Source organism: Coffea arabica, chromosome 3c (assembly GCF_036785885.1).
Source record: "Coffea arabica cultivar ET-39 chromosome 3c, Coffea Arabica ET-39 HiFi, whole genome shotgun sequence".
Classification (NCBI taxonomy): domain Eukaryota; kingdom Viridiplantae; phylum Streptophyta; class Magnoliopsida; order Gentianales; family Rubiaceae; genus Coffea; species Coffea arabica.
Window position 1 is genome coordinate 8,234,402 of NC_092314.1, and position 72,089 is coordinate 8,306,490.

The 72,089-nt window shown below is 34.1% G+C and overlaps 4 protein-coding genes and 2 long non-coding RNA genes across 17 annotated transcripts; 3 read left to right on the forward strand and 3 right to left on the reverse strand.

Annotated features, from left to right (window-relative positions):
• The first annotated feature begins 13,736 nt into the window (after positions 1-13,736).
• Positions 13,737-16,135, forward strand: LOC113734496 (chaperone protein dnaJ 20, chloroplastic-like). Its single transcript, XM_027261074.2, has 2 exons — positions 13,737-14,581; positions 15,654-16,135. The coding sequence occupies exons 1-2, from the start codon at positions 13,919-13,921 to the stop codon at positions 15,780-15,782; spliced, it is 792 nt and encodes a 263-aa protein (XP_027116875.2). The 5' UTR covers positions 13,737-13,918; the 3' UTR covers positions 15,783-16,135.
• A 5,419-nt stretch (positions 16,136-21,554) lies between these two features.
• Positions 21,555-26,601, reverse strand: LOC113734497 (protein ECERIFERUM 26). The gene is made up of 2 exons (XM_027261076.2): positions 26,064-26,601; positions 21,555-22,661 (listed from the first exon to the last, which is right to left on the reverse strand). Exons 1-2 carry the CDS (start codon positions 26,508-26,510, stop codon positions 21,807-21,809), a joined length of 1,302 nt encoding a protein of 433 aa, XP_027116877.1. The 5' UTR covers positions 26,511-26,601; the 3' UTR covers positions 21,555-21,806.
• Positions 26,602-38,187: 11,586 nt separating this feature from the next.
• On the reverse strand, positions 38,188-43,199 carry LOC113734499 (uncharacterized). Of its 8 annotated transcripts, XR_003459315.2 has the most exons (8): positions 42,829-43,199; positions 42,650-42,736; positions 42,276-42,548; positions 40,735-42,049; positions 39,612-40,599; positions 39,271-39,382; positions 38,986-39,117; positions 38,188-38,828 (listed from the first exon to the last, which is right to left on the reverse strand). It is a non-coding gene; the product is annotated as an uncharacterized lncRNA (long non-coding RNA). The 8 variants fall into 8 exon arrangements; XR_003459314.2 differs by having other exon boundaries at positions 39,271-40,599; XR_003459311.2 differs by having other exon boundaries at positions 38,986-40,599; positions 40,735-40,786; positions 41,051-42,049; positions 42,829-43,198.
• Positions 43,200-44,567: 1,368 nt separating this feature from the next.
• Positions 44,568-46,211, forward strand: LOC113734501 (uncharacterized). 3 transcript variants are annotated; one of them, XR_003459319.2, is made up of 2 exons: positions 44,568-45,157; positions 45,443-46,211. It is a non-coding gene; the product is annotated as an uncharacterized lncRNA (long non-coding RNA). The 3 variants fall into 3 exon arrangements; XR_003459318.2 differs by having other exon boundaries at positions 45,446-46,211; XR_011841554.1 differs by having other exon boundaries at positions 45,461-46,211.
• Positions 46,212-47,627: 1,416 nt separating this feature from the next.
• Positions 47,628-56,354, reverse strand: LOC113734500 (uncharacterized). Of its 2 annotated transcripts, none has more exons than XM_072082175.1 (4): positions 56,227-56,354; positions 54,550-55,755; positions 48,927-49,917; positions 47,628-48,605 (listed from the first exon to the last, which is right to left on the reverse strand). In XM_072082175.1, exons 2-4 carry the CDS (start codon positions 54,625-54,627, stop codon positions 48,133-48,135), a joined length of 1,542 nt encoding a protein of 513 aa, XP_071938276.1. In that variant the 5' UTR covers positions 54,628-55,755; positions 56,227-56,354; the 3' UTR covers positions 47,628-48,132. The 2 variants fall into 2 exon arrangements, with proteins under 2 accessions (XP_071938276.1, XP_027116878.2); XM_027261077.2 differs by having other exon boundaries at positions 56,065-56,352.
• Positions 56,355-66,409: 10,055 nt separating this feature from the next.
• LOC113734503 (glycine-rich RNA-binding protein 4, mitochondrial-like) lies at positions 66,410-69,891 on the forward strand. Of its 2 annotated transcripts, none has more exons than XM_027261078.2 (5): positions 66,410-66,588; positions 67,824-67,966; positions 68,081-68,149; positions 69,374-69,480; positions 69,581-69,891. In XM_027261078.2, the coding sequence occupies exons 2-5, from the start codon at positions 67,837-67,839 to the stop codon at positions 69,722-69,724; spliced, it is 450 nt and encodes a 149-aa protein (XP_027116879.1). In that variant the 5' UTR covers positions 66,410-66,588; positions 67,824-67,836; the 3' UTR covers positions 69,725-69,891. The 2 variants fall into 2 exon arrangements, with proteins under 2 accessions (XP_027116879.1, XP_071938278.1); XM_072082177.1 differs by having other exon boundaries at positions 66,417-66,651.
• The last annotated feature ends 2,198 nt before the right edge of the window (positions 69,892-72,089 follow it).

The following is a 72,089-nucleotide window of genomic DNA, read 5'->3' on the forward strand; positions in this document are numbered from 1 at the left end:
ACTCTTCCTCTCGACGTAGAGTAGAAAGAGATTAGAACTTAGCACGTCGTCCAACAAAAAATCCATCCCTTATATTTTGTCTGCTTGTCTTGTGCCCTAAGAGCACATAATAGAAAAACCTAATTTTAAAATACGTGTTATGATTATTAATTTTTTTTCCTTAAGGGGGAGCACATAAAGAATCACAAATTCTACTGAAATATTATTGACTCAAACAGCTAGGAGTCAGTCAGTCTCCTGCCGACTCCAAACCTTTTCTTGGTTTCTCTGGGCAAAAGAGAAAGAGAAGACTTTTTATTTTTTATTTTTTTCCTTTTTCTCCTTAGTGAAATTCCTTTCCATCCTGCATTTTCTACCACACCGTCATTTCACTTTCAAAGGAAGTGTGAAAAGAACTGGTAACATCTAAATCTAAATTACTCAAGTGATTGGCCAATTCACGTTTAAACAAATTACTTAATCTAGATTTTACATAGTGGAGATGAATTTAAGTATGTCTTAGGTGATCAAAGTTGACAACTAATCGTATGATGATTCGTTAAGTAGCCATAATTAGATGCAAGGTTGATAACCGTCTCATTAGGATCAATTATTCCTTAAAAAGTGGTTTAGTCTAAACCCGTGTCTGAAACAGTGAAAACATTAGGTCATTTGTCATGTGTACATACTGACTTACACTCATTTATCTTTCCTACATTCCATAAATCTTTTAAGAAAGATCAACTATTTAAATCTCTATTTTATGGTGTCTAATAGATACCCATTGCATAAATCTTTCATGTAAAGATAATGAGCTCTATGGGTTATGGTGGCAATAGTTTGTCAATAGGTTCTGTTAGGCTATACTTGTCATTGTATTTTTATTTTTTAGCCCATGATTCAAGGAACTTAGGCAATTTGTTAACCGTCTATATTCTACAAGCTTATATACTCAAGGCACTTAGGCATTATTTTTTTTGTCTTCTGCAATCTGAAATGAATGACATGGTAGAGATGACATTGGATCTTTTTTTCTTTTTTTTTTTTTTTACCCTTCTTTCTGGGTTTCGGTCCGCACAAACTGGTTCTATTTTAGTCCGGGCAGAGCCAAGACTCTGCAGTAAGTGGGGTCAAATTTTAGTACAGTAAAATTTATTATTTTAGCAGTACATTAAAACTTTTATAAAACAAAAACTAAAAATAAAAAAGTAAATATTACTAACATAACATACAAATCTATGTCTATATGTATTAGAGGGCAGGTTTTTCATGAAGAGCTTCCAAATGCGTCAGAAATTCAAATCCTATTTTGCTAAAATTTTGATTTTTTTTAATTTAGTAATCTTTATCCCTTAACTAACGGATAATAACCACTCCTTTTGTATTACAAACCAAGTCAGACACTTTATTTTTACTACAATTTTAAATTTTTTAAATTTAGTAATCTTTATCCCTTAACCAATCGATAATAATCACCCCTACAAATCATGTCCCCTACAAAGTACGTCAGGGGAGATTAGTGAAATTTTTAAAACCTCAAAGTGTGTTAGTACAAGTGTTAGAAACCTCAGGGTAGGTTTGTGAAATTAATATTGCAAAATTAATTCATTGCCTATTTGGCTAAATACATCTTTTCAATATAAGCAACTTAAGCTCTTGAATTTTTTTTAAAAAAAATATTTTGTTAATTATCGTCAACTTGATCCTCTATGGGTTTTTCTTAAGAAATTTGTCTATAGGTTATTATAAATAAAGAGTCATAATAACTCAATTTCGTATTATAAATAAAAAATTTAGCAAACACTTGAAAAATTCTTGTTTTCAGAAATTTTGAAGTTTGAAAGAATTGGTTTGAAGAATTGTTTTTCCAATCCACTCAAGAAGGCTCATCCCTTATTTTTGGAAATTTAGGAAGAATTTATTCTTGAAATAACTTCCATACATAACATGAAATGAATTCAAGATTCTTGTGATGGTAACAATTATGAATCTTCAATTGTTTAGGTGTCAATGTATATAGAAAAGAGAATTTGTTAAAATTTAGTGGGGTCAAATAAGATGCAAATTTAAATTTTTGTAAATTTTCTAAAACTAAAATCTAATTTTCCCAAAGTTAAGTGGGGTCAATTGACCCCACTTACTTACATGTGGCTCCACCACTGACGTTAGTCATCATGGTTCGATCATTACACATTTGATCTCATGAATTTCTTTGAAAACAATCAAATGGCGCAATCGAATGCATGTGGGGTAATAACGAACGTATTGTCAAATTACAATTAGCTCACAAGCAGTGGGATAGATACGAATACTAATCAAATACTTGTTGGCTGCCCACACATAAACCAATCAACCAAAATCTTACTGGGTCCACTTTGCTAAGCTAATAGACATCAGAAGGCACTACGTTAAGGACAAAATGCTCAATATTTTTTATCACCCTTTTATGTACATGTACGGGTGTAAACAAATTTAATCAAGTGAAATACCTTAGTATTTAAGTTTGTTTGATTATTTTAATAAATTTAAAATTTTATTTAAATTTGATTTGTTTATTTATTGAATCGAGTTGAACCCCGTTCATGCTCGAGTAGTTGAAATTTTTACATATAAAATCCAATTTTGTACCAATCGAACCAAGTTCGAGCTGAACTTGAACGTTTATCAAACACAAAATGAGTCTAAGAATTCGATAAGATTTTGGTTTGAACATTATTTACCAACCATCGAGTTTCTTAAAAAAAATCACATGGCAAAACTAAATTAATATATAAAAGTTAATTCTCTTTGTTTGACATATCGAAATATCTTTTTCAAAAAAATTGGGTCTAAATAATTAACTGGCATAACCTAATTATTCACGGAATCATCAAAACCAATCGAATATTGGGTTCCACTTTGAGCATCATTTGCCTACTATTCCATTAATTTTGAAGTTCCATCAATGAAGTGAGAAATTTGTACAATTTAGAAGATAAAATATCCAAATTTAAAATTTAAAGAACTAAAATAGGACCATGCCTATAGTTAGGGAGTCCAAAATGAAATTTACCCAATCAACTACGTAGATTTTGGAGAAATCATCAGTTGCCTGTTCAAAATTACAAAATTTGGAGAATCGGTGAGCTTGATGGCTCTGTTCACGTTGACAACGAAACTAATGTCACATTGGGTGCATTTGGAAAGAGTGATTTTTTTAAAAAAAGAATACATCCAAAACACTATTTTGAAAATCATCAATTTAATCTTTCTAATCAAAATTTTATATCTCACATTTATCATATCACACAATAGGTGGATCTGGTATTTTTAAAGGGTTCTTCTTCTGTGCCGTTAAGGCATAAGATAATAGGTGGCTCCAATATTTATTGTCTTCAAAAATTAAAATTTCTTTTGCTAAAGTTTCTTTAATTCAGGGGTATAGGTGATAACGTTTGAAATTTAAAATAAGATCATTCCTTAGTTTTTTTTTTAAATTCTTTTCTTGTGTTTCAAGGCATAGAATAGAAAAAAAAAATAATTTTAAAATATGTCTGATGAATTGTTGATTCTTTCCAACTGCATAGCCGTGTACTATGGCGCCATTCATTCTCGTCCTTGCCGTCTAGAATACTTGTCATTTGGCGTGTAACATGGAGTAATCTTAAAAATATGTGTTATATTTGTTGATCATTTACTTTTTGAATTAACTTTTTTTTTTTGGGTGCAATGGAGGCCATCAGGCCATTTACGCTAACGGTCATGGATATGTGACACGTATATATGATATCAAAAGGGGAAGGGCCGGGAATGAGAATTCAAAATCATTACTTTCAGATTTTTATTGAAGCTAATTTCAAATCACATACATGTAATTAAGTGCTAAAATATATTGAATACACCTTGAATTTACTCTTTCTTTTTATTAGCTGAAACATATATTTGTTTCAAACTCAAAAATTTAGTGACGCTAGGGAACAAAAGATCCTAGAAATAGAGTGTTTATTAAGTCACGATGGTCTTTCTATTGAGCTTCAAAGCAGGAAAAACTAAAAGTCCAATTACCCCCCGTTGTTTCAGCAACAATACTGTAAAGCCCTTTTCGTCTTCTTCGTTAACGTACAATTTACCCTGTCAAGAATCACAAATGTGGAATGAATGTTCAACAGACAGACAACTTTTGTCTCGGCGCAGGAAAAGTGAGCAGAACTTTTTTCTTTGGCCCTTTTTCCCTTAGTAGAGATAAGGATTGCAAGGATTGAGAATAAAATAGTACTATACAAGTCGTGTCATTTTCGATTGTTCAATATAACATCTCAATTACGCAAGTGGTAGGCCCATTTACCTTTGTTTTTAGTACTTAATCTAGCTTTTACGTAGCAAAGATGAATTTAAGGTGGACAAGTATTACAATGACATATGATGATTTTTGGAGAAGCCGATGTCAGAAGCATCAATTATGCCTTAAAAGTAGCTTACTCTAAAGCCGTGAAATACTTTTAATTAAGAACCTAAGTAATCAAATATTTTTGTTTAAAGATAATGAGTTCTACATAGGGTAAACAATAAAAAAGCCCCCTGCAGTATATTTATCTCACAGAAAAGTCTCTTGTGATTCCAAATCATACGCATCAATATCTCATGATTTAAAGTAAAGTAAAAAATCAACAAAAATCATTAAATTTAACGCGTTTGACGTAAACGTGCTGGTATTGGCAAATTTTGATCTGAAATATCTATTTTGCCCCTCATACCTTGATAAAACAATCATGATTCTTTTTCAAAATTTCTCCAAACTTGTAGAAATCGACAATTTTTGCTTGTATTATTAGTGAATAAAACTAATGAATTCAAAATCGTTTGTTTTAGGCTATTTTTTGCCTATATTATTAGGGCATTTCTATCGTTTCGCTCAAAATCGTTTGTTTTAACGATTTTCGTCAATGTTTCAAATTATTTCGAACCGTGAGATATCGACACGTATGATTTAAAATCACAAGAGACTTTTCTGTAAAATAACTATAGTACAGAGAACTTTTTTGTTTTTTACCCTTCTACTTATTATGGTTTTTTATAGTCTGCCCTGTTTCCTAAGAGTTCAGGTTAGGCACGAGTTGTCGAGGAAGTTAGGCACATGTTCTCTCACTACCAACTAAGTTAGGTAACGCCCCTTCCGGGCAGAGAGGGAGGAGGGAGGTGGTTGCACTTTCCTCAACGTTCTGATACTTTTTTTTCCATCATTTACTAGTGGCTCAAGGCACGTCCTAGTGTGTGTCTAGTTAATTAAAAATATATTTATCAAAATTATCTACTTAAAAAAAATGTTTATTGGTCAAATTACTTTATAATCTATATAATTGTATAGATAGCTGATAGAAGATTAGAAGGTAAGGGGAATATATATATATGTGAGAGTTGGTGTGAAGAAGCTGTAGTTGGTGAGCTTTGGGAGTTTTTCTTGGAATGTATTAGGATAGTAATTGAGGGTAGATTAAGAATTTTTTTTTATTCAAAATCTGTCCTATTAGCGAAATCTACATACATCTTTTTGAAACGGCGGCGTTTCAACCCCTTTTCCACATGCTGTCCGTCTATATCCCATTAGCGCGGGATTAAAGGAGGTTAGGGAACATGTTCTCCCTCCGGAACCTGCATCTTAACCTGCATCATTTGAAGTTGACTTTTGTAAACTAATTACAATTATGATCGTGTAGACCCTCCTCTCTCTCTCTCTCTCTCTCTCTCTCTCTCTAATTTGTAAGTTTACAACTAAAAAAAAAATGGTGGTTTGAATTTGAAAATATTGAATATTGTTGTACTTTCCAGGAAAGTTAGACTTAACCCAGAATCTCAATATTAAAAGGTTGACGAGAGCTTACAAATTAACTAATCAACAGGAATCAAATTAATTATGCTTTTTATTTTCCAAATTGAGTAAGCTATTCAAGCAGACACAACAAAGCACTATAATTAGGGCAGAAAGCTTAATAAACTTTGCCACCCTATGAGTATTTAAAAGATCAGCATCTTAAGGCATCTTTTTCAAAACCTACTGTCAGGATAAACGACTAATTAACAAACCATAATTAATAATTAGGTATGAAGATTTGTCAGACAATCATCACTAACCTAAACTTAAAAATTTTTAGTAAAATCATTGACCTTGATGGTTCTGTTCAGGATTGATAACGAACCCATGACACTTGGAAGATTTCAACTGCTTGTGGGAGGTTTTTTTTACCCCCAATAGGAGTTTGAGTGTACGCATAGATTTTCACTGACCGACGAATCATGGAGAAGCTTTTAATTATCAAAAGAATGCCATACAAACAGGTAATTACTAATTAGTACAAAAAGCTTCATACTTGTTTAAGAGTTGTAGACTCTGAGAAAAGATTTGCATTTGGTATTGGTAAGTAGTTCTACTCACAACATAATTTTACCTCAATAAGCTTTTTTTAGAACAAGTGTTTGTCCCCCAAACTTCACATTAAATCCTTTTTTTTTTTTTTGATAACCCGGAACATGTCTCGATTCGAACCCTTAGGATCCGAGCCGGCACACCAAACTGAAGGATTGCGCCACGGCCTCACGCAGCAACCCCGGGCGAGTCACAGGGGTTTAACTCCAGGGTAAAATTCGAACCCAGGACCGACCTTAAGAGCCCGCTTACCGCTAGATCACCCTGTAAGGGCTTCACATTAAATCCTTGCCACCCCAAACTTGATAGTAAGTGACCATCCTAATTGCATGCTTTGATTTCTAGTATACTGTTTTGTAAGTTAAAATTTTTAGAGAAGTTTAATACCCCTATCATTCTAGGTTTTACTATTTTCATGTAAATGACTGATATTTATATAAAGTACTTTAGCTTAGTACTTCCTCAATTACTTTAACAAAATGAGCTTGACGCATTGTCAATTTTTAATAAAGAAATTTTAACAAAATATATGTATATATGTATGTATGTGCGTACATACATACATACATACATATATGCGTGCAGGGGTGATGCAAATATTTTATCGAGTGTGCCTTGGCACGGAAACAAACCTAGTTATTTTCGAACTTGCACTTATACTTTGAAGCTAAATCTTTGTGAAAATTTGGAAATTGAAAACTCCTAGGCAGGCAATTAATTATCTTTGTCCCTCTGAACATTCTTTTTGTCAAGTTTTTGAAAAAATTTTTGAACTTAGAAACGTCAAGGCGACGAGAATCACTCGTAGAGCTGTTACATGTCGACACTAATTGCACTTGTGAGGTTAGTTAGTCATACACACAAAAACGAAACTCCCAAGTGATATGCGTTTAGATCCAAAATATTATTTTTCTTTTAAATTAACTTATGTTTTACTTTGAAAGGTCCTGCAACTGTTTTAATAGGGGGCAAAATTTTGACTTTTTGGGGAGCATGGGATGGTATCAAATTTTTGGTGCAAAAGAGGAGCAATTTGCAAATATTACATTTCTCTTAGGTCATTTTTTTAAGTTCTACAACATTGAGGGGCTGCAAATTGAGAGCAATGTGGCTCCGCAAGTGCTTGGAGTATACGATTTCACGAGTGGCAGATTTAATTGTGACCAAAATTCTATGCTGTTAAGCCTATGTGATGGATTTTTGTTAGGAAAAATGATTTTGATTGAAACATATAGGACAATTGAATCATCCATATAAAGCGTTAATCTTAATCTACATTTGACCAAAAATCAAATTGTTGCGCATGTTTTTTCTTTCTTTTCCTTTTCTACGTCTTCTCCGTGGATTTTGTTCGCTAAGAATAGCTTCCGAAACTTTAACACCATGCCTCTTTCTTGGCAGTCGTGACATTTCAAAATATACTATACAAGAAGACGGTGAGATCCTGGTCCTGTAATGACATCATCGATCTCGATTTTTCATGATTTAGATGTTCTAGATTCGAACCATATTAATTGTGAATTTATTCTTGTTACATGTTAAAATTTAATCTAACATTTGTGGATTTTTCATGATTTAGATGTTCTGGACTCGAACGATATTAATTGTGAATTTATTCTTGTTACATGTTAAAATTTAACCTAATATTTGTGGATTGTTGATTGTAATGATTATTTGTGGGTTATTACCTGTAATAATTTTTTGTCGAATTTATTGATCCCATCATTGTGGAAGAGGGGAATGATAATAACAAAAATTACAGGATGCCAAAATTAGACCTAACATATTTTTCATCTTTGTCCAAAATTGTATAAAAAGGGGTTGCCTACCATAAGCTACTATAGTACTATAAACACGAGTTGCGTGTTTGAGAGTTTAGGAAAGAAAAGAAATGAAATGATTTACATAAATCATATTTGACTAGTGTACTTTTTGACTTGATTAATTCCGAATTTTGGAAAGACAAAAAGTTTTCGTTGTCCGGAGGGAAAGGATTTGGCATCCCCGACTTTCTTTTCTTTTCCATAATGGGATAAATCATGTAACACATGTAATTTTCGTCTTGGAGCTGAGATCGTTTTTCGGTGGCCACCTACATCGTCATTCAAACTTCGGTATGAGAATGCATGCGTCTCGGCAAGAGGTCTTCCATTTTGGGACATTAACACACATGCCTTTCAATGCTTTCATCCAAGATGAAACAAAAAAGGCTTGCCAAAAGAAAATTGGATATCAAATGTTGCTTTTTAGGGCTTTTGGCTTCCCTTAAATTTGCTGCTATAATTTTCTGAAGTTGAAATGATAGCAAAAGGGGACTGGAGCTGCACATGACACATGCAGATGATTAATAGCGTTACCAAACTTAACTCCAATTTTATCATGATGTTTTAAGTCCAAATCAAATCGAATCAACAGCAGCTTAATTAACAAGTGTCTAATAAGTACCGCTATATGATATTTTTGTAGGTCACATGGCACATGCAAATGATTAATAACGTTACCAAACTTAACTCCAATTTTATCATGGTGTTTTAGGTCCAATTCAAATCGATTAACAAGTGTCTAATAAGTACTCGCTATATGATATTTTTGTAAGTCACATGGCACATGCAGATGATTAATAACGTTACCAAACTTAACTCCAACTTTATCACGATGTTTTAGGTCCAATTCAAATCAAATCGAATCGAATCAACAGCAGCTTAATTAACAAGTGTCTAATAAGTACTCGTTATAAGATATTTTTGTAGGTCATAATTGAGATCCCTTGTGTCTTTACCACCAAATTTTAGCTTTTACTAGATGTGCTTTTAACAGCAAAAGCTCAATTTTCACGATAGAATGAATTTTTTGATCTTTTCCTTTTTCACTCTTTGTCGGTTTTTTACTTCTCAAAGTCACAAATATGAAAGTTTAATTGGACACTTGAATGTATCAATTTGGTGGAAAGGGAGATGAAATTGGTAGTGCTGAGGCAGCAACCTGGTTTAAAAAGAAAAAAAAAAATGAGTCATTGCCTGATTTGTTTCCAAAATCTTCCACTAAGTTGAAGCTTTAACGAGGAACAGTTAGTTTTCCACCCTTAGTCATTTTCCTTCTAAGTTAAAATTGAAAAGGTGGCACAAGATATGAACCAACAGTTATAAGTTTGGATTACAAATTATTTACGCCTTATTTAAATTAACACATTTTTTAATTATTTTTTTTATTTCGCACATATCATATTAAAAAAATGTTACAATATTTTTTTTTTCATAAAATTATCTCAAATAATATCCTATGCACAGAACGAACCACACATGGGCAGTTATAAGTGTCAGATTGTATAAATCTCTTTTTTTGTTTCTACTATTTTCTAGTAATTAATATCTCAAGGCATCTTTGTGAAAACGGGTCTCAACATTGACCGTGTTTTCAAGATCCCACCAAATAATAGATGTAATTAATATGAGAAAGCTGTAATTTAGAGTGCTCTGTATCTTCTACACTTCATCTCATGAATTGAAAATCTTATGTAAATCTTTTATGCACAGATAGTGTAAATACAAACTGAGTTTAGATATATTTCACATATACAAATTTGATTTTTTAATTCAAATTCAGATAACATGACATGCATCCATTCTCATAAACGTATACATTAAAATTGTAAGAAAGATTAATCCGAAAACTTTATGTTTCACGTCATTGCTTTGCGGGTGATTTTTCTGGTAACATAAATAAGGATGTGCAACAAAATCTCATAGGATTAACCTCAACTGTTATCAATTGCACTGGCACCCTACACTATCGATTTGGGCATTTTAGTCCTTAAATCTATCAATTTGTGGTACATTGTTTAAGCTAGTTGGAAATTAATGAATGTTGCGTAATACTTTTCAAATAAAAGACTTTAGTAACGCTAATTTGTATCTGTTTAGTAAAATTCTCTTATATCTTAGGGGTATTAAATTTCTTCTATTTATTTGAGCAAAATGTGCAACAAATTAATAGAATAAGAGACAGAAATGTTACAATTAATAAGTTTATGGTAAAAACTGCTAGTTAAACCTTGATAGCATAGGGGTACAAATAGCTGTTTCGTTTACACATTATTTACACCTTATTTACATGCGCTGACTTGTTTGTATTATTAGTATATTTTTCAATCACCTTTTTATCTCATATACGTTACATCAAAAAAGTGCTACAGTATATTTTTAAAAAATTATCCTAAGTAATTTCCTATCCAAACACAAAGTTGCAAGTGAGCCAATCCTTAACCTTACAAATTCTATAATTGTTAAGATTAAACTTTTTATTGAAAAATATCAAAAACCTTTCCTCTTAAAATATCATTCTTTATTGTAAATACCCGGTAACCTTTTTAATAGCTTTTAAATTTTTTATTTTCTAGGGGATCATAGGGTATTATAAAACTCTTCGGGGGGTGCAGAAGAGGAGCAATCTGCAAAAGTTATATCAGAATTCATGGCTTTGGGACGGATTATGTGATTGATGTTGTGTTGCGACTTGTGAATTGCATGCCTAATTATTACTGCAATTCTACGCTACCAAGTGATTGATTTTTGATAGGGAAAAACGCTTTTGACTGACGCAAAAGTAGAATTGAACTATTATTTTAGTCGTTCTAGATTAACTGCAGCGTGTAAAAATAATCTACAATAGGACGACAATATCATGTTGTACTTTTTCTTTCTTGTTTCATACTATAACTTACCAAAACTTTAATATCATGTCCATGTCTTGGCAATAGCGACTCCCTAAAAGTTACCTACATGGTAAGTCGATAGATAAGTTCTTTTTAATAGTTTATGATAGATAAGTTCTTTTTAATCATTTCCTGCATAGTTTTTTTTTTTTTTTTAAGGAATTTCCTGCATAGTTGAAAGCACGTTATGGTCTTTTTGTATTAATAGACAGTAGTGCTTCCAATGTCCAAACAAGCTGTTAATAAGTAATGGAGATTACGAGAAACTTTGGTATAGTTTGAGATGGTAATTTCTATGTTGGTAAGTGCATATGATTTTCCCTAGAACTGATTTATCGAGTTAAATAAGTTAAAAGAAAAAGGTTTATCGCATTATGTGGTGTTTTGCAAGTGATTTTTTTATTATGTGCAAGTTTACAAATTTGCTTTGTTTAGATTGCATTTTTCTAGATTTTTTGTAAAAAAAATTACTGTAGCGATTTGATATATGTGAGATAAAAAGGTAATTGAAAAATGTATACATGAAAAACATAGCAATTTTTCAAAGCAATCCAAACACTTTCATTTCGTGGCAGAAAAAGAGTATAACCAGAGCTAGAGCACGGGAAACCTCCCATGTCTTTCACCGAAACACTACGTACTTTGTTTGGATTGCGGTTTATTTGCCAAAATATATTTGCTTACATCATCGTTATAATTTTCAACACACCTTTTATTTTCCCAATTACCTTTTTATCTCACATACATCACATCACAAAAAGTGCTACAGTAAAAATATCTCTAATAATTCACAATCCAAACAATGTAGTAATATTTCTGTCTTCTTATATAGGTACAAGTGTAAATGAATCTAATTAAGTCAAATTCCTTAGTATTCAAACTTGTTTTATTATTTTAACGAGTTTGAAAATTTGTTTAAACTTGATTTGTTTATTTGATGAACAAATTTGAACGATAAAACATTCACATAATGCTTCTACAAATTGAGTAAGTGCAACTTTCTAAAGGAATGGAAACAGGTCAATATTCAAGGGCAATATGATACGATGAAACATTCCCTTATAATTGTCTTTTTATCCGAGCTTTGGCAAGAAAACTTTTTCACTATTTGGAGGAGACTTGAACGTGACATTTTCTAATTACTTTTCTTTTCTTTCTAGCTTAATTTTTCAAAAAGAAAGAAATTGTGGAGTATTAAATTTCTTCTCAAGTATTTTTTCCTCTATCCAACAAAAATGCAAAAAAAAAAAAAAAAAAACTATGAAAGGTTGTATTCACACCATAGTGTTGACATTTTTCTTTTTCTAACATTTTAATGAACGATTTGCAATATATTTACAAGTTCATATAGAAAGTTGAGACGAAATTTCAAATTAAGTACGTCAAATTTTGTAACCTCAAAAACTCTAAATAATCATGAAATTTTTTTTTCGACTCATTAACCTGTCTCTTTCTCCCTTCTTTCGAAAGGTACATAGTCTACTTTGAATTTAAAAAATGAAATAAAAATCAAACTTTTTTAGTGTGTTTTCTTCTTTTTTTTTTTTTTTTGACGTGGGCACAGCTTCCAAGTCTTCGTTTTTAATGTGGACACAGTTGCTCGAAAAGGAATAATTTAATGCGGACACATTGGATATCTTATTTTATTAGTTCCCAAGTCTACCCTTTTGCTTCTGGAATCTAGATGTATATGAAAAGGGATAATTTCAGAAACCTCCCTGAGGTTTGTCATAGTATCCCCTGAGGTTTCCTTAAAGTTTTTAAAATCTCACTTACCTCCCTTGTCAACTTGATAAGACTAAATATTCCTATCAAATGTCACAAATTGACAACATTACCCTTGCTCTTAATAACTATTTAATCAAAAAGCCAAAAACAAACTAAATTTTAAAGGCAAAAAATGTAAATTAAAAAAAATCAATTTTTAGCTAATAATGGTCCATATTTCTTTACATTGGGATTGTGGTGAGATAGCAAAAGACGTGAATAAATTAAATCTAATCAAGCTTAATCACTTAGGGGGATTTTTTGTGAGTAATTAATACCATAAAAGATTTTGTGCACAGTTAAGTTACAATTAAGGAAGTCAAGATATTTTTTTGAAAAAATATATTTTAATTCATAGTGTAATTTAAGTTGTATTGAAAACTAAACTAATCTCTTCATGCGTGTGAATTTTTTAAGATATTTACACGTTATAAAAATTAAACCTTATTTTATTTTTTATTGTTGTTATAAATTTCACGAGTGGGATAACATAAGGATAGTATTGAAACAAAAGTTTTATCTTTCTTGGATTTCTTCTAAAGGAGTTAAAATGTTATAAGAAATATCAATCTAAAGGAGGTAAGTGAGATTTTAAAAATCTTAGAAGAGCTAAGTGATATTATTATAAGAAATCTCGGAGGTGGTTTCTGAAATTATCCCTTATGAAAAAAGTGTCCAACAAATTTTAAACGGGTCCCATGCTCTGCTGTGATTATCCACAATGTTTGAATAAAGTATTATTTAGGGTAATTATTGTAATATTATTTTATAATAAGGTACATATAAAATAAAAGATAAATTAAAAAATATATTTATTTACGTAAACGAAAAGAAAAGATATCCAAACAAAATTGAGTTCGACTGATCGAATCAACGTTGTACCACCTTTGTCAATGCTCAGAGAACCTTCCCATCTGCCCGAGACCCCATTACTGAACAGACACTGCATGTCCGCACTTCCCCTGTATAAAGTCCCCTCAAAAGACAGAAAATTGTACGCTGAAAACTAAAAGATTCAAGAATTTTTTAGTTCTGTACAGACTGAAAGCTAGATTCAGGAAATGTTCAGCAACAGCTATGGCTGTGGTGCCGTCTTGCCCTCTAAAACTGATAGCTTCTTCCCCTTATACCCTGCTATTTCCTCCCCATGGCCTCAATATCGATCCAACCCACTTACCAAAATCTCATTCACCATCCCCCCACCTGATTTTCAAGCCCTGAGGATCCGGGTTGGAAGTCGGGTGGGATCCGGGTACGCGGCTGCTTCCACAAGGGCCACGCTCAACTTGTACCCGCCTATTTCCTTCCCATGGCCTCAATCTCGATCCAACCCACTTTCCGAAATCTCATTCCCCATCCACCCATCTGATTTTCAAGCTCTGAGGATCCGGGTCGGATCCCGGTACGCGGCTGCTTCCACAAGGGCCACGCTGCAGGACGCTGTGTCGGTGGAGGAGCCATGCAGTTTTTATGATCTTCTGGGCATCCCCGAGACGGGCTCTCTGTTAGAGATCAAACAGGCGTATAAGCAGCTTGCTAGAAAGTACCACCCGGATGTGTCACCTCCGGGTCTGGTCCAGGAGTATACACAGAGGTTCATTCGGGTGCAGGAGGCTTATGAGACCTTGTCGGATCCTAATCGAAGGGCCCTTTATGACAGGGATATGGCTAAGGGGCTCCACTTAGCCTTCAGCTCCCGCAGACGATACCAGAATTATGATGATGTTAGTTCTTTTCTCCCCTCTTGTTATTTTGCTTTGGTTGATCAATTTACCTTTTTCTGTTGTTGTATTTCTCTGTGATTTTACTTTTTTTCCTTTTTGATTATGTTTCATGTTTTAGGGGTTATTTATAGAAAGGTTCTACTCTTTAACAAATTTTTAGAAATTTTGATGATTTAATGGCGATTCCACAAACAGAGAAATCTACTTTTAAGTCCATTTCTATAGACTTCTGTGGAAAAAAGTGCAGGAGTATGGGGGCTTTGATGAGAGCAGAGGAAATGAAGAAGTTGAAATTTAAAGAAATCGATTCTCTGCAATGGGATATTGGGTGTTAACAAAAGGATATCCTTTCTTCATCATCTCTCTCCAGTGGAACTATTCCATAAGATTTTTGGAGTGTTGTCGGACTTATATATCTTTTGTTTCATCTTGGCTGTATTGGATTGTCAAAAGAGTCAATGTTCGGAATTTTTAGTCTGATTTTGCAGGATTTTCTATGGCTGGTCTGGGACGTTTATGCTCTTATGCTTACTTGGTTGTTCTAGAGCTGACTTTAGGTGGTGCACATATTGACTTGATTCAATTAAGCTGGATGCATGTTCTCAGAACTTGTTCCTGCAAAATCCTATTAAGAAATGATTTATCAAAATTGAGGGCATCCTGAGAACTTTATGTGCCTCTGAGTGCGTGAAAATAATTTTGCGTCATCCATTGTCATCTTTGCTCCATTTTCCTGTATTCATGTATCAGAAACTTACTCCTTTCTCTTTTTTCTTTTCATGTTCATCTGGTGTGATATGTTCCTGATTTTAATGCATCTGTGCCTGCAATATTCATCTCTTTATTGACTGTTCAGAAGTTTTACTCTGGTTAGTGTATTAACTTTTACTTAATTTTAGAAGGACAAAGACATAAAAGACCAACATCAGGTGTTGAGTTATTGTTGAAATACAAAGCTTCCTTGAATGATACTGTGTGGTTGTAGCGATTTCTTATTTGAAACTCTAGCGCATACCTTATAATATAATATGTCTGTTCTGGTCATCTAATTGTTTTTCGTACACTGATTCAGCAAATGGAGGAAAAGGGTGAATGGAAGAGCCGTTGGCAGGATCAAGTGTCAGAGTTGAAAAGAAGAAGCATGTACAAGGATGCTGGTAGTATGTCTTGGGGAGCTCGAATGCGCAGGCAAAAAAAATGAACCATCTTGACAATCCTGAATCGCAGTTTTTCTTTTCCTTTTTCCCCTTTTTTTGAGGTTATGTATATAGATTTGGCTGTCTGACTTTTGGCTGGACAGTGGAGAGAATCATGCCAGCGCTAAGGGTTATGATCAATTTTTCTCCTTGACGTTTGGTGCCACTGCTAATTATGCAACAATTATTTATAAAACAGATAGCAGCAGGTTGCATATGCAGAGGCGTAACTAGTATTGCTATATGCAGCAATAAATGATTTGTACATAGAACTGATGATTTCAGGATTTCCTGATATCATGATACTATTCTGCTTCTCTTGTTTTTTCTGAGAAAAAATGCTTTGGTATTTCCTCAATTTAGTCCATGAATGGAGGACTCAAACTTGTGGTTGGTGCGTGGACAAATCTTCTTGGAAGAGATGAAGTTTGTACCCCAAAGAAAACTGAAGGGTCGGTTTGGCATGTTGTGTTGTCAGCATATTTATTTTTAAAGGACAGTTCTATTAATAACACCGTCAAAAACTTGGGCAGGCCTGCTGTATCTTTGTTGGGTATTTAATGTTCGAGTTACTAAGTAAGATGATACCATAAATTTTGAGCCGCTCGAGTCATGGATCGGGTTTGCTCCAACAAATTTTTATGTAATATAACATATGTGGTAGCATTCTAACCGCTCAATCTACGTGTGTGGGGCTATAGATCGGGTCAACCCAAATTTTTGCCTAACGTGCCATATGTGATAGTATCATAGTACACCTAGAAGAAAAAAAAAATGCAGACATTAGATAGTTCGCTGGTGGCGGAGGTGAGTAGCGACGACGGATGGCAAAGGTTGCCATGGTGGGGTGAGGGGGAGCAACCTGTTTCTAAAACAGTAGTAAGTTATACTTACTATTAAATTTTAAACAAATACTCAAAAAAATCACACTACCCTAGTGTGAAATTTGCCGTTGATTATTATGAACACGATACTTGACTGTAAATGTGAGGGACATCAATAATGCAGATGCACAATAAATCAGGGAGGGCGCCGTACTAGAGTAGATCAGATTTTTTCAGATTAGGAGTAACGTTCACCACACATGTTTTCCAATCAGAAGAAATTGTTGGGTTTGATAAAAGTGAAGCCACGGTTGCTACTTGAGATAAGAAGCTCATTTACAGCTAAAACAGACCTGATGATGACTAGAGCAAGCCATGCATGCCACTGATAATGTGGAATTGAACAAAACCTGCTCAAATGGTTTTTCTGATGACCGGTTAGGCCTTGGTCCCGGGGTATAATCATAGTCATATTCATCATGATGCAGGTTTTGTCGTTGTGCATGCGATGGAATTAATTCCATCTGCTCGTCATATTGTCTGTGTTTGGTTTCAGCTTTCAACCCGAAAACTACTTGCACCTCCATCATGAATTGAATGGCTTTGCTCAAGATGGATACAAAAAAACAGGTCTCTGCTGTCTGCAACTTGCGAAGATGGGATCAAAACTTTTGCTTTCCTGAGCAGAAAGACTCTAGAATGATGAATTGGGACAAATTGTCCGCAAATGAGGGACGTTCATTCCACTCGTTTTCTGAGCCCTGGTGCTGAAAGTTACTCCTGATGCTGAAACTTCTTCTTCCATGCCTTTTTCTTTTCAAAGACTGGTCATTGAGGTCTAGCTGTGACTGGTTCAACCAAATACAAGGATAAAGTTTCTTGGAGCTGGACCACAGAATTCTGGCTGTTTTTTTTTTTTTTTTTTGGTGGAAACAAAATTCTGGCTGTGGCTCAAATATTAGTATGCTTAAAAGATCTAATCATGTAAACCATCTGCATAGGCCTGTTTGTCATATTCCCTTCGAAGTCAGAAATCCCTTGCCAGCAATTTCCATGGCAATCTTCTGAGAAGCTAACTTTCACGATACATATATATATATATATTTTTTCCTAACGATGAGTTAACTTTCACGATATTTGTGTTTGGATCGTAAGTTATTTGAGATATTTTTACAGTAGCACTTTTTGCGATGTGATGTATGTGAGATAAAAAAATAATTGAAAAGATAAAAAGATGTATTAGAAATTGTAATGACGATGAAAACAAATATATTTAGACAAATAACTTACGATCCAAACACACTCAATTTGAAGAATCTTGAATTTTTGTGGAGGCGAAGTTAAATGGTAAAAGTGGCTAGTATTTTCTTATTCTCTCCAATAATTCATGTCAGATTTGACACGACAAGGTGCCAATCATATCACAGTTGCTCCTGAGTTTCATTTTCTTGGAGATGGATCCATCTGGAATTGGTCCAATTTGCATTCCCATTAATGAAGTTCATGACTGAAAATGACCAGGCAAAATTTTTCTCCACTGCGCCTTGAGGAATATTCCATTATTCCCCTTACCCTAAAGTTTCAGGCAATTTCACTTTGCTCCGCTAAGATTTAAAAAATTGCACTTATCTTTATTCGATTTGATAGTTTTCTAAACAATTGTAAAATAGTTTAGCAAAACTACTGGGAACAGGTGCCAAGTTTTTCATACCCACGCTCATTTTATGATAAGTAACTTTTGATGTTCTTTACTGGAGAATGGGACAGAGATTTCTAGAATGGATACAAAAGTATTGCCATTGTCTTTTTCTTATTTTTATTTAGAGTTTGTGAATTTTTGGAGTGGTGGAGCTACCATAATTTGAAAGTGATTTTGGGTCATTTTTTTTGAAACTATTATTGATTTTTGATATAAAAAATAAAGATTAGCAAAAAATATTGGATCAAATTTGAAGTTATCAAAAAGGGTCACTAGTTTGACATTTCGTCACGATGGATGGATGGAGGTTAATGGGCAATATGAGGAGTTTCATGGTTTTGCCCGCAAAATATATAGAAAGGAAGAGTAAGAAGGGCAAGGGAAAAGGAAATATATAATTCGGAAACCATTCTTGGTACAAGCACACCAATAACTTAGGTTTGTTTGGATAGAGAATTATTAGTTAAAATTTATTTGCTTACATCATCATTACAATTTTCAACGCACCTTTTTATCTTCCCAATTACTTTTTTATCTCACATACATCACATCACAAAAAATGCTACAGTAAAAATATCTCAAATAATTTACAATCCAAACAGTAATGGATTGTCTTAACAATACTAAGGCTAATCGTATCATTTTAGATAAGATAAGAGAGGTATATAGAATGTTTTAAATCTCAAGGGCGTTCAGTGAAATTATCTACCTTTATGTTTCCATTTCACAAGTGAACAAAACAAACATCAGGATAAGGTTTTTTGTGGATGTGAAAATCAAATGAAGATATCTTTCCATTTTACTTGCAGACAAGACGGAAAGGGCTACAGGTTAGCCCCTTCTCTGACGCAAAAGATTCTGTTGAACATTGCAGAAAAGTTTTGTAACGTCTGTTCCTTAATATTGATTTGTCAGTATAAAGAGGCTGCTATATCTACAAATGAACATAAAAACTAGTACGTGCTTAATTAAATGGAGGAAACCTATACATATATTCCTAGTTTGCAACATTTTGTTCCCGAACAAGAGAAAAACCAATCAAGGACCTATGGCATAATACCATTCTAACCACAAACAACTGCTAAATAATAATAAAATTGAGATTTGTTCTTAACCCACAAAAACAGACAGAACTGACATCACATGGCCACACTAGAGAGAAAATACTCTGTACTGCTCTTTAATTTGATTGGGGGCATTTGGCGTACGTAGCACGGGTCAAAATTCTAGTTTACCGAAATAGATGCCATCTGTTTGATCATATGTCACTCTCACCAACCAGGACATGCCCAATGAAATGGAAGTATTGAGATATGCCCAATCTTGTTAGACTTCTTCCAAACATCTAGAGGCTTTGTTTAAGGTAAAAACACTCGCCACTTGTCCACAACGTTCATTGGGAGTGGAAATAAGACATTCCTGGTTTCTAGAAGAAGGTTCCCGGTTTTTTTTTTTTTTAATATAATCAAATTTGACTAAGTATATGTTTTCTGAGAAAACTCGTACAGCTGTTCATTTTACTGCCCTAAAGTGCCTTTCAATAATGCTGGAATCAACACATCAAAGTGTGCTATTAGTTGTTTTCAAGAGTCAAATTAGTTGGTTGTGAGAATTTGACTCTTAAAAATTTTAAAATGCAGCTATTTTTATTCAATATACCTCCATATAGGGGTGGCAATAGGGCAGGGGATATGGAGGTGGCCCGCCCCGTTGTCAAATAATTCTTCCCGTTCCTCGTCCCATTTTTTTCGCGGGGAAAGAAATCAACTTATCATAAATATTTATTTACAATAATACAATTGTAAACAATGTTAAATAAGATTAAAAAGCTGTCAAGATGGAAATAAAAGCATAACAAGTCAAATTACATTCAGTGCGGAGGAAGGGAATCGATCGAAATAAAAAGAGTTAGAAGCAAAACATGTTGGAATTGGATAGCTTAGTCTTTGGGGGAGGGGGCGTTAGAAACAAATCAACAATAGTTCAAGAAATTTCTTCAGTTATTGCGATGGCCGTTGACACTGACTAGCGTTGTACTTGTAAGTAAGACTATAACTTTAAAAAATTTAAAATTGTATTATATATATATATATATATATATTTATTATTATATGCGGGAGATGGAACGGGTATATGTTTCCCCATCCCCTGCCCCGTTTTAAGGCGGGGGAGGGGAAATATTTTGCCCCCGCCCCCCCGGGGGGCGCCCACCCCATTGCTATCGTTACCTCCACGTAACAGTTCTTGACAATTAATTATCAGTTTGTCTTGACCTGGGCTAACCCCATCATGAAAAGTGGATCCTTCATCTTTTGGGCTTTTGGATTTGTTACTCTTATTAGTGATTGGGCCCGTGTTCGGTTGCCTCTCTGGCTCATTGTCAACTAGGATCCTTTCTAACAGGTTCATGAACCTTTTTTTTTTTTTTTTTAATTTTAATAACCTGCTTCAACGAGAACTCCAACCCTTACCAGGGAAAGGAAAAAGAAAATAATTTGAGAGTCGAATTGAAGTTCTTACAGTCCCTACCAGTTGAAAATAGTAAGTAGTACCGTAGAGGTACACGGACATCAACATGGTTATTGTATCTTTTTTTTTCTTACAAAATATTTTGTGTCAAAAAAACTATATTCCTAGACATGCTTAAAATTAATTTGAATAACCAAATATTCCCTATCCTTTTCACTAGTGTACAAAAACAAGCATCGGAATAAAGTTTTTGTGGATCTGAAAATCAACGAAGATATGGTCTTCAGAAATATTAAAGGTCGTTGCGGACTTCAACTTAGTATGTTGAGTATTTTGATAAGTATTGCTTCATTCTTCTCATGCACAAAGGCTCGTATGGCATTTTTGAAATGCTTCTTTCAGAATAACTTCCTAGTAGTAATATTTTCTCTATTGCTTTTAGGAGTAAGAAATTCAAACACTTCATTTTGTAGTAAGAGAGAGATAAATATTTCTTGCTTGGAAAAGAGAAACAGCTCAAGCCAAATTGGATAACAAATATGCTTTTTTGTGTGGATGATACAATATATAATTCCCTAGTTCTATATTTTGCTGTCTAACATGTTTGCAAGTTTATCAGTTGCAGCCTCAAAAAGAAAAAAAAAAAAAGAAGAAAAGGGTTTATTTAGTTGTTTAAATCAACTGCTAATCCAGCTTAGGCAACTTGAAATTTGGATTTCAAGAGTGAAATTGAGGTTGTTCTTGAGCCACAAACATAAACAACACAAGAATCTCATACTAATACATTCTAATCACAAACAACTGCTAATCTTTCGCAATTAAATTCAAACTAGTGAAAGGAAAGTATTATACAGGCCTTGTGCCTTATTTCTTGCACAAACTTTACATTTTCCTTATTTACAATGCCATGAAAGCCAAGAGTTCTTTAATGCAGGAATTAACACAACACAGTCTAATTATTAGTACTTCAAACTCTTTTTTTTTTTTTTTTTTTTTGTGGCCAAAGAAAGTTTGATAGAAGAGTGCATTCAACAGGTTTAAGCAATAGACCACTCCCTTCTCAACTCCACAATCTCATTCTCTGGCAAAATCACTCTCACAATCCTCCCAAAGCCACCATCATTTGGCCCCGGCAGCACCAAAACAGCCCCTTCATCACCAACTCCATCAATCCAATAGCTAACACCAACTTGTTTTGTTCCATTGTATTCAAATCCATGGAAATTGGCATCCTCATAATTCACAAAGGTCAAATTTGCGCCATAAACCTCAAAATCAGCCAACCCTTGATCCCTTTCCATAGCTTCTTCGATCTTTTTTCGCTCATCGATCGCCTGATTCTTGATCATTGCTGCCAATTCTTCATGGCTGGCTTTTGCAATAGCAAAGTCTGCTTTCACTACACTAATCATTTGGCTATTGCTCAATCTTCCATCTCCCTTGTTTCTTGAATCCTTCTTGCAAATTGTCACGACTTTTGGTTCATTTCCATGCCTAATTTTGGCTACACACTTCCAAATCACAGCACAAAGGGACTCAAAAGGGGCAATTTTAGGGCCATATTTCCCACTTATCTTTGACTGAATGTCGCTCAATTCAGTAGGGGTGACATGGAAGGAGAATGTCCCCATGTTACAGGTATTGACAGTTATCCATTTGTCTTCAACTGGGCCAACACGCTTCACGGAAAGTGGATCCTCCATCACACTTTTTGGGCTTCCAGCATCTTGATTCTTGTTGAGTGATTGGGCTGTGTTGAGCAGCCTCTGGGGCTCTTCGCCCGCTAGGACTCTTCCTAACACGTTCATGAATTCTGCAGCTGAAAATGCATCGCCAAGAACATGGGTCCAGCTCAACCCAACTGCCATTCCGCCACATTTGAACTTTGTGTACTGCATGCAAGGCCCATTGACAAAATATAGTTGAAACCCACTTAAATCTTCTCCAACTTGTACACAATCAACATTCAAATAACTAAGCAAAATGGCGATTTGTTTTGAAATTTCATACCATGAACTTAATTTAAAAGTATAACTCAGAGGAAAAAAACTTAATTTAAAAGTAAAAAAAATTAGTTTTGCACGTCAAATAAGCCCTCAATCCTAAATTCACTCGTTATAAGATACTAAATTCGCTTCTTATCAACTTTTTATAGAAGTTATTTTTGCGCAAAAAGGTGTATAAAAGTTCAACCCTTTTGGTGGTTAGGGGAGGGTTCTTTAGAGTTTTTTTTTGCTGTTAGGTTCGGAATTTGAATCACATCTTATCCTTAATGAATTTACCAATTGATATTTTGCCTCTTCAAATTTAACTTAAACACAATGAAAACTACCTTTTTTTTTTGTATTATTCTAATTTACCTCAATCATGGCCAAATATGTATCTTACTTGGACTACCAGTCACATGAAGAGTGAAAGACATAAATTAATGCATGCTTAAACACTCTTTGTATATATCCATCAAGGCATACTTAAAATAATAATTAGGAATGCTCCATTGGCCAGAAGAATTGGTCAGAAACAGAAGATAAATTTCTAACAATAATCTAATCTTTGACTGAGCAATATTTGTATGGGTCCTAAAGTAGAATGCTTGGTGGTTTGGGACCTTGAAAATTGAAAGCAGTCATAGATATGGGACCTCAAAGTTTGCTTGCCCATTAATTTTCATGTCTGATTGGTTTTGACAATTCACTCGAGAGCAAGAAAAAAATGTGTGGTTATGATTCCTGCAATAGGACAGCGGTAATTAATCTCCCACAAGCAACCGGAGTTAAAAAAAAAAAAATATATATATATATATATATATATATATATATATATATATTTGTAGCCAAAGGAACCCAGGGAAAATTAAAACCAAAAAAATGAAGAATAAATGTGAAAAGCTACAAAAACAATAATGTTCTTTGACTTTTACGTGTTTAATGAAATTCCTGTTGGTTGAGTATTTTGTAGAGGACAATATCATGAAATAAACTTCAGACAGAAACAAGTATGCCTCCTACAAGAAACCGAAGACAATGACGGGGTTGAAATTATTATGTCCTAATTACAAAGTAGAAACATTCCATCAATTCTCTGAGTATAGTTTCTTGACAAAAAAAAAATTATATAAAATACTCACTTGGTCAAAAATTAGAGAGTATTTGATTTATCTTTTTATTTTTTAAAATATTTTAACAAGGTGGGATTTAAAAAATCGGAAGAGATAATATGAGACCTGAATCCAGAACTACTAATTCCTTAGGTCTCAACCTTAATTACCAGATCAAAATGTTCTTGACTTGATATATATACTTTACAAAACTTTATTAATATTGGTGCTAAAGAGAAAGTTGTCATCAAGTCATTGGGGTGATCTTGTATGGTAGTTAGATCATGCAGTCTTTTATGCAAAAATTGTGACAATATGTCCATTTGAAACATTGGGCTAACATGAAAAATAAGACATCATAAAAAAGAAATCATCTATTGAGAACCTAAGTTACTATTATGTTAATTTTTCAAAGCTATTTTTGCTCAGTAACTGAAAATTTAATTCATGGAAGTAGTGCACTATCTTGGCAAGGTCCACAGATCGATTTAGTTTAGTGATGGACCATCTCATAAGTATCCGTATCAGGATTTGTATGAATTACAATCATTCACTTCCACATTTCTCTTACACATGACCTCCCCAATTAATGGCTGGACCATTGCTCTTTCAACCTGTCATTTTTTTTTTTATACTTGGTAGTACAATTATAAAGAGTAGTCTATTCAAGACAGAACCTTTTCAAACTTGATTTCATGAAATAGGCCATTTTTTTTTTACAATCTAATAGGGAGAGGGTATTGCCTACTTTCACGCATCAATATAGCAATTGTTTGTAGACTTGATTTTTTTTTTTTCATGAAGGTGACACTTAATTTTTAAAATTTTTTTGATAGGAAGGTTAGACAAGTAGGTGAAAATGAAGGTGCACTTCCTCAAAAAATAAAAAGAAAATCAAGTGTCATGTCAACAAAGCCCTAACATTCAGAACTGTAGGATGTTACTATGAAGTTATGGACCTGTTTTCAGAGCACGCATTCTCCCTTGACCAAAGAAGGCAATAACTATGCATGTCTGCACACACTTCACATAGCTAGCACGTTTTTTCTTGAAGATGCAAGTCTAATTGTGAAAATGAAATACTAGCATAAGTTAATTTCAACAGAGATTTAGATTTTTGCCATGGTAGTTTTACTGGTGCTTTGCGGGATTAGAACTCTCTTCATTAATGCTATTAAGTGCAATAATTCAATCACAAAAGTGATTAAGAAAGTAAGCAATGGCTATTGGATAGACACAGACGTGTGAATATCTAAAAACACAAAGTTGACCATATTTTACCTTGTCTCTATCACATAGAGTTGAGGATTAGAATTGTGGATATCATTTTGCTAACCTTATTTTAATGTCGTTGCCCGTCAATTAGTGTTAATGTTAGTGTTGGTACCACATCATTAGCTTGAAAAAAAAGATATCACACAAGAGAGGACCATCACAACTCTGGAACTTCATTGCTCACTTAATTACTAGCCTTGTAATGGAAAACCCAACTAAAATTACCTTATAGATTCCATATCTGCAAAACCAAATTCTCTTAAGAGTTAATTGAAAGGCTTAATCCCCCTTACTCAAACTTGATAGACAATGGAAAATTGGATTTAAAAAGAAAAGGACAAAAGGAGAAGAACATCTTGGAATTGTAAAAGAAATTGTTCGGTATTTTGGCTCTAAAACAATTTGTTTTAACCTTAAAGTGCCTATTTCATCAACAAGAAATCTGGGAAAGTTAGAAATACGGCCAAGCTCTCATTTATTCCTCCTGATTAACTAGCTGCAGTGGCAGATTTCTATACTTACATACACCTTACAAGATTTACAGTTTCATTGATGGTCAGGCAACAAGATTTATATATAGTATTATAACTTTAAAACCATTCATGAGAAGCAATATATAAAAACGTATACGTACATCCATAACATACACAAAAATCTTTCTTGCCAAGTTCAAAATAATACTTACATACACCTTACAAGATTTCCAGTTTCATTGATGGTCAGGCAACAAGATTTATATATAGTATTATAACTTTAAAACCATTCATGAGAAGCAATATATAAAAACGTATACGTACATCCATAACATACACATAAATCTTTCTTTCCAAGTTCAAAATAAAAAGGGCTAATTGTATTGTAATTAAAAATAAAAGAAGAAAAAGGAAGTCCTTAGGTGTCAGGTAGATCAGTCAAGGCATACCTGTAAGAAAACAAGGGGAGAAAATCCCAACTCAGGACCAACAATTTTATCAGAAACAAGAAGCTTCTCGAGAGCAGGATCGTGCTTCTTCATCTCAAGCCATTCATCCAAGGTCTTATCACATTGGGCTTCAATAAACCTTGCACCACAGTCATTGCATTTGATGACTGGCCGGCCAGACTCTTCTGATCTCCTAAACCGGCCGCAAGTTATGTAGAAATGGTTGAACCAAATGAACAATGGTTCCTTGATTTTCCTGATGGTTAAACCATCAAATGCTTGGCTTGGAAAATAATATACACCTTTAAGGTAGTGTAACTTCATTGCTAAGTCCATGTCGTTTGGCTCATGAACGATGTCTTGTCCTGTATATCTTCCCGGTCCAACCGACGATAGTTTCATGTTGTAGATCAGGCCGCCTGACTTGCCCTCTTTAGAGGAAACCATTCTCGCAGGGAGAATTTGTAGTGAGTTTTGTTGGTGAAGTTTTGAGAAAGAGAGAGGAGGGGTGATCTCAGGTTGTGAAGGTGTGTTCCTGTGCCACGACAGTCGTCTTAATATATATATATATATATATATATATATATATCTTAATTGCTTACGGGATAAAACTAAGGGATAATTGGAGATACCTCCCTCACTATTTTTGACAATTGTACTTAAATACCTTCTAAAATTAAAAATTACACTCACCTCCCTTTAATGGACCCATTTGATAAATATTGCAACTCCTATCACTAAAAGAAAGTTAAAAAAGTGGGAAAAAGGTACCGACACACAAGTTTTTGCCAACTTTATCCCTCTTTATATTATGAACGAACATTTCCCACTTTGTTTATAAAAATTAATTAAAAAAGAGAAAAAAATATGAAAGTAGTAGGTAGGGATCCTCTCAGTACAACAAAGAGTACATATACAATTATGCACTTTTAATGGTTAAAAGCAAGAAGAGTTGGACAGGTTGCAACGACTCTATCTTGGCAATATATAAGATGAATAAAGTATAAAAAAATGAATGCTATTTTCAACTCTTGGCATTCTTCCTCTCTATGGCTGTTGAGGAATAACAAAATCAATTTTGCTTCTCGGGATAACAATTGAGAAATGACAAAATCAATTTTTATTTTGCAGATGCTCGTGCCAAGAAGCAAATAAAAAAAATATTATTGTTGTAGGCAAATTTTTCTCACATTTTTACAATAATATTAGCCACAACATTTGGAGGGCAAGTTGGTCATTATGAGGCTTTTGGTACTAACATGTTGTCACATCTATCACAGAGGGGAGGTAAGTGTAATTTTTAATTTTAGAGGGTATTTAAGTGTAATTGTTAGAAACCTCTAGGGACGTATCTGAAATTGTCCCTAAAACTAATGATAAATCTATGTATCTTATAGGTCTAGACAAATCCAATCTATATACATATAATCCATTCACTTGTATTTTTATAGTGTCCATTTAAATTATTAATTCTTGCCACATGACGGTGTGTATATTAGCATTGGATGTTATATGTGTAGAAATTGAATTTAAATTTCAAGTTTTGCACGTAGTGTATACATCTAATGCCATTAGAACACATGCTGTCTGTCATTTAGGAAAATTTTGTGCTTACTTAAATATGGTTTTAACTATTATTCCATCTATCCCAATTATTTAGTCATGTTTCGGGAATCCAACTATTTAAGAATAATGGTTTGATTGTGATGTTTGTATTTCTTTTTTAATTTTATCCCCACAAATTTAAAATTTAAATTTAAATAGTAACATTCATATGATTAGAAAGAAGGGTTATATTGGAAAGAGAAAGTAAAAAATGCTTTGACTTTTTCAATATGAAAGATGTTTTGGGACATTTCAAAATGGAAAGTATAACACTTTTAGTAGGATGCATGAACTAGTTGACTTGTTTGTTCTAAGGAAGTTATAGGTATAATGTTGATATATGAAATGTAAGTGTCGAATTGATTAAGATATGCATGTGTCGAATGCCAAAGAGAACATGGGGACAGCATTTATATGTGTTGAACAGGTCGAATTTAGTCTTTCCTTAATGTGTACTGCTTTTGTGGCGAGTAATTGACTTTTGAACTTGAACATTTTGAAAACCTAAAAAGCCTACTTGGATTTGTTTGGATCCAATTATTTGCAAAAGATTTTTTAGTATTAGTTATTGTAATATTTTTTGCAAGGTGATAAAAAAGTAATTAAAAAATATATTTAAAGAATGATAGAATTTTTTTTTCCCAAATAATGGTATAGAGATCCAAACATAGCCACTCTTGCTTTATGATGATGTATATAGCAAAATATCGAAAAATACTTCGACCTTCTTCCTCCTACGGTTTGGTGACAAAAGCAACTATAAGGATGTGGTAGTATATGTCTGGTTACAAGTGAATTATAAAAGGACTACTCCTATAGTTTTAAGAAAAACAAAAAACACAAAAGTAAACCAAAAAAGAGAAAACCAATAACCCTTTCATTCGATTAATTTCTTAGTCAGTGGATTTATAAGTTGGTCTTATGTGGACAATTCAGGATGAGGACATATAGAATATAGTTTTCATATTGAATTATTTCCAGTGAAAGCTCACATTAGATCTAATTATATTCACGATTTGCTTCAAAATTTACATTTGCTTTCCACAAAAGGTTCTAATCTAAGTATTTTTCTTTTCCCTTTCATGACGTTTTTTCCTTCCCATAAAAGGGAAATCAAGTTCTGATGTGAGTTGCTCATGCAATTTAAAATCTCATGGGACTTTCACATGCAGCATTTTGGGGGGAAAAAGTGAAAAAAAAAACCATGAAAAGTATGTGAAAAAGGAATCATTTTCCTTGATTGTATGTTCCAAGGTTGTTGTTCCAGTATTTTCCTCCGCTTAAATCTTTTCTTTTCAATTTTTTTCTAATGATATTCGACTTTTAGACAATTTAATTTTTGAGTAAGGTTTTTATATACTATCAGTGTATAATTTTTTTACGCTAACAGGTTTATATCATGCCACATAACATGAACTCAAATTTAAAATTCAAATTATACACATACGACATACATCTATAGCTATTAGTGTTAAAAAAAATAACAACACCGCGCCATCCGCGGTAATGCCTCCTAGTTCTGGTATGGGCGTCGACAGCTAATGTCGCCAGATATATGGTGATTATTCAAGGGACAGGCAACATGGGAATGAACCATGGCTCTGGTCATTTCTTGCAAACCAGGTAAACTTATTACGTTGTGTCTTTCTCATTTCATTTTTGTTTTCTCATTTTTGTTGGCTGAATTGACCCATGTCGGTTGATTAATCTTTTTATATGTCTCGAACTTTCGGGTGCTGCATTATTTGAAGGAGGAAATTGTTATATGAAACAATATCTAGTGTACAATAGGGATTTCAAGATAACAAGTAATGTCATGAGTTTCTCTTGTGGATCAATTGACTTATACATATGTATCATCTTTGTTTCAGTATAAAAAAATGAAAGAAGCTTCTAATGGCTAAATATTTTGTTTTAGGATTCCTCTAACTAGTGATCAGGCACCTAATTTATTATGCAAATATATACACCTACATTTATCATCGTCCTTTATATTTAGACGCTTTTCCAAATTAATTTCGTTGTTGCAAAAAATTAGTAACATCTCATTCCTTTTTTTCAAATGAGTGAACCCTTTTCTATTATTGATCTACCATCATCCAATACGATTTAAGATGGTCATAAAATATGGAGGGTTACTTGGAAATAAGTAAAAAGAAACATAGAGTTATAGGAATAAAATATGGACCTTTGATAACGCAAATCCCATATCTTGCAAGATCGAGAACTAGAAAGGCTAGGGAACATCAAAGTATTTAGGTTAATAAGAATATATTGGGCTATTTCAGCATTACAAAAAAGAATGGATAAAGAAACAAATTGATAGACAAAGAAGTATGAGGTGAAGTTTCCCGTGAGGGTCAGGTCACAAGAAAGCCAAGTGGCAAGGTCCTGCAGTTGAGAGTGTTTATTATTGGGTGGTGGCAATTCTTTCCATTTTATTGCAGTGGAGAAGTGGTTGTGAATAATTAATATTTGCATTGAATTAGGCATGTGAGAACTGAGAAGTAGCTAGTTATCATCTATCCCATTTTATGTTGCATTAAATTTGCCAATTATGTAGTAGTAAATGACTTCTTATGATTAAAGGATGGGTGTAGTTTAAATTCTGAGTACACGTAGAGATTTCTGATTCCAGAAATTTTGGTGTGAGCTTTTTGGCAGAAAAGTACAGCTTTTCTCTATGGTAACGTTACAGAAAAGTGAAAATTTGGTGTTAGTCATGGGTTGACGTCCAAATTACACGGATGGTATAGATACCATCCATTCCTGAACTACCACACTTTAGACAATTACAACTTCACCGGCTGTCGGTTTTTGTCTTTAGGGCCAATCTAGTGTTATTGTCACGGCTCTAATAAATTAGCCATTAAAATAGTTGTAGGTATTAATCAAATGTATTTTCGGAAATGCGTAGGCCATTGGGGTGGGCAAAAATATCCGCTAATCCAAAAACCCGTCGTATCTAATCTGATTCGATTTGAATATTATTTGATCAGGTTAAAAAAGAATCGGGTACCAGTTTAGATGCAGAACGAGTTAGGGTTACATAATTAAAAACCCACCGATATCCGACCTGCTATATATATATTTATTATTTTTATACACATACTATAAAATAATATTTTTAGACCTAAATAAGTAATTTCATTGAACAAATTACATTACAAATATGGGAGACTATAGTTTTTTTTACAAGATTCATTTATAAAGATCATGATTTTATGTTTTTTAGAAAAGACTTTAATTAATGTGGAATGTATAATTTAAAAAAGTGCTACTTATTTCAAATTTTTATTGATTTTTAATTCTTTTAAATTTTTTTCATTTTTCTTGTATTCTCTTCGCATGTTTGTTTTTGGTGGGGGACATTTTTTGAAAAAAAAAATCTTTATCAAATCTTAGATGAATAAGTAAAATACAAAATTAAATTAATATAAATCATTTTTTAAAAAAATTAAATGATAAACGGGGTGGGATAAGTACTCGTTGATCCAATCCTATCTCAACGAGTACCCGATAATAGGGTACCAATTGATATCGGGATGGGTAAGAGTCAGAACATGGCTAACCTGCAAGGTGCGGATCGGATCAGTTAAATAGTGCATGAAGCAGATATCTGACCGATAACCACCCATTAGGCCGTGTATCGTAACGGATCTTGTGTCCCACACCCTATGCTATTCTCTGTCCCATTTTTTATTATATTACTATTTCTCCTTCATAAACATCATGTTTTAATTCCTTTTTGTTTCCTTAAGATCCAATAACTATTAATTAAGCAAAAAATAAATACAACAGCTTCAAAAAAGCAATATATAATAGGAAATTAAAAAATACAGCAGAAAATTCATATAAAAATCTCATTTTTTATGCATTTTTATTTTTTGAGTTTGTTAAATTTTGTGTATTACTCAATTAATAGTTATTGGATTTTAAGGAAATAAAAAGGAATTAAAACATGATGTTTATGAAGGAGAAATAGCAATATAATAAAAAGTGGGACAGAGAGTGGCATAGAATGTGGGACAGAAGATCCGTTGCGGCCATGTAGTCTAGCCATTTATCTTGAAAGGCAATGAATTACTGTCCGGCATATAATGCATGGAATTACAATAGTAATAACATGTAGTACAAGAATTGAGTAAAATCACGAAAAAAAAATCTTTGCAAATTTAAGTTACTATTCAGTAATTTCACGCTAACAATTAGGGATAATTTCAGCAATCTCCCCTGAGATTTTTTATAATTTCACATGGCTCCCATAAGGTTTCAAAAATTATACATACCTCCCTTATTTATTTAAAATGACAATACTAATCTTAATGTTTTAATAAAACTCTCTTGTTGCCATGTTTATACAAAGGATGGATTTTATCATTTTTTTCCTTTTTCCTTATTCATTTCTCTTATATTTCATTATAAGTATAGAAGAACTATTAATGTTGTCGCTAATATTTATCCAAATCAAACATTAAATCGATAACTTTTTTATGACTTTTAACATCATCCAATTTTTTTGTAACATTTTTTTTTGTATCAAAATCAACAATAATTAAAGACAAATGGTCCAAAATCACTACCAAACTATGGTAGTTCCGTCACTAAACTAGTCAATAAATTTTTATTAAAAAAATAGTCCATAAACTTAAAAAACACAAGGTAAGACTTTCTTCTCCATCTTAAAAATAACCTATATTTCCAATAAAGCACTATAAAAAAATAATTTATCATAGCAAAAGATTTATTGTTATAGTTGATTATTAAATAACAAATATTGGCATGAAAAACTTGAGACTCCTTTTTTTGCCTATAATTGTGTCAAATTACTTTACAACTGTTTAGAAGAATTAAGGGAATTTCGCCAATTTGGTCCCTAAATATTTTCACTTAAATCAATTTCGTCCTTAATGAAATATTTTAACCAATTTAGTCCTTCAAGTATTTTTTTTACTTCCAATGTAGGACTTTTACTCAATTTGCGTGGACCAACGGGGGTATAATTGTCACACTGGTTTAATCTTTTACAATTTACCGGCGAAACAGAATAGCCCTATCGGCCATTGCTTGGAATTCGACTGACTGCATGGCTTGCTAAAAATGGAGAAACCATCAGCAGCTTCAGCCCGTGGAAACGACGATAGTGGAGGACAAAGAGCCCGTATTGAAGTCCCTGTTGGATGTAAATTTGATCCCACTGATGAAGAATTGATGTTTTATCTGAGGAACTCCAACTTTCGGTACCTGAGAGCACTACTCTTGGTATATATCCTGTGCCATCCAACCAAAAAAATTTGCTGTTAGATATGGGAACGGTTCAGCAAAATGTCATTATCAAAAAAACAACTGGTAATCATCTTCCACCAACTTTTGATGATGTGATTCACGTCTTTCGGCATAGTAGCTTCCGAGTTGGAAGTGATCAACCAGTGATTGATACACTGGATAGAAACTTAGATGTGGGAAAGCTAATAAATGTGGTGACAGATGATGTTGATATTAAAAACCTAGCCACTGCACCAAAATCTCCTGGTTGCTCTGAGACACTGAGTTTAAAATCAAACCTCTCAGATAATGCAAACACTAAAGAAGTGGACGTGAAAGCTCCGACCAATCACTTCACTCTAGCTCCAAAGTTAGATTCTTCAGAACCAGCAATAATGAATTCTCCTGTAGCAGAGGAGGAAGCCCCAACAACACCAGCAAAAGAAACTTTGGATGTCAAATCTTTCCGGCAGAGGGCAGAGGCACTAGAAGGGCTCCTAGAATTGTTTGCAGATTTGCTTCAGCATAATAGACTAGAAGAGCTTGCTGTTGTTCTAAAACCTTTCGGAAAAGATAAGGCTTCTCCAAGGGAGACAGCAATCTGGTTAGCTAAGAGTCTCAAAGGGATGATGCTTGAAGACTCAGGACGGATGTCATGAGCAATTAGCCAAAACCCTGCTGGTAGGAGCTTTTTTTTTTTTTTAATTCCTTACATGTTCATCGGGCTCCAAAGATTTGGCTAATACTTCCTTCTTTCCACCTACACTGCAAATTTGTCTCTGCCCCATTCCACTCCATACCATGGAATTCAATGCCCAAGAGAAGCAATGCCACTTCTTTAAGTTCAAGCTCCAATTCTTCTCCTTCGTTCCATTTCTGTGCATTCACCTTTCTTCTTCAGCTATTTTAGCTCCCATTCTCCAGGATCCTCCCACTCGGCTTCACTTTTTGTCACTTTACTTGAGAACCCCTTACCAGCAGCCCACAAAACTACTCGTTGACCTCACTGCCTCTTTCAATTAGGAGGAATGCACCTGCAGCAACCCCTCTTCTTGTACGTACCGCTACCACCCGCTTCCCTGCACTTCTCCTCTTTGCAGCTGCCTCAATTCACCCACTTGTTCAAACTGTTCTTTTGAACCTACTGATCCCATTTACTCTGACGGCTTGTGCCATCTCTTCCTTGCAAGACCAAGGAATCGGAAAAGATTGAGGGCAGAGGCACTAGCTGACATCAGGCTCTCTTCTCTGTTTTGTCAGCTAATGATCTCTCCCTCGTAATGATCTCTAATCTGTTTCACCAGTAAATTGTAAAAGATTAAACCAGTGTGACAATTTTACCCCTGTTGGTCCACGCAAATTGAGTAAAAGTCCTACATTGGAAGTAAAAAACTAGTTAAGGGACTAAATTGGTTAAAATATTTCATTAAGGACGAAATTGATTTAAGTGAAAATGTTTAGGGACCGAATTGGCGAAATTCCCAAGAATTAATTGAACTTTATAAGATAAGGGCATTTTAGGGTATTCATTATATTTTTGACCTTATTTTAAGGTTTGGTTACCAAAGTGTGAAATCAAGGGAGGTAAGTATAATTTTTAAAACTTCAAGGGAATTAAGTGAAATAGTCAAAAACATTAGGGGAGGTTTCTGAAATTATTGCTAACAATTATTCTCAAGTACAAATCTAAAGCCCGTGAAAAAAATTTCGGGGAGATAAAGAAATAAAAGATGATTCTACATTCACCAACTGCAGAAGTAAAGGAAACTAGTGAAACATTATAATTGGTGTATAAGTTTGGTAAGTTGGTATCTACAAACTGCAGAAGCAATTAAGGATCTTTCTTTATTGATAGAATCCTTGTGAAGTTGATAAAAAGGAATCCCATGAAACATCTGAAGCCAGGTGGACGAAATTTTGAGAGCTGTTCCAAGAAGAGTTTTTGTTTGGAGTTTTGTCTTTGAGAAAAAAATTTGGGAAATTAGGTGTGATGAATTTGGTGTTCTCTCCTTATTTGTCTACTAGTATAAAACAAGGAAATGATAGATTGATAGAGATACACGCTTAAAAGTAATAGTATTTTGTCATCAAAGAACATTTGTTCAAAGGAATTTATAAAGTTGAAACCAAAATTTTCCTTATCTAGGAAGTATGAAAATAGAGAAAAGTTGAAACTCTACTTTGCTACCCATGGTGGGTTCAATTCAAATACAGAAGCTAGGTAACTTCGCCAAATTGGGAAGAATGCATTTCTTATGGCATTAGGAGAAGGAAAAAGTAATAATGAAAATGTCCCTTTGACAAAAATAACAAGGACAACGGCAAAATCGCACCACCCATGTGAGCTAGTTTGCAACATTTTTTCTTTGAAACGCCTTATTTGTGCTGAGAAGTTAAAGAGTTAAGTTTTTGTTTGCAATTGTAGCTGTTCTATCAAAATCAAATTGGAATTTGCAAGCAAGTTCCGTGCTTTTAGATGGCTGCATTTATTTTGACTAGGTTCAGTCCTGACACTATGCGTCAGATGGCTAGGACTTGTTGTTTTACTAAAAATGGGTATGAGCCCGAAAAATTGGAGTGTGGAAAGAATAGTTCAAAGGAAAGGAAAAGCCAGCTAGGAAAGGTTAGAGTGTGGCGGTGGTTTGCATTGGTGTCAGTTAGGTGTTACTTGCACATCTTTGTAGCATGTGGTTTCTAATTAATTTGAGTAGGTTTGCTACTTGTATATCATGTGTTAATTGTGTCAGGAAAGAATCGCCAAATAGTGGTGAGTTTCTTTATACGTGGCCAATTTGTTGCTACTGTATATGAGGATCATTGTCCTTAGGATATGTGATGTATTTGTAATTTGTTAGGTAGTAATTTGTATTGGTAAAGTGTGCTATTTTTCTTGGCTTGATTAGTTGGATGGAGTCACAATAACAAAAGGCACAATCATAGCAAGATTAACTCTCTAAATACTTAATGGAGATTGCAGTCAATTATTTATAGTCTAGTCCACAGCTCAATAGGAAAACGAGAGAAAATTCTAAAACTATTATGAAAAAAAAAAAATTTTCTATTTGAGGGGTTGTTTGTGTTGGGGATTCTAAGAATAGGTAGTTCGCATTCGGCAAATGCGATTTATTATTGAATTTCTGATTTTGTAAAAATCTAAAAAAAAAAATTTGCTTTAGACGTCAGGCAAACATATGCGAGAATGAATTTTGCTTCAAACCTTTTGGTTTTTTAATATTAATAAATTCAAGCTCATCATTTTTTGTTTTTTTTTTTGTTTTTTATAAATTCAAGCAAATTGTTTTTGTTTTTCTTTTGACTAAAACCAAACGTTTTCTTCAGGTTCCTTGCAGAAATGAAAACGCAACTTCACAAAATGTGACTTTAAGTCGCGTTTTCTTGCATCAATAAAAACACGACTTAGCAAAAGTCGCGTTTTCTCCACTTGCGTTGGTAAATCGCATTTTATTCACTTTCCTTGCTAAGTCGCGATTAGCACTCCAATCGAGGCTAATTTGGTTTTGAGCTTAGTCTTCATTGATTATTTTATCTGCAAGGACTATATTCTGATTTTGAATAATTAAATTTTGTAGTGTTATCGCACAACTTTTTATGTTCAAATTATAATTTTTTTCACAAATCTATAATTAAAAAGAAAAAGGATTTATTCCTCCATGATAAATGTCAATTCGAAAACAAAAATGATTGTGAGCTCCTAAATAAAAAAAATTAGCAATTTTTTAATGTAGTTTTCTATGAATTCGCAATGAATGCCTAAACAATTATTTTTTAAAAAATAAGATTTTACTAAAGATTGGTTTTAGTAAATGAGAGATCTGCAAAACAAATATTGTGTGAAATTTAATTCTCTACGAGGTCGTGTTTACTACTCTAAGAAAACAAATCTTTTTTTAAATTTAATTTTGTAGAAGCTCGCTAGAAGAAAATAAATATTATTTTACTTTAACTTTTTTAGAAGCTCGCATTTAGTAAATGACAATATGCGAAGTGGTTGTTGAATTTGCTTGGTCTAATATGGCCTTTTGTATACTTTTATCCCTTCGAATAGCGGAATTTCCTTTAGCTTGAGGCTATTTCTCATCACAATGTGCTACCAATGCTGTAACATAAAAGATTAATTTTTTTTAGAGGTCCAACTAAGCAAATTTTTTTTTTTTACAAGTCAATAACCTCGGATTTCTGAAATGGGTCATGGACCTCACATTTCACAAATGCGGGGTCAAAGACGATTTTTTTTTTTTTTTGGTTTTCTGGGTGATAAAATGTGAAGACCCCCGGACAGAATTGCATTATCAAACTGCCCCCTTTGTAGAAATTTTTTAAATTTCATCATAAATTTGGAATTTTCTCGGGAGGAAGGGAAAATACACCGGGCAGACAAAGCTAAAAAAAGAGTAAGAAAAATTGCAAAGCTTTGGAACGGTGTTTGTTGCATCGGGCCTCAACTCACCGCCAAAATTGTTCTTGTCCAACAACAACAATACACGGAGAATAGTGAATTTCCAGCAACACCACTCCTAACCAATACCAAAGACAAGAACATTCCTAAGACTCACAAAAATCACAGTATTACCAAACCATGGGCACTGCTCACAAGCCATTCCCGTTTTATATATGTACTAGTTTTTCAGGCCCTGACGCCATGCGTCAGATAGCCTGGATTGGTGTTTTTTCTGCTGTGGTATATTTTTTGTTAGTGTTGCGTGTGTGTGTGTGTTTGTTTTTTTTTTTTTTTGACATAGTTAACAGATGATTGGTTTGGTTGTACAGTGTGAAGTATGACTGGGTATATATATATATATATATATATATATTTTTTTTTTTTTTTTTTTTTTTTGGAGGGAGGGCTTTAGCTATCACTTCTTGCTTTCTTGGTACAAGCGTACGATGCGTGCGAAGGTAATATGAATTTACCTAACCCAATGATATAATGTGCAATGTATTAAGAAAAATATCATTTAAATATGTTATATAATGTGCACCGAAATTTGCTTAAACCTGTGATATAATGTAAACTTTCTACACCAAAATTTAGCCCAGGAGACTGAGAGATTTGCATGTTTATGTTTAAAACTAAATCATAAATATCACATAGTGAACGGTTTATAACAGCTATAGTGAGCTTTTGTTTCAAAAATGCTCATTCTGCTGAGATAGGGAAAGTGATAGCTTGGTTAAAAATGTAAGTAGATATGCTCTAGGCACATATGGTGATGAGGAATAGAACAATCCTTGGTGATCTAACACTTTTGTATAGCCTTTTAGGAGCCTTTGCTCAACAAATGTAAAGCTTTAAATCATTAATACAATTCCTACCGTTTCTGAAAAAATATATATACATAACAGCTATAGTGGGCTAGCATATAATCTTTTGTTATAGTTTACAAAAAATATATATATATTATCAGGAAGCATAAGTATACATCTTATAACAAGATTGGTTGTGAATCAATCAGTTGACCACAGAACAAGATGGAGGAAGTTAAGAATGTAGCAACTACTTAATATCTCATAGCACAAGAATGTGGCAAACATGGATAGGGGGGTGTCAAAGCAATTTCTTATGAGGGACATGTGGACTACTCTAGCATCCACTATAGACGAAAAAAGCTTTGAAAGAGCAAAGCATGCAAATAATCCTGTAGAATTGAAAGAGCTGTGAGATGAACAGACATTCAAGCTGAATGTAATACCTTGTCAAAAATGGCTAAAACTTGCCTCTGCAGAAATTAGATAGTGTCCACGTGGCATTTCGCAACAATGATAGTTTGCATGCTCATTTAGCTAAGCCAGCAAAGGACCTAGAGCTCCATGACCAGGAACAAGATCACGGCATTTTGGGGAATCACCAACCACATTTCACGGAGCCCATACAGCCTAATGTAGTCAAAAGAAAATTAAGGAATAAGAGATAAATAGCAATAAAATTCAATTATATCATGCAACATTCAAAATCCAGAAAGCAATGCAAGGCATTGAACATGATTCCAAACACCAGAAGAGGAAATTTCTTTATCATCCGTCAAAGATGTACCTGTTCACGGGCATCATCGCTGGGAGAACTAAGAAGCTGTGCGAATATGGGAACAACACCAATGTCTATTACAACCTTAGTGTGCATAGATGTCCCGGAAGCAATGTTTGTGAGAGCCCAAGCTGCCTCAAACTACAAATTTGCAAAGGATGGAAAAAGATATTTATACGTAACACCAAACAAATATAATCTTCATTTTGTACGCAGGATGGGGAATAATGAGCTTGAAGCTGAAGTTGAGGAAATCCTCCGTAATAAGATAATGAACAAAACGAGGGACAACACCAGCTTGGATCACTTCCTGAATCGGCGGACTTTGTTCAGGTATCAGGATTAACAGCAATACCTATATATGCTATATCCCCTTTTGTATTGAGAAAGATTTTTCCATGAAGGCCTGAGTGTACAAAGTGAAACCAACAGAGAAGTAATTAGGAAGTTCAGCTAGTTATCTATCAAAATTTGAACAAAGGAAAATGCCCTATAATAAATGTTCCGTATGGTCTCCCAGCAACACTATAGATACATTCCCATATTTCAATAGACAGACTTCCCACCAATATCAATAGCTAGATAGAGACAAAAAAGCATTCCAGAAAGGATGATACTATGAATGTAACTTGTACCTCATCTGAGGAGTTTGAGCGAAGCCACTATTGAGCTGAATAACACCACACTTGGAAGTATCGAAGATACTGGAGATGAGTTTTACTTAAATTCTTAGATAATACAAGAAATTTGTTAGGAACCTTAAAACTAAGTAAACTGTAATTCTAGTGATCAAAATTGAAAAAAATTAGGCCAAACCCATGACTGAAGCTTTCTATTAAATCATATTGAAAAGAATTAAAAAAACTGGAAATAAAATAAATAATCCAGACATAACAAAGGTCACGGTACAAATCAATTTCATCCCTAAACAATAAGACGGCTATTAAGTTTAATCAACTTATCAACTTTAGCTATGGTTGGGTTTCAAACTTGGCAAAATTTTTAGGACAAAAAACAGGCTAGGAAGGAAATAAGCTTTTCCAAACAGCTTACCAATCGAGTCACTATCAAGACCAATAATCAAATCTTTAAAATTGATTCAATTTTTTTTGGAGTCCAAGAATCAATATTTTGTTTAACTAATAAATTTCTATGCATAACATTGCTTGGCATCATAAAATTCAAACTTTCATATAATTTCAATCAATTCATGCTTGGTTGTATAAAATGGAAGAAAATCCACAGTCCAAAATCCAAAAAAAAAACTTTACACCAAAAAGGAATAACAATCAAATTGAGAAAGATAAGTAGGGGAAAAAACCACGTCAGCCTAGTATTCAAAGTACAGGGTGCAGCTCCTTAATTCCATGAGCAAATTGATAGTTCTCTTCATAGGGACATTCCTTGGTCTCTTGTTATTTGTTGCACAACTCGGTTTTGAACATTCTCTGATTGTGGACCTCTAGCTCAACAGTTTGCTTCTCCTTTTCCTTCATTGGAATGTATATTTTTTGTTGCACTCATACCATCAAACATGTTAAATAACAATCATACGATCAAGGCATTTGCCAGTGCTGGATCATGCTGAGCCAAAACATCAGACATTTCCTAAAGTTCCTGGTTCTGGTTTTAGCATAAAATAAATTATTCATTCATGCGAGCAACCTGGCAATCCCAAGTTTTACAAACAAAGCAGTGGGGAGGCATAAATAGAATAAATTTGAAATGGAAATTTGCACAAAGAGTTAAACAACATACCTTACTCTATGCGAGCATGAATTACTGGCACGAACTCATTCATCATTCATGACTGCAGAAAATAGAGTTGGAGGTCGTATTAATACTTTGACAGTACTTGACGTTTTACCACGTGATAATGTAACATATAATTGGCCATGGGAGAAAACAGGTTCTTTTAGATATAGACCAACATAATCCAACGTTTGTCCTTGTGGTTTATTAATTGTCATTGTAAAACATAATCTTAGAGGGAACTGTGTTCTTTTAAAAGGGACTGAACAGAAATCATCAACAGAAGTTTGCAAAGGAACTCTGGGAATAAAAACACGCTTACCTGTAAAAGAACCACATGCAATCTCTGCATGTATTACATTGTTTCCAAATTCTTTGCATATCAGTCGGGTGCCATTAGATAGGCCTTCAGTAGGGTTAATGTTTCGAATCAACATAACAGGACAATTAATCTTTAATGTCAAGAGGATATTGCAATGAACCATGACAAGCAAAATAACGCTTAATAATCTGTGTTTGACCATTCTTTCCATAAATTTGTATATGTTTAGAGTTAAGATGTTCAAAATTTGTACTCTCAGTCCAAACAGCTCCTACTTGTGACACAGTAGGTTTATTGAGAACTCGCTGATCTACAGTAGGCGTAGTATTAAGCACAATCTTTTAATCATCTATGTCTGGCAAATCTTGTAATCCTCGAAAAAAATGCAGAGTAAGGATTGATCTTTAAGATTTCCTCAAGCTTTGTCACCAGTGTTTCTCGAAATCTACTTGAGATTGATAGCCGCTGCGTTGTTTCATGGTCAGTGTCAAAAAAATAAAGCTACAAGTTCCGTGGCTTCTCACCATCCTCTGGAATAAGTGGATTAATATAATGGTATATTTGTCCCTGGATTCGAAATGTATAAACTCCATTGTAATTTGCAGCCAAAGATTTATCAGCATGGATACCAATCGAAGTGAATGCAAACATGTTATTATCGCTTCTAACACATCTGCGAAACTCGGCAGCCTCATCAGAGTCTTCCATATATAATAGCATAAGTTCTCTCGGCATCTCAGTAGGTAATAGCTGTATCTCACCAGAGGCACAGCAAAAAGCAGGCGGTTCCTAATGAAATCGTTTTGCATGACAATACGGACAACTTGGAACATCAGGCAATACTATAGGCTCTGTTGCTATCTTGGTTAATGGATCAATCACAGAGCGTTTTGTAGATCGACGTTGCTCACGCAGTGATGGTTCACCAATATCTAAATTAGTTGGTGGAACCTTGTTAACACCATCAGCAATGGGCCTAGATACATCACGTTGATTTTCCTACAAAACAGCCAAAACATAGGTAAAGATTATGAGTTCGGTGTGCCTAAATAAGTCAATTTGATCTGTAATAGATAAAAGCTAACATCTGATCAACTGGTTAGCCACACCAAAGTACATGCTTGGACGAAACCATTGCTGACATAAATAATCTAACATTTATTCCAAAGGATTTAAACAACAGTTTACATTCCACGAGGTATGCTCAAAATAAGCACAGACATACAGTCGCAAATTGCTCTGCAATACTCTCTGTAGATGCGAGCATTGAGTCCGATGCCAATGATGATTCAGTGGCACCCATATTTGGCTGATTCATAGCATTTGGGTCACGTATATTAAAAGCTGTGACAGCTAATGTACACACTCCTAATGGCGCATCATTCTTTGTTCCACGACGAGCAGCAGCACGCCACTCGCGGCTCCTTCAATTTTTCTCAGCATGGGCCTCCTCCAAACTTCCATATACTCTATTCCGACCCATTCTTAAAGCATTAATCTGCAGCAAAGCATCAAGTGGCACAAATAAAGCAAAGAGTGAAGACTTCAGAAGATAAGCTTACTGAGAACATTAGCTAGGTGAAAGAATAAAGATTTCACCTTGCAAAACCACAAAGCGCTGAAGTAACTGGGAAACGAAATTTTTAGCAAAGCCAATTAAGCAGAGAACCTGGAAATCATACACCGCTGAAGTGGAAATCAAACACACATCTAAAGTTAAGACTTTACAAGATAAGCTTACTCAGAACATTAGGTAGGCGAAAGAATAAAGATTTCACCTTGCAAAACCACAGAGCGCTGAAGCCAACTAAGCAGAGCCAATTAATCAGAGAACCTGGAGATGATACATTGCTGAAGTGGAAACCAAACAGACGTCTGCTAAAGCCGGCAAAGAAAACTAAGAAGAATAATAAAAGCTAAAAAGAGACTCTGCTCACCGTCTAAGGTAAACGAAGTAAAGAATGAGAGAATTAGCTCTAAGAAGAAGAACGAGGAACTGAAGCTGTACTCCTGAAGCGGTGCTCCCAAAACCAAGAACAGGCCAAGAATGAGAACAAAAGCATGAGAGCCACGCGGATGAGAAGAAAGGAATGAGAGCCACGAAGACACACGGGAAATTCCAGCACAGCCACTACCACGGAATGATTAAAGGACCAAAATGCCCCTCAAAGCCACACAAATATGACCAAAACACCCCTCAAAGCCACGAGAATCACGCGATAACCGGCTCATCCTGCACTGTTCATAAGCGATGGACGCTTTATATATGTATAAGATAAGATATGGCTTCTCCATCATTGCTATTTAGTTGGCCACAGCATTATTGGTTGGTTAATTACTGGAGTAGTTGCTTAGATAGCTTGATGATTATTTTATAGAGTTAAGTGTGATTAACTGCTACTAGCTGCCTTGTCTCAATTGGTTATGACTGTCAATTAGTTGTGACCCTTCAGCTAGCTTAGTATTAAAAGGAATATGAGAAGAGAAGAGGGAGGAGTGTGTATTTCTCTGATCTCCAATTCCTTTGCACATTTTTCTCTCTCTAATCATTCATTTCATTAACACAATTCATCCACTGATTCAATCTCCTTGAAGAACATTCTTCACCATTTCCATTATTGTTCTTCTAGAATTCAATTATCTATACTATATATAAAGTGGGATATTGAGTTTGGTGTAAATATTTTTTTCGTCACTTTTAACCCTCAGAAAATCTAATTTTTTATGCTGACCACAACTTTTTCCCATTGTAACCACCAAACCACATCCAACATAATTATACTCTTAAAGGAGAAATTTCTTAAATTAAAGATTAAATTTTTGTTTAGTAAAATAAAATAAATTCACAAAATAATGATTTATTTTTAAATGCAATACATTGAATGTGCCTTTTATCAGTAGTTTCTATCATTGTTCTTTTGAAATTGAATTACAAGGATTTTCTGCCATTGCATCATAGGCACAATGCTTTTTTAGTTTTCATTCTTATGTGGAATAATTTTCAGTCTGAATAGGTACATATCTATGTAACATAGAACTTGATAATTATCCTGACCAAGCCACTAAAGTATAAGGTGGCTTTTATGTAAAAGTAAATTCTAATATCGACAAAAGCTTTTGCATATGAAACTATATTGGATCATATCAAGATTTAAAGAGAGACACATTTTGGCCAAAAAATTTTTACGATTTTCACAAACATATTTTTCGATCATCTTTTTTATGTCACCTATATCAATTTGCTACAGCATATTTTCTACAAAAATTTTAGAAAATTGCAATCCAAACAGGAGAGTGCATTGATAACTTTTTTGATACTAAGGGTGCGTTTGTTTCAATGTAAAATTTTTTCCCAAGGAGAACATTTTCAATGAAAATAATTTTCCTGAAAAAATTTTCATTTCCCTCCATTTTTGTTTGGTGAAGTTTCATGAAAATGTACCACAAAACCAAAAACTACAAGAAGAAGACTCCCCAATAGAATCCCTCCAACTACCACCATCCCATGTACATTGAATTTAAGCTAATCTAGGGGAAGGGGGAGAGGGACTCATGTGAGCAGAAATTTCTTTGAAGATAGCCAATCAAAGCCATCATACATTGTGACAAATTTTTTAATGGGAAGCAAGAATCGAATCCTTGACCGGCCCCAGTGACTTCTAGAATACTCCTTTATCAACCACACTAGTTGCATAGTAGCCAGGGCAAAACCAAGATAGCAGAGAATATGGGTGGTATTTTGGTGAATAATGTGAAATTTTAGCCTTAATTGTCTAAATTCCAAACCCAGTGAGACTGCTCATCGTCTTCTTCAGCGGGATTAGACTTCGGCTCTGCCTTCTACAGTTCTACTGAAACAAAACTTTGGCCAAAAACCTTTTGGTGAAAAAGATGATTTTATCTTCAAAATTCACGAAAATGACTCACATCTTAACTAGAAAATGAAAAAAAAAAAAAAAAAGAAGAAAACTTCAGAGTAAGCCCCAAATTTCAATATACTTAAAAATCAAAGTGTTCCATAAACTTCTACTTGTTATCTTGGAATTCTGCCTGCAGGGAACTTGTACTCGGCACAAATGGATGCTGTAATGCTCTTCTTATTCTCAGGTAAAATACATCTTTACTTGTTGATTATGCTAATCTCAACTTGATGGATTTTCTTTCCTTTGTTATCTGCTGGTGCAACTTTGCAACTGCTCACTGCTGGTAACTTGGATATTAATCATTGCAATTGATTCCTCATTATATGTATTCTGGACACTGTGGTTTTTGATAAACAAGTGAATCTGTCATTATTATGATTGCAATTGGTCTCACCTTTATTCTTTGGCAGAATATACTGGCTACTGATGCTTCTGTTTTCTGTTTTATTTTTCAAAATTCTACTAAAAGTAGAAAATAAATATGCAGCTAAAGAGACCCTCTTAGAGTATGAAGAGCAATCTGCTGAAGGTTCTCTCTTTTTATTAAGCTCTCTTTGCTGCATTGTTGGTTTTTACTCACAATTTTTGCTTTCATTTAATGGACCTTTTTCTTTTATAAAAGTTTGTCCTTCAGTCTACATCAATTATATAGATACAATATTACAAGCAGGAAATAAGTAATGTCAGGAGGGAAGTTCAGAAAGGACACATCAAAGTTGATACTTGTGCTTAATGCCATCTCTCATGTAAAAGCTAATTTTACTGAAGATTTGAAGGATTGCCAGGGGATACTAGGTATGGAGCTCAAGTTGAGGAACGTGTGGACACAAATATATTTGATGCCCTCTTCCGGATTTTGCAGACAGAAGGCTGTGCAGGGCTTTTAAGGGAATTGTTCCGTCAATAGTCAAAGCCGCACCAGTTTTTTTTTTTATCGCAGCAATAACATTTGTATAATCTATTCTAACCTAGTCTAAGGGGAGGGGAAGCCAACGAGATTTTTCCGTCGAAGGAAACCACACTTATATGACAGTCACAATTAAGTAGCAAGATGAATGGCAAGGGTTAAATCCTTGACCTTTCACTCCTACCAAGACTTAAATGTCTTAGCTGTACCAACTGTCCAAGAGGCTGTTGGCAAAAAGCCGCACCTGCTGGTGCTGTAACTTTTGTTGCGTATGAATTCATGTCAGACTTGTTTAAGTCCGTTTTGACTTGAAATTATACCGATTCTTCAATTTCATTTTCTTTTTGCTCTTTGCTAGTGATGTTTGTTCACTCTTCTGTAATTCCCTAGTTGTTCTTTTGAAACAACCTTTGTAGGAGGACATAAAAGGCCTGGTTTCAGATTCTTTTCCTGTAACTTGCGTACTCAGGATGCAGGATTGGTTCCAATATCTAGGGGTGCAAATGTTGAAAGGACCATAAGGACACGCAGATGCGGAGCAGCTACATACTGATTGTTGAAGGGGGAAGAGGGAATTTGGAAGAGTTGGCAGAACAAAAATTTCACTTAAAAATCGAAACAAAAGGAGGCCCGACCTTGGTGATGAGAGTTCGGCTGTTTGTGCAGTTGATCACCGCCCTGCCATGATTATTGTTGAGCAATCTAATAGAAGTTGGTAAATCACAACCAGTGTAGATTCTGTAGAAGGCTTAAATTGTAATCAGAAACCCTGACTTCTGATAAACTCAACGCTTCGAAGTCGTAAACAAAAATCCCGTTCATTAGCTTTCTCCTTTGTAGGTAGACAGAAAATGACAGACAGGTAAATAGCTCAGTACCGATCATTTTTCTTTCTACCGTCCTCCGGAGGAATTGATACAAACTGCAGGATCTTCTCAACCTGTGCAACATCAATCTGAAACGCGGAGCAATTTCCATCACGGTCATCAGCCTTGCCTTGATAAAAGAAGCACCATGAGTGATGAGTCATAGCGGTGCCACATTTAAGGTTCCTCGAGGAGCAGGCCTTTATATCTGTCGGAATCTGGTGTTGTATTCCTAAGTTTTTGTAAAGGCCTATCGCATTTCTCCAGTACAAATGCCTGCCATGCAAGCTGATATCAATTGTTGGGTAGTTAAGGAACTAGCAGGCATGCAGAGTGAACTAGCAGGCATTACATAGAATCATGAGATCAGATCATGTTGTGGCAGGGCAAAGCAATGTATAAGGGGATGTAGGTTCAGTTCAGAGTGAAGTTCAACTTTCTCCAAATCCTTTGAATGAGTAGCATTATGTCAGCAAGAAAGAATGGGAATGACCCTCAAAACAATTATACTACATTAAGTTACCAATCAAAAGTTCGCCATATTTGCATATTCAGTGGCAAGAACCATTTTTTCTTAGATTTATCATCCAGAGGTAGAAGAACCACACATCGACAAAAGGGACAATTCATGACAAATGGATGTAATGGCTGATAGAACAAGCCTTGGTCAATACACTAACTTCTGCTGCAGAAATATTTTGTAACCAGTTTGGTAGGTTGAATGGCTTGTCTGATGCACACGAAAAACGTCTGGGAAGTGAAACTTTTGATGCCTCAATTCAGTTAACACTAAATTAGACGGGTTGATACACCTGATGATAGACAAATGAAAAAAACAGATGGGTTATTATGGACAACACTTACATCTAAGTTAAATCAAATGAATGAAACTACCTTTTTCTATTTCCTGTATCTTACAGTTCTAGTAAATAGAGTTTCTATGTTACAAATCAAAATTGTGGTGGATTTCTCAAGAGCACAGCTAGATGACTTGTGCTCACCTAGAAAGAGCACATGAAGGAAAAGAAAACTGCAGATGCTTGTGCATTGGCATAAAATCCCCCTCCGGTTTCAGGAGGCGGCCTCAATACCCCACTGGAACCCTTTTGAGTTAATAAAACAGTATGTCTCGAATACCCCTAATGCCAAGCACCAGGATGACATGCCGAGTGAGCGCTCTGGAAGCAACATTATTCAGTTGATCCCTTTCTCTTGCAATGATTACAGAGCAATTAGAACCTGCAACCCAAACTGCATCTCGGTGGCCCCATAGGAGAAGAATGCAGCTAAAAACCATAGTATTCGTCTCAAGAGGCACTGCTATACAATCAACAGGCTGCCTTTTAACAATTTTGCCGCCACAAATTGCTTCCCAATGAATCCCAATTAGTAAGGAATTACATATGGCAACGCAACTGCATCAGCTGATTCTATGTGCAGAGCCTTGGACCAGACCTGCAGCTCTTCTCCAACAGCACTACCACCCTTCTTGGGGTTCCTAGGAGCTTGGCTAGCAAACAACCACTCCTGGTCATCAAATTCAGACCATTCGTCCATCTTGGGGACTGAAAGTACCTTGCTCAGATACTTTGAATCAGGATGGGGAGGTTTTCTTAATACTGCAGTAATTTCATCTACATCAGCAGCAGCAGCAGAAGATTTTGGTTTTGCAGGCAATGGTAGGGACTCTATAATACCATTTTTCCTGCCTTCCTTCTCATCCACCTTAAGTATTGCAGCATTTGGCTGCCTGTCAGAAGTAAGCAAGCTCTGAATTTGGCAAGCTTCCAACTTCCTACCATTCTCTACCACTTGGTGAGAAGTGGGCCGTTGTAGTTTATGAGGCCTGACTTCTGTGTCTGTAAGGCAATTCAGGCAAGCAAATACTAAATTAGCCATTTACAAAGGTTTATTAGAGTTGCATAACCCTGCACAGGATCAATGATTACAACTGGATACATGAAAGGCTGTTTAGCTCCATTAAATGTAATTTTACACTTGAAAGGAACTTCGAAACAACCCCAGCCACCCCCACCCCCCACCCTTTTTTCCTGAGAAAAAAGGGAATTTTAGGAGTTTCTTGGTAAGGCATTTCATACAGTACATGCACATATGAGGGAAAATGCTTATGTTTTGCCAACCAAATGCAAGATTAAGGTTCACTCTAGAAAAGAACTCACCATGGAGAAAACCATTTATGCCAACATCTTTTCTTTTCTTGGGATTTCCCTCAACATTAGCATTTTTTTGGAGGTCCGAGGAAAGAGATGAGCTTCTGCTATCAATAACACCAATAATGCCACTCCTACCATCCTCTGCTTTGTCCTGGTCATTTTTTTTGTGCCCAATTGTATCCTTCTCCTTCTTCTTTTTCCTCTCTTTTTCCTTGTCTTTGTCCTTACCATGGCTTTTCTTATCCCTGTCTTTATCCTTATGTTTGTCTCCCCGTTTATCATTTCCTCTTTCTTTTGTTTTCTCCTTCTCTCCCAGCCGTCTCTCATCATTTTTCTCCACAACCTTGGGGATTCCTTCAACTTTACCTTCAGTCGTTTTTGAAAGGTTATAAACAACTGAGTTTCCACTAAAAGTTCCTCGCCCCTCCATCTTCTTGTTATCAAATTGTTTATCACTACTTTTGCCCTTCTCTTCAGCCAAATTTCCAGGATTTCTGGCTGCAAATCTATGTGCCTCATCATCCCTTTTTTTGTCCAGACCTGAGAATTTCTCAACCAACTCATCCCCAATACTTTTTTGTTCAACTCTAATACTCTTGTCCAATTGTGGAACAAGTTCTGATTCTTCAGCTCTACTGGCAACAAGGTTGCTTTCAACACTTCTGCCTCCGTTATGGCCATGAAACTGAGCAGGATGGTTCTTTTCCTCTGCAGAGTATCTATCAATTTTTCCATCTCCTGCATTGAGCTTCTCCACTCCTTTAGCCTCAGGAATTCCAGTAACTCTGCTCGTTTCTGAGGTGCTGCTTTTATCTTTGTCTTTGCACTTTTCCTTCTTTTTCTCCCTATGTTTGTCCTTTCTCTCCTTGTTTTTCTCTTTTTTATCCTTTTTGTCCCTGTGTTTGCCATCACTTCTCTCCTTATCCTTTTTTTCTTTGCCTTCTCTCTTTTCTTTCTCTTTCTTCTCCTTTTTCTGTCTCTTTTCTTTCTGTTTCTCCTGAAACATAAAAGAAATTTTTGGAATATCAGACAAATAATATACAGGAAAACTACACTGGAAGGTAATATGTATAACAAAGAAAAGCAAAACTTTGACCCAACTTCCACATGGGATATGACAAAACTGAAAGCGTGCACTATATATCTCTAGTAGTTAAACATCACAGGGAATTAAAGAATCACTATACACATACGTCCAAATGGTTGATACACATGCATGACAACAAAACAAAAAGATCTAGCACATGATGTTGCATCAAATACCTGAGAAGGATATGACCACATTTTGGTACATAAAATCCCTAGTGAGAGCTTTTCTTGGCCAGTACAACTGTGTGTGATGAGCTATGAATTTTGATATAAAATAGTCCATGAAAATCTCTAAAGACAATACATGCAATACCGACAACCATCCCAAAAAACTTTTTCTTCCAAATTGAAAATAATTCAAAGAGTCTAATACAGAATTATGGAGTGTTGCATACAGTATGAGATTCAAACACTAAGCCACTGGATTAGGCACAGAGATAAGTTGGTAATAGTTGCATGAAGATCTTTATTCTTTGGTAGTGGAAGCAGGGTATGAGAAGTGTCTGCTACTAGACAGTATTAGAACAATCTTAACAGCCATACTTCTTCTATAGGGGTTTGGTATCCAAATGTTTTTAGTTAGAAGGACTTTTGCCTGCAGTAAATTTAGGACAATCCCATCAATCAAGTTAAAATAAGTAAATGCATGTACTCAAATCCATGGCCTGATCATCTACCTCAGCCCATCAATAACACAAAGCAACAATTTGCTATAGAGTTGAGACAAATTTTAAAAGTTCAGCAAGTGCAATTTACTAGAATAAACCAACTAGTAAGTAATGTTTAGGCACTGTTTGAGGAAAAAAAGGGTAAAACCATACAGAACAAGCTAGCAAACAGATGCAAGCTTAGATTTTACTAGAGGATCTTACGGGTAAAGAAAAAGCAGTATTAAAGGGTAACAACATTTTCACAAAGTAGGAGAAAGATTAGTCTAGTAATCAACTCCTTTGGTGGTTCCATGGTCAAAGAACAACTAGTGAACTTGAAGACCTTTAGACCAACCCCCATTTCCTCCTCCAACAATCTCAGGGGTCAAGTATAGCACTTCCCCACAAACATATAAGGCCATGAACACCCAGAGAGAATCTTTGGAAAACAAAAGTCCACAGATAAACATGCATAGCAGAATCTCTTCACTGCCTGAATATGACAGAATGATGCTGTCCTGCCCCGACAACCATGCATAATTAACAGCAAAACAAGAAAATGGGAAGGCAAATAGTACTGAGTGTAAGGATATGTATTCAGTTAACAAAATTATGTTACACCAGATGTTAAGCGATTTAAGTTAGCACTTAAGATAATTCTTTCAATATTCCACATACAAATAATACCCCAAGTGCCAATTACTTACTCATGGGAAAGGCAATCAGCTTTTCTAGCTATAGTAATGTGCTGCTGTCAAATGTCTGTCAGAAGAAGGCATTTTTTTAGAAACCATGTGAGCAGCTTGACATAAATTATTATCTCAAGAGGAGAATGGGAAAAGGCAGAGTGTTAGTAACTAGCACTAAATAAGTCAGACTCACTTATGCACTTTGTAGATGCTTACGGGTCCAAATGACTTCAAACGATACATTACATCTCATTAGCAGCCAAAGAACTAAATAATCCCATTCACATATCTCATGTCAGTTTTTATAATGGTTTCTCTGTGTTTGAGTCCTATAAGAAAGAAGCAAAACCAATTTCTATATGAGAGCTAATACACACATAAACTCCTATTTCCTAAATAAGCCAACAGCCACGCTGACATATTTAGGATTGCGAGCAAGTTTGATTAATCAAGGGGGGCAAGAGATAATTTAAAAAAAAAAAAAGAGTATCAAGAATTAGAAAATTATAATTATACTGGGATATAAGTTTCTTAATTTTCCTTTTATATTTATTTTAATGTGGTGGAGATGTCATGATTCTCAAGGAAGCTTATACCTGAACTGAACGATGCAAGTGTCAAACCACGTGTAATAGGAGAAGAACACAATCACCAAGCGTTTCGGGAAGTTCAAGATGCAAGAATTACCCTATGGAGGCATAGTATATTTTAGGACACTTCACTTCTATAGCTTCATGATTTGCTCAAGATATTCATATTTGGAATTGACAAATCACACAGGAGTTCAAGATAACCTTAACCATCTCAACAGATTGGTTCAGATGGAATTCTATGTAGTATATTTGTTGCACCTTTTTTGGCTATTCAAAACATCAAACCAGCTCTTTGTAAAGTACTTACCTATTATGAACTTGAAAGTCACAAGTAGATTAGGTATTTTCATATTTAAGAATTCATGCTTAACCAATTCTAATTGTCGCCTGTATAAGCAAACCAATGGACTATGAGAGTGATTGGATTATTGAAACCAACGATTTCATATCTTGAACAAAAACCTCTACAATTAAGAACAAAATTTCAGAGCTTTTCTAAATAACTTAAAAATCTTCAAACAGATCATCCACTCCGTGACCGTTTCTAGGAGTCATGGCAAATTTCAGTATCTCATATAAGACCTTGCAGCCAAAGATTTTTTTTTTTTTTTTTTTAAATCTTATCCTGGATCTTCTCTATTAGTTCCAAAAGTTGCAAATGTTACAAATAAGTCAAGCAACAACATCCCCAAGATCAATATGTCATTTACAAGTGAGCAAAAGAAAGCTAAATTCAGAAAGCCAAAAATTTTAGTCAGTTACATTACTTGGTGAATGAAGTAAGGGTCAGCACTCAGCAGGTTAATAGACGATTGTCATTAATCACATCAAGCATTCAATGCATGTCTCAGTGCATGTCATTAGGCAAGAGATCAAGGCAACAGTTATAAGTTGCACACTTAACTCATAACAACAAGTTCCATATCTGATATAGGAAACTTAAATGCATTATCTAGATGGTCAAGAAACTTTTCGCGTAAAGAGCCAATTCGACAAAGTACTCAGCTCCTTGCACATGCATGGCATCCACAAGATCAAATGCTTTGGATGCACAGAAACATTGCAAAGTTCATCTGAAAAATGCTTCAGAAACCTCATTAGCTTACTAGAAATTTAACAGTCCAAGTTCTTGTATATTGTGTATATATCATCAACTTGTATATTGTGTATTTATCATCAAATAGAAGAAATGGTTTTATCATTAGCTTACTAGAAATTTAACAGTCCAAGTTCTTGTATATTGTGTATATATCATCAAATGGAAGAAATGGTTTTACTCATACCCAAGAATTATCTTCATTTCGAAAGAGGCAAGCATATAGGTTCTGTTTCCCTTTCCTATATGCTTATTCTTATAGGCATCTAATTTCATACTTTATGTAGCAAAGTTCTTCAGTGCAGAAAGCAGAGCCAAGAGGTGGTCTAGATAGACCGGTTTAGATTAAAAAGCATAAATTTACATGGCATGTATCCTGAGCCTGCCCTCGTATACTAAAGCATTGGAGACTTGTAAAACTAAGAGAAAACAAGCAAACTAGTAATCAACAGATATGGGCACTTTTCTTCAAACTTATCCATGCATTCAGGTCCACCCTCCACCTTTAACTAACCTCAAGCAGTGTGATTCTGTCCTCCTACTCCAGGCAGAGTGCTCATAATTCTCCCTCTAAAGTAGTCTGGTTTCCTCACTCTCTTTCCAAAGTAGGTAATCGAACACCTTCCCCTCCAACCCCACCCCCTAAAGTAGTGTGATTCTCAGGAGTCTAAAGCTCTGGCAAGAATCCTCCCTATAGAAAGGATACATTAAATTAAGTAGCATTAAGACAGTTATAGAAATAGAACCTCCATAGGAAAGATTAATTTATCACAGGCTGCCAATCTTCGATTAAAGAAAAATTCCATGATTACATCATTCCACATGTCAACAGGTGCCTAAAAATTTGCATGCCATCTATTTAACTAAACAACAACCCATAGGCTAATACACCAAAGAAATCATCCTTCACAAAAATTAGAAACCACAAGTGGCTCTATAGCAAAAAGATTAAGTTTTACCTTATATACAGAATTAGGTCACAGGACAACAGAGCATCATACTAGATTTTGATCATAAAAGAAATTAAATCTGGAAGCACCCTATAAAGAAGTAAAAAAAATGAAATCCATGCACAAAATCCGTCTTCCTAGAATGTTTCTCAAGCTAATATTCATCCTCTACAAGCCCATTAACCCAGTAAACTCGATCATCCAAGACAAATTCACCACCTTTGATGTTGTGGCTCAAACTCCCTCCTTAACTCTCATTAATCATATCTTTCTTTTTACACAATGGAATGGATGTTAATACCCCATATCTAGCGAACATAAGCTTCTACAAAACAAAAATAATCTTAAATCGATTAGAGATACCACCAGAACTAATAAACTGTCATTATTTTCCCTTATCTTTTTCTTTTCTTTCCTTCATATAGGCAGAGATCATAATTTTGTTAGTCGATACTGATCAATGGAGATCTATACCCAACAATAGAGATGTATATGAAAGCAAAAAGTCACTAGTCAGGGTATTGAGAGTTTAATCAATAACGACATGGGTTGAAGAACAAACCTCTTTTAGTACACTTGAATCTTCTAGTCTAGGCTTCTTTTCATAACCTGGTGGTGGAAATGGAAAGCAGCGAGACATTGCACAAAATACTACAATAAATGAAACAAGCTTTAAGGTAACAAATTGACTTAATTATTTTTACACAGCAGTGTTCCAATAAGGGAACAGACCAGCGAATAAACTGTCCATGCACCATGACACCAGCACACTCATCTCAATTTTCAAAACTCCTCCATGAACTCCTTTCTCTTACTCCACCGCCTAAAATACGTTACCCTCCTTCAGCAGCGACACCTTTCACCCCTCGTTATATGCACTTGCCACGAAGTCAAGAAGCTTATCCTAGGATCAGTTCGACTTTAAAGCTCAAACCAACTCAATACATAAATTACAATTACGTGACACGTAATACCACAGATGTATAGCTACAATAATTGATACCACCGCCTACACAAAAGTTCCGTTAAAACTTTAATGCTTTTGTCCGAAAATTATCAGGTACACTGCAGTAAGATTTCCAGCTCCTCCACCAAAACCCAAGCGCACTTATCTCACCTTTCACTTAAAAGGCTAGCAATGCATATCCATAATCGTTCTCAAAATTTCAGTCTATATGTGGAGCTCACAATTTGCACAATACTCGTAAAGATAAAATCAGGGTATACAGAACAACAAACTAAAATACTGTGTTGTAAAAACTTCAGCTTGTATCAAGTCAATCCAAATGGCTTGCTGAATGACAAAGTTCCTCTACAATTTGATCTTATGACTTGTCTATCAGGCCAAGATTTACCAAACATCAACTCCTTCACTTCACTACCAAAGCCCAACACCAAAACCATTCCCAATCAAGCAAAACCACGAAAATTTACAAAATAAGTACTCGAAAATCAACTCAGGATCACCCGACAATTCAACAGTTCTCTTCAGTTAAATTTCCTCAACCAATCAGTCACTGCAATTCTACTTGTATCTGCAGTCTTCCTCCATTCCTATCCACACCCCAAATTCGCAAAGTCCAACCTTCCACAAGGGTTAAAACCAAGCTCAAATCCACTGAATATTCGATCCAACCGACAAGCAAAAACTTTCAGATTAACCTCCGGAGATGAAATCTCAGATTGCCGAGCTGCCTTCCACCGAGTTTGTCCTTGCTGATCAAAACCCTAATTTCAGCTGTCCAGTAACCGATCCAATTCGAAAACCCTAGGGAAAAAACCACCCAAAAAAAAAATCTTAGTCATTCCGAAATAGCCAATACTACTCCATAAAAGCCTAATTTTCCTATTTAAAACTCAAAAATTCAACGCACCCACAATTTTTTCAAAAAAAATCCATTTTTAGACAAAATGAAGCTTGCAAAAGCGATAGAAACTAAGTTGAACTGTCCCGATAAACGATCATAGATTGGCATTCTTAAAAATTCAATTAAAAAATCGTTTTACAACTCAATTTTATCAATTCCATCGAATTCTCGATTTTTTCCCTTTTTCATTTTAAAAAAAATTTATTTACCTTGTCCAAGCTAGTGAAGAAGAAAGAAGAAGAATAATTAGCAACAGAAACCAAAAGCCATCTCTAATCTGAGCTATATTTCCAATTATTTGTGGATTTTCCAGTCATGGGCTTTTTTCTTCTGGGTGAAGAGCAATGTTAGAGGAGGAGGAGTAGTAATACCAGTATAAGAAGAAAGGAAAAGGGGTTTAATTTTGATGAATGGGTTCGGAGATTACACGCGAATTTGGGGAAAAAGGAGCAAGTTAGGGGAGGGGATGGGGGTGGACAGCAGGACAGGGAGCCTAAGCAGCCGATTTTTTTATATATATATATGGGGAAAATTTTGAATAGTTTCACCACTCCAAAAATATTTCATTTGGATTGCTGTTTTTTGAAATTTTTATAGAAAATTATACTGTAATAATTTTGATATATATGAGATAGGGGTGGGCAAAAAAACCCGATGACCTGAAAACCCGCTGAATTTGATCCGATTCGATTCGAAAAATAGGATATCCGATCCGATTTTTTTTAGCGGAGCAGATGAGGGTCGGGTACCCGAAAAATTGGGTACGGATACGGATCAGAAAAATAAAAACTCGCGGGTACCCGACCTGCAGGGTATATTTTATAAATATTAAAAAATTAGGGATTATTTTATAACTTTGTAATTTTTAATTCTAAGTGTAAGTGAAGTGGCTCGCAACCTCATATTCTAATCTTGTATGATCCACTCTTCTCATCTTGTTTGAAGAAAGTGAATATTGTCGGTGAAACATGAACAAAATAAACAAAATTTTGTGAAACTCTATTATAAAAATTGTTCATCTTTTTTATTTTTATTCTACCTCCATCGATCTTTCCTGCAAATCTTGCATCAATTCAATCAAAGATTTGTGTTTGGAGTTTCAATTTTCTATTAGCTAGATAATTAAAATATTGTGTCTTTCAATTATTTATTTGATTTATTTTATTGCAATTATGTCTCTTAAATTTGTCTTTTTTATTTAGTGTAAGAAATTTATTTTTCTTTAATACCATCAGGTCCATTCCAAAGATGTAAAGAAGTTGGGAAAGATTTTTTTTAAGGTTATGTTGGTTATATTTTTTCCAAAAATAATTAGTTCTATTCAATTCTTTTCCGGACTTGATTTCACAATCGATTTATTTAGAATGCAATCTTATACCATAATATCCTTAAGGAAGTTGGGAAAGTTACCAAATACTTATTATCTTTATGTTTATTGTGTTGTAGAAGAATGAAATGTGTAAGAATGATGATGTACTCAAAATTATTATGAAACTTCGTTTTGTCCATTAGATATTATAATTCTAATATGTACTAAATTTATGAGATCAATTTGATATTAGAAATGTGTGAGAATGGTAATGTATGAACTTTAATTATAATATTTTTAACAATATTAATTGAAAAAGCATATTTTTTTATTTAAAAACATGTTGATATTAAGTGAAGAATAATTTTTTTAATTAAAAATAGTCTTTTTTTAGGGGCGGGTACCTTATGACCCACCCCTTTTTTTCGGGTACCCGGATAGCGGGTATCCGAAGATATTAGGAGCGGGTTAGGGTCACAAAATAGCTGATCCGATATATAAGGGTCGGGTCAGCCAAATCATGTTAGGGGAGGGTACTCGACCCGTGCCCCGATATATAAGGGTCGGGTCAGCCAAATCATGTTAGGGGAGGGTACTCGATCGTGCCCACCCCTAATATAAGATAAAGAAATAATTGAGAAATGTGTTTATAGATAACGTAAAAAAATTTTGGAAAAAAAATTACTTTCCAAATAAGGTTGTTTACACATGTCGTGGCTATAAAATTCTATAGCATTTTGTCCTGCATTGTATACGAGATAACAGAGTGATTAAATTGTGATTATGAAAAAATAAAATGATTGGAAGAAAATTTTGGTGCCCAATAGGCATTAGTTATAAAAGACTTCAAAACTTAGTTGGTGTTTCAAATTTCAATAGGCAATAGTTAAGGAAAGACTTTAATTTCTCCTAGTTTGGATTGTAGTTTTTCTCCAAAAAAATTTTAAATTTTCTCTGAATATATTTTTCAATCATCTTTTTACCTCATATATATCAAATATTTACGGTATATTTTCTACAAAACTTCAGAAAATATATTTGAATAATTTGGATTGCTATTTTTTAAAGTTTTTATTAGAAAAATACACTAATGATTTGATGTATGTGAAATAAAAAGGTGTTTAAAAAATATATTCATTAAAAAAATTTCTTTAAAAAACTTCAATCCAAAAAATGGTTCTTGAAGAAATTGAAATTAAATTTGGAAAATGTCTAAATATGAGGAAACCATGACTCATAGCTTTTGGAAAATTTTCAAGCTAAATAAGTAAAGTTTTAAACGCAATAAAACAATAAATGTAACATTAGTGTAGAATGTAGACCGTGAATGACTGGTTAACTAGAAACTAGGGGCAGAGTACGCAGATTATACTCAATAGACTAAACGGATAATATCAGAAACCTCCCTAAGGTTTTTCTTAATATCACTTAGAATTTTTAAAATTTAAAAAATATTATTTACCTCCTTTACTTTTGCTATTTGTACAACAAAATCTTTAAAACTCTAAACTAAGCTTTTGCTTCTTTTGCTAAACAAAAATGCTCTTAAATAACTTTATTGACTCCATTAAAAACGACTATCTAAAAAGCAATTTTAAGTATTGCCACCATATCACAAAGCTATAGTTCCTAAAAGTATAAATTTGAAACGAAAAGATACATGTAAATAATATTCATTAACACCAATTCAACTTTATATAATCAGAACTAATTTTTTATGAACCTTATTTTTATTCCAACCTCTTCTCAAATGATAGCCAAGTTTTTAAATTTTACTAAATTGTTATAATTGAAATAACCAAAGGAATCATACTGTACTTTACCATAATCACTCGAAAAAAAAAAGGACAAATAAAGTTCAATTTACGATCATTTATTTAAAAAAAATTGCATAGTCATCCGAAGAAATGAACAAGAAAGAATATTAGAGAAAAGGAAAAGAGAAGAAAGTGACTTTTATTTTTCTAAATTTTGAACTCCATTTATTTGATATATGTATTATGTATGAAGTAAGGGTTAATATTGCCATTTTGAAATTAATAAGGGATGTATGTGATATTTTCAAAACTTTAGCAATATTAAATGCTATTAAGAGAAACCTCAGCGGAGATATATGATATTATCCCATAGAATAATATAAGAAAGAGATGAAAAATGTGAGGAAGGATAGAAGTAGGAAAAGCCCACTCGCGTTTTCATGCGCGTGTTTGATGAGCTCCTTTGCCATAATCCCCTCTGGTATTTCCTCTGGTGTGTGTGATTGGGGGTGATTGTGTCTAGGATGCATTGGTGGTGACAGCTAGTGTTTATGGTTAATTATATTGCATTGTTGTACTTTTGTTATTGAGGAATTATTTATTTGTATAGGTGTCAGATTGATTGTTTTATATTTTCTAATATTTTTTGATGTTATAAAATGTTATTAGGATTTGATTTCATAAGCCTATTTTTTAAAAGTTACAATTGTCTGATTTTAAAGTCTTTATGGTAGTTCATTCAATATTTTGTAAGATTTCACAAATTTTTTATGTTTGAATTGCCTAATTAATGAAAAGTACACAAAGAAGAAGTAAAAATCTTGGCGTAGCTTTTTATTGTATCACAAGTCAAATTTTGCCTAGAATTTTGAATTTTGAGCAACAAAACTAGCAACTATGTGGCTATTTTCTTTTGTGTTATGAGCAATATTTTGGATTAACATGTACCTCAAGGCCTACATGAAGACAAGCATTGATTAGTGATTTCCAAATCTTTTTCCACTTTAGAATACTAATGGTGCTTAATCTTAGGGTCTATCTAATAGATGTCATGTGGCACTTGTTAAAATATATTTCAAGTGTCATATTTTTTAAAATATAGGATTAATTAAGAAAAGTAAATAAATATAAAGAAGGGTAGGTAAGATTCAATAGGAAAAGTATATAAATGCAAATAAGGATAATAATTGTTATTATGTGCATATACCTGATAAGTTATGTAAATATTATGTATGTTAACGAGTGTTCAATGGGTACCCATTAGAAAAACCATTAATCTTATGCTTATTGTGTTTACCCTAATTCTCACCATCTTGGTTTGGCATTTTGGGAATTGTGATAACTATTGGAGAGTGATTGACTTGAGAAAAATCACTTATATGGTGAGTGATTTTTTACTTGATTAGAAATAAACTAACATATTTCTAAGTACGCCTTTTATGTTAGAGAAGAATTCCAAAGAGATTGAAAGACTTAAGTTTGTTTATAACTCAATTCAGTATTTAAATTTAATAGATTCATATCTCAATATGTTCAGACGTATTTGATAATCAAAAATTGAATTGATGAATTAATTAAGTGACATTGAATTATCTAGAGAAACCTTACTCTCCAAAATAAGCGATAAACTATTTACTTATCACTTAATATGATATGCACTCAAATGTATCAGATTTAATACTTAATAATTCAATAATTTAATGAATTTAGATTTCAGATTTTAAATTTCATTTTTCAGATTTCAATTTTAACAAATGCACCAGCTCTTTGGTACTATACTACATAGAGCAGATGGTGCTACATATTTAAAGTAAGGTTTTAACTTAAATTTAAAATCCTTATGATCCACATTACTTAAAAGTAATGTTTCAAATTAGTTTAAGATTTTAATGTTAACAAAATCATAAACCTCACTAAAAGACTAAAAGTTCTACACTTCTTGATCGAATAAGCAAATTTTGTTGTCAATGAGCCAGAATTTTTGGAGTATGGACACTGTGTAACATTGTGAGCGGAAGTGCAACAATAATTAAACATTACCAAACACCCCCTACATCATTGTTCTAAGATAAGCTTTTGATATTTTAGCTAAGTTTTATTAACTTAAGATGAATCATGTATTAATTGAATGTCTGCTAAACAAAGAAACAAAAATTTGACTCGAGGGAAACTTTTGCAAGTCATCTACTTTAGATAGGTCCCCGTAGCGTAAAAATTTGATTAGATAGATCATAAACATAGTAGTAATTTTCATCTTGAGGATAATCTAGTCGTCTTGAGGTAATAGTTTCTAATTAGCATCTTCTATCTTGACTTTCGACAAATTTGTTTAATTCATGATAGAGAAAAGAAAAAAAAAAGTCCTAACTTACAACTCAATTGAAAAACGTATATATTTCGCGTATTTCATTTTATTATTAAATGTCTTATAAGTACTTTTATTATACGATTAATAATTGAAATATTTGCTTATCTTATCTTAATCTTCTCATCTATTTCTTTGTTGTATTAATCAAGATGAGAAAAATATTTATCACAAAATTTTCATTCCATAATGAAATCTCAAACAACATTTTTGTCACATCTTTAAATTTCACTAATGCAAAACCTACTCATCCCTGTGGCAATTGAAAGAACGCTTCTAATCATCTAGCATCAACTATTTGTTTCACGCGCGCGATGAGGGGCGAGTGGTGCTAGAGACAGCTGGGGTAATGGAGTTTTACGCTAGGAGGTCATTTGCTTGCCTTAGCACATGTGGGTTGGTTCCCTTCCCAATTAATCTACGCAAGTGGCGATCTTCCACGTGGCGCCGCCCCCCCGGCACTGCATATCACTGCAAATCTGTTGTACACGCGTCTCTGTGTCTCCCTTCCTTCTCCTGACAGTTCATGTGTCAGACCATCTAACCATGTTTATTTTATGGGTGATAATTTCAGAAACCTCCTTGAGGTTTCTAACAAGTTCACTCGGCTCCTCTCAATTTAAAAAAATTATACTTACCTCCATTGATATAGTAAAAATACCTATAATACCCTCCACTTGGTAGAGAATTTTAAATTGAAGGCAATAAATTTACAAAATCCAATAAAGTTATTTTTCTGTTTCTTGTCTATTTTCGCTTCTCTTTTTTTTCTAATTAATAAAACCTCTTTATATTATCTTTGATTTTGTGGATTTTAGCAAATGGAAATTACAAAATTAACAAAGGAAGTAGATTATGTGTCAAAATGGAAGGAAATGAAAAGACTCGCAATAATAGAGAAATAAATAATGAAATTGATGATTGAAATAGGAAGGAGAACTAAAGATGTGAAATTTGTCATGTTTTATTTGTTGTCAAGAAAATTTTTTATAAAATGTCAATAATTACATAAGGATTTCTTCAATTGGATTAGAAATTTTTTATTATGGTTTTATTGTAGAAATAGAATTTATTCTTTGCTTTTGAGATATTAATTTATACTTTTAAGGCCATATGAGAGTTGTAATTGTGGTTTTAAGTCAAATTAACTTGTATTGAAAAAATATTTGAGCATTGATATTTAATTTTGAGATGTAAAATTGGTTGTCGATGGGGTTTGTGTGTGTGTGTGTGTGTGTGTGTGTGAAGTTTTTTTTTTTTTTTTTTTGTGTAGCAAGTATTGATACTGTATATGCAAATTGAAATCTTTTGGATAGCTACTTAGTTTTAGAACTTATGCTTAGATGATTGTTAAGATTTATACTTGTTGATTTGTACAAAGTGTGAAAGAAAATGATTGATTATACTATATTTTTCTTTCTTAATTTTATACAAAATGGCAATTTAAGATTTTTGTAAGAAAATCTATCTTGTTAGACTTATATTATTACTAAACAGTAGAAGCATGAGAGGCATATATAATTTTAAAAACTTGAGAGGAGCTCTTTATAATTGTCAAAAACCTCAGGAGAGAGTTTGTGAAATTATCCCTTATTTTAGTTAGGTATGCTCAGGGAAGTTTCTTGATTTATGGGTGGCCATTGAATCACACAAGTAACCTCTAGAATTTTTTTTTTCTATACTTTATGAGTTTTTCGATTTCATGAACTGAGGTTACACAAAAAGAATTAGGTATGCCGTTAATATCCCATTACACAAGTAACCTCTAGAATTTTTTCTATGCTTTATGATGTCTTTGATATCATGAACTGAGGTTACACAATAAGAATTGGTTATGGCGTTAATTTCCCACAATATAATCTACTTTGAAAGTGTATACAGTTCAGGCTTGAATAATAACTTCAAAAGTTTAATGGTGAGTTCACTCTCCAATAGGGAAAAAAACCCTCACCAATCATTAATTTAATTGCCAGAGATATTGAGTAGTTAACAAAATCGTTCCTAAATAATGTAACATCTTATGAACATGTTATAATTAAGGATTAATCTTTTTTACCCTGGCAGTGTATACACTGTCAGCATTGGACGAATGATAACTATGCAAAATTTGAATTTGAAATTCATCTTTTACACACATGTCATGAATTCAACGATGATAATGTATACTGTCTATAAGATTTACTCTATAATTAATTGTTAGTTACTTACACAAACTCGTAATAGGAAGGCATCTATTACATATAGGGTTTATATGAAGAGTAATTAAACATCGTACTACTGTTTTAAAAGTGTTCAAATAGTTAATAATGAATTATAACTTGTTAACCCCCCCCTCCCCCTTGCAAAAACTGGGGAAAAGTTAGTAGGATTAAAAATACACTATTAGTTGCGTTGGTCAAGTCAAATGTCAAAAAAGCTACTAAACACTTTTCATCACTCAAGCTTTTTCTTGGTTCTGTTTGAGTTTAACTAATTCACGGCTCCCAATTTGTATATCACTGAACTAAACTCATTTTTGACTCCGCCAAACTTTAACAAGTGAATGAACAGTTGTTTGAATCAACCTTCAAAATGAGTGGTTCTAATTAAAGATTTGAAGTTGTTTGAAGTATTCAAGATTCTTGAGGTAGAAATAGCCACACTCCATACCGTGCATATAGACAGGTTACATTTGGATTAAATCAAAAGAGTTTCATTTTGGAAGGGAACTACAAGATTATAAAGATGCAAATTGTTCATTCTATCGTAATGGAAAAGCTTTACATGATATATTATATTTAACTAAAAATTTTGTCCGAGTTTTAATCTCAATATTCTTTGCCTATTTATCCTTTATTGCAAAATATTCACAAATTAACCTTTTCTACCGCATAATCCTTTACTTGTGTAAATGCAGTTTTACATTTAGAGTTCACTTACAAAGAACGACTAAAATTCATGATATTTTTAAAGGATAGACACGTATATGAAAATTTCTAAAATCAACAAAATGGACTACTTTTTAATTTTAAGTTGTTTTTGTCGTATCCTGCTTAGTATAGGAAAATTTTCTCCTCTCACCTCTCTTTTCAGCTATCAAATCATGCACAATGAAGTATAGTTAAACTCCACTATTTCCACTACCTCCTACTAAAAGGATATGAACTCCACTACGTATACCACTACTCAAAGCTAAGGAAAACATGGCATGCTCTACTTCTACTGTAGCACATGAACTTGTCCTATGTACTGCAAGAACCCTTCATCCATCCCTCCCTCCAGTCGGCCATCACCAGGTCCACCGGTAGCTCCAAAACACAGCAGATGGATAAATACGCCCAACATGAAGAACTTTTTGCCCAAGAAAAAAGATATTACCATTATGATAATCGATTGTTCTTTTCTTATTTTGCCATACTGGTTTGTAGATATCGGGCTGAGAGGAGTTTTTTGAACTGAAATTATCTGAGTTTGTGGTGGATTGGCCAGTGAGATCTGCAATTGGATAGAGCTACCTCCTTGGACATTGTCATTGTGTTGTTTCCATCTCACTTTCCTTTGGATAAAATAATGAAATCAAGCCAGCATCTCCCTTCAGAATTCGTATCATCAAATCAAGACACAAGAGAAGCAAACTAGGTCAAATGATACACCTTTAACATTAACTAATTCTCAAACGAATAACATTTGTAAACTATATAGAGTTTGGTAGCCAAACATTTAAACTCTCAAAAGAATTTTGTTTGGATTGTGAATTATTTGAGATATTTTTACTGTAGCACTTTTTGTGATGTGATGTATGTGAGATAAAAAGGTAATTGAGAAGATAAAAAGGTGCGTTGGAAATTGTAATGATGATGTAAGCAGATATAATTTGACAAATAATTCACAATCCAAACAAAATAAAAATAAAAATAAAGGATACAAGGTTATTTGAAAATATTATTTAAAATAACACCGTCAAACCTTTTTTTATTTTGGAGTTAACAATGCTTTGTCCTCCTAAATTATAAGGGTAGTCTCACTTTGCCCCTTGAAGCAAAGGGTACATTTTATTGGTTGAGGAGATAAAGTTGGAATAAAATTTTTCACATGTTTTGAGGGCTTAACATTTACTAAAGTAGGGGATAAAGTGTGTGTGTGTGTGTATATATATATTTGTTTAGGGAGGCAAAGCGAGACTACTCCAATAGTTCAGGGGGAGGCAAAGTGTTATTAACCTTTTTTTTTTTTGATGTACATGAGACGAAAGAGTGGATGGAAAAAATACTTGAAAAGTATGTTTATGATGTAACCAAATATTGGTAAATAATGACTATTCAAACACACCTAATCTTTTTTTTTTTTAATGTTACTTCTTCCATCCCGCATAGTTAGTTTTGTTTTCCTTTTTCATCAATTCAAATTATAAGCAATTTTCAATTGACGAATATATGATTAGTTTTAAAGTTTTCAATAAGCCCTTAATGATGTACTTTGTCATCAATAAGTATAACCTAACCTTACTGGATTTCGTAGTAAACATACTACTACTTAATTTAGTCACACATGTTGATATCTCAAAAGCCACAATCATGATACTGTTCCAAAGCATATTAAGGTCACTAGGAGAATCAAATGTCACCATTGTCTTCAAACCATGAATGAAAAATTTGAAATTCTTTTGTGAAATTTGAACACTTGATAATTCTTAACAACCCTATTAATTGTCTTAATTGTTGTAGTAATCAATACAAATTAATGTAAAAGTATAATAACTAGTCATATAATATTGATGTAAGGATATTTCAAGAAAAAAAATAAACTAAATTTACTCTTCTAACAACATTAACTAATTTTTCTTATACCGTGTCCTAGAAAAAAAATCAAGACTAACAAATGTGAATTTGGGGGAGTATGTGTTTTGAGAACTTGACAAATTTATTGGCTTATACAATTTGTGAACATAAAACCCAGCTAAAACACAACATCAATTGGCAGTTCAACTCTAATTGCTGTGGTAATCATGGTACTTTGTTGAACTACAAGGGTTTAATTGACATTTAATCAAACTTTTCGGTCTTTAAGATAATTTTAAAAAAGTAATTGCTGACAAAGGTATGTTCAATATTATTGACTCCATAATTCTAGTATGAAGGCACGCTCGATATATTTTCCCGGTGTCATATACCAGTAACGCTTTTACACCCCACTCCTTTTCCACTTTGTATCTTTCATCAATATCTTCTTCACGTTCTAGAGTGGCTTAAAGCCTTAAACCCTAGCCGCTCCCTCGTTTCTGGCATCTCCTCTCCTTAAACCCTACAAATCTCCTCTGTCTCAGGTATAAATCATTTTTGAGTCTCTCCTTTCTTGTACCTTTTCTGGGTTGGTCTCCTTTTGTCAAGTATGTCTTCTTTTTTTTTTCCCCCTTCAATTTTCTCTTGGTTCTTGATGGCATTTAAAAACCAGAAAATGGAAATGTAAACAGAACCATTTTCCCTTCTTTTTTACCTTTTTATCTTTGGATTCGCTCTTTTATGGGTGATCTATAGATGATTTTTTTTATCTATGCTTATTTATTACGTTTTTATTGTGTTTATAAAAAGTTTTCTAGGATTTTTGCGTTTAGATGTGGTGTTAAGGTGTAGGTTTGTGATCAAATGGCTACAAAATGAAATCTTTTGATGATTCACTGTACTGGGTTGTGCTTTTCTTGTCGATTTTGTGTGTCAGATTTATGGGATGTATGATATGTGTTTGTGATGTATCTCTGTAAAAGTTTTGCCTTGTAGAAAAAGTAGAACAGGGTTTCTTTTAGTTCTCTTTATATTCGATGATCTGTGGAATAATTTGTACTCTTTCACATTTCAGTCTTAAAAATACTGATAGGTTCTTGGTTTTCGGTCTTTGTAGGATAACATTTTTTATGATTTTCTTTGTATTGTAGTTGTTTCTGGCTTACTCAAATGAATTAAAACATTAAATAGAGTGATCAGAAGTTATTTAGCCTCTTTCCGTAGTAAGGATGGGGAGTCGAGGTTGGAATGAACGGCAGGATTTTCTGGTCAAATTTGATTTTGTCTCCAAGAAATGTTCTTTTTGTGATTGTTGGTTGGAATGAATGGTGTGACAGGGGCACCAGTTAGCCATATGCTTTAGCAAATCTTTTATTGTTTTGTATATTTCGGGTTGGTTGTGTTGTTTGCTGGAAAATTGATTTTGATGCAAAATCTATGGTGGATTAGATGCAATGAAGATGCCTGATATTGTTTGCATATGTTGTCGTTTGTTAGAATAAAAGCTCATTTTTTTTAATTGATGTATGTTCTCTTTGCTCACTGAAATCTTACTGAATAATTTGTAAAAGCAGTGAATTGTTTTCATAGCAAAGTTCTTGCCTTGACATATGAGAGATTTGAATCCTGACCAATAATCTGAACGTTATTTGATATGACCTGCAACCATCACCTTTTATCATTACGATAATCGCTTTATTACTGACAATGGTACTCTGAGCATTGGATTTGACGTATTGGACATGGCTACCTTTTTTTTTTTTTTTTTTTAATTCTTTAGTACATTAGTGGAAATGGCATTCTACAATAGAGTTGGGAGCCTTCTCAGGCAGAGCTCAAAAATTAATTCATCGACAGCACCAGTTCCTGTGTCATCAATGCTTAGTTCGATCCGATGCATGTCCTCGAAGCTTTTTGTTGGTGGTAAATACCTTTTGTATGTTTGACACTGATTTTAATTAACTTTTGCTTAGCTACTGCCTGAACTAGAAACCTTATGTACATTTCTGTGTATCTTAATATTTGTTTCTGTGTTAGGTCTTTCATATGGAACTGATGACAACTCTCTGAAAGAAGCATTTTCTGGCTTTGGGGAGGTTGTTGAGGGTGAGTTGTCTTGCATAACTGCTTTCTATGCCCTGTTGTTATTGAATGCCCTGCAAATTAGTATTCAATTTTGAAGATTGTCCACATTCCTCTGCATTAAGATATAATTTTTGTTGTGTTCTGATATAAGATCCTTTGTGTTCTTTGGGGACATGTTGACTTGATGTAGTTGGAAAAGTTATGGCTGGACCCGAGTAAGATGGCTTTTGCCTAGGATTGTATCTGATTTGATATCTCATTTTTGCACTGAGGTGACTTATATTAACTCTATTTGCTAATGCATAAAATTGATACAGCATAACCAAGGCTATTAAGTATGATTTGATACAATTGCCTTTTCAGTGCTTTATATGCTGAGAAGAAACAAATTGATTAATTTTTGCATGCTATTAAGTATGATTTGAGACAATTGTCTTTTCAGTGTTTTTATATGCTGAGAAGAAACAAATTGATTAATTTCTGCATGTATAAGCTTTTTCTGAGTTTTCCCTTGCAGTAGACAGGTACCATGTCTTACTCTTCCTTGGGCTTTCTGATAATGTTATACATTTGCTAACTTGCTTAACTGCACCATTTAACAGGAAACTTTGATAAATTTTCTCAGGTTGCCTCTTGTATTGGGTTGCAGTTTTTTACTTCATTTTGCATGTTTCTCGAATTTCCTTGATTGTTGTTGATCTGGTGTTGCATGGACATTTCTTAATATTATTTTTTGTTCCTTTCCTTTGCAAAGGATCTGCGCGATATCTGGTTGTGCTTTTGTGGTCTTTCAGGATTGATTTGAGTTATTGAGACCAATTAATGGCTTTGCACCAGTGGGTTATTTAGTTATTTTTCTTACTTTTGGTTGCTTCTCTTCTGAAGAAAGGGATTGCCAATTGGGCAAAATTTTTATGCCGTTAGTCACATTCAATGTGGTTTTCATGTTAATGGTTGAATGAGGGGTAAGTAACGAGAGACTTTGTCCACTTTAGTTTTGTGCCTCAGTTTCTTTCATCTCATGAGTTTTGATAAGATAATTCTTTCCCGAAACGTTGATATACCCTACGAGTTAGCACAAATAATTAGGGACCTTTGCACATTTTTTAATTCATACACGGGAATAGAGAACTTTGTATGAACACGCAGAACTGAGTATGATAATTACATGTGTGTCTGCAGTCTTTCTGTTATTTATTTGATTTGGAGTAGCATTTTATACACGATTGGCTTTGTTGTGCACAGCAAGGGTAATTACTGACAGAGAATCAGGGAGATCAAAGGGTTTTGGATTTGTAAGCTTCTCGAGCACAGAATCAGCCAGCTCAGCATTGTCTGCCATGGATGGCCAGGTCTGGGTCCCGACTCCTGAGCTTCTGTGAAAGTCAGTCAGAGGCTGTTGAACATCCTGATTTTCTTTTTTGGTATTGACTTGAACTTGTGTTTCAACAGGCCTTGCAGGGGAGGAACATCCGTGTGAGTTACGCGCAAGAGAGGGAGAGGGGTGGACCACGAGGAAATTTTGGAGGAAATTTTAGAAATTCTGGAGGAAACTTTGGAAATTCTGGAGGTTTCCGTGGCTTTGAAGATGCTTGATTCTGGGTCGCCTTTAGTTTATTCTATTGTCTATAGATGCATGGCGGCTTTTATTTCATCAAGGACGAAATTTACATTGTTGTCTCTTTAGATGAATTTTGTGAACTTCTAGAATCTCTGTGCCTTTGCTTTCAATACTAGTATGGTTTCTACTTTCTAGTGCCTAATTCTGGTGGATTTATGCCAAATATTGTCAGATGCATGTGTTCTACAGTCTGCTGATTCGGGTTCAGTTTTATCCGTAGGCAACTGAAGGAAAATCATGTTCATGTCTTTAGACATTTGCTCTGTTGGATAGCCGTTGTCAAGTGGGATTTTCTTCTCTGTTGGGCGCAGGATAAAGCACAAAAAATGGGATGTTTTTTGTTACCAAGATTCTAAAACTATCACTCTGTATCGTACATAAGGTTATGGAGAAGGGAGAGTCCAACTAGATTTGTAAGAAGATTGAGTTATGAACTTTCAGATTAGACAAGTGAAGTGGGGAAGGGAGAGTCCAACTAGATTTGTAAGGAGATTGAGTTATGAACTTCCAGACTAGACAAGTATATTATTGCATTCTTCGAATTTTTTTTCGAAGAAAGGAAGCACAATGCTTCCTTGCAATATACTAAACTCGAACTAGTGCACGAGGGAGTTTTAAGAGGTTTTTATAATTTCCAATTGATAGACCCTCTGCAGCAGTTGCTTATTCAAGGTGATGATTTTTGTTTTGTAAATCTTAAAATAGAGGAAAAAGTAAAAGAAAATTAATCCTTATCTGGACGTTTATAAGATTTTAGACGACTTTTCTCCTTGGGGTCATAAAGTGGGCTTGTTGTCAGTTCGATGGGCTTATAATGCACAGGCAGAGATGCTCGTTTTGGGAAGGATGAGCCCTTAACAGCATTCTGTTTCTCAACATTTCCAAATCAATATAGTAAACTGTCATTCATATATTTCTCAATGTCTGTGTCAATGTTACAGATTGTCCTCTTCATATCTGCTCATTATATCATGCCTAACATTACAATTGTTTAGTGACACTGGGAAAATGGAACTAAATCACTAATTTTTGGTGCCATCAAAAGTTAGCAAAAACTTTCTAATATCATCTGCGTTTCAGTATACAGTTACATATTTGAGATTTACTAGTGTTTTGCAAGGTGTGTTTCAGGAGAGGGAAGACAAACTAGTTCATTTATTTATTTTGGTGGGGGAGATTGGGGGGTTGGGGGAACTCTTTTGTCGGTTAAATGTAGAGGTGGCAAAATGGGCGGGATTTGCTTGGGTTTAAGATGGAACCGAGTCATATGGGTTTGGGCTCAACTTTACCCATATGTGTTTTGGGACTAACTTGGACGGGATCACTTTGGAATGGGTTTAGATTGATCCCGCCCAATACCCAAATTTATTTTCTACATATTTTTTTCCTTTAATTCATTTTTAATTTTTTATATAACTTTAATATTTTTTATTTATTAAATTTCTTTTAGTTTTATTAAATAAACATGCAAGTGCTTTATACTTAGGATTCCCACCAAAAATTGCATTAACAAATAAAGGAAAAGATAGATATACAGCCATATTCCAACATATATCAAGATGGCCAAGGCACTTAGGGTGTTGAATATTTATGGTCATCATTGTCCAAGGGTGACAGGTCTAAACTGACTGAAATGTTGGAAATTCTTGTGGATAATGACTAGAAAGACTGCTAGATTATATTCGCTGGTATGACTATAAAAATTGTTAAAGATAATTTTTGAATCTAAGACTCCGTTTGGATTGGCTATTTTTTTAAATACAATGTTACAGTAATATACAATAACTCAAAAAACATCCCATCCATATTAGTATATCAAATATTTCAAAAAAATTTTATAGTAAAAAATTTTCACATATACTGCTACAATAAAATATTTCAAAAACACCCCCAAAAATAACTAATCCAAACAGAGCCCTTGCTATTTGAGTCCAATCCCAAAGTTTCCTATCAATTAATGGGTACAATTGGGATTTGTCCAATTTTAAACCCAATATCAAATTCCAGTACCCTTCCCGCCCAAAGTCCCTATGGGCATGGGTAACCCATTGAAACTTGGGACAAATTGCCACGTCTAGTTATTAAATGTATAAAAGTGATAAGATTGTTGATATTGCTGAATAGTGTAGATATGCATGGCATCTATCAATATCCTGTGAATATTTGTTTCTTGGGCTACAAGTTGATAATGGAGAATAGGCATCTGAAAAAAGTAAGAATGGTCCAAATACGTACACTGATCATGGTCCAGCCAGCTACAATGCAGGCCTTTACTTATAAAATGAAAGTCCAAGTTTGAATAGATTTACCACTATTGCTTTTCTCCCTTCTTGTGGTTTA

Coding starts and splice junctions, on each gene's coding strand:
- LOC113734496 (XM_027261074.2), top strand. CDS start 13,919: ATGTTCAGCAACAGCTATGGCTGTGGTGCCGTCTTGCCCTCTAAAACT. Junction 14,582..15,653: donor GATACCAGAATTATGATGAT/GTTAGTTCTTTT, acceptor ACACTGATTCAG/CAAATGGAGGAAAAGGGTGA.
- LOC113734497 (XM_027261076.2), bottom strand. CDS start 26,510: ATGGTTTCCTCTAAAGAGGGCAAGTCAGGCGGCCTGATCTACAACATG. Junction 22,662..26,063: donor CTCCCCTTGTTTTCTTACAG/GTATGCCTTGAC, acceptor CCTTGCATGCAG/TACACAAAGTTCAAATGTGG.
- LOC113734500 (XM_072082175.1), bottom strand. CDS start 54,627: ATGTCTCGCTGCTTTCCATTTCCACCACCAGGTTATGAAAAGAAGCCT. Junction 49,918..54,549: donor ATTCAAGTGTACTAAAAGAG/GTTTGTTCTTCA, acceptor TTTATGTTTCAG/GAGAAACAGAAAGAAAAGAG. Junction 48,606..48,926: donor CATAAATGGTTTTCTCCATG/GTGAGTTCTTTT, acceptor ATTGCCTTACAG/ACACAGAAGTCAGGCCTCAT.
- LOC113734503 (XM_027261078.2), top strand. CDS start 67,837: ATGGCATTCTACAATAGAGTTGGGAGCCTTCTCAGGCAGAGCTCAAAA. Junction 67,967..68,080: donor CTCGAAGCTTTTTGTTGGTG/GTAAATACCTTT, acceptor TTTCTGTGTTAG/GTCTTTCATATGGAACTGAT. Junction 68,150..69,373: donor CTTTGGGGAGGTTGTTGAGG/GTGAGTTGTCTT, acceptor TGTTGTGCACAG/CAAGGGTAATTACTGACAGA.